The sequence below is a fragment of the Physcomitrium patens genome, chromosome 13, assembly GCF_059467195.1.
Source record: "Physcomitrium patens ecotype Gransden chromosome 13, ASM5946719v1, whole genome shotgun sequence".
In the NCBI taxonomy this organism is placed as follows: domain Eukaryota; kingdom Viridiplantae; phylum Streptophyta; class Bryopsida; order Funariales; family Funariaceae; genus Physcomitrium; species Physcomitrium patens.
The window spans coordinates 10,449,514-10,521,602 of record NC_143422.1 but is presented as its reverse complement, the minus strand read 5'-3'; the positions used below and the strand labels follow the sequence as shown (position 1 = coordinate 10,521,602).

At 35.2% G+C, this 72,089-nt stretch overlaps 3 protein-coding genes across 3 annotated transcripts; 1 reads left to right on the top strand and 2 right to left on the bottom strand.

Annotated features, from left to right (window-relative positions):
- Window positions 1-52: 52 nt before the first annotated feature.
- LOC112290402 (chlorophyll synthase, chloroplastic) lies at window positions 53-4,603 on the bottom strand. Its single transcript, XM_024536594.2, has 15 exons — window positions 4,337-4,603; window positions 3,907-3,948; window positions 3,553-3,644; window positions 3,298-3,385; window positions 3,101-3,186; window positions 2,846-2,932; window positions 2,683-2,748; window positions 2,350-2,433; window positions 2,157-2,218; window positions 1,915-1,990; window positions 1,726-1,788; window positions 1,408-1,489; window positions 1,007-1,083; window positions 764-811; window positions 53-658 (listed from the first exon to the last, which is right to left on the bottom strand). The coding sequence occupies exons 1-15, from the start codon at window positions 4,503-4,505 to the stop codon at window positions 596-598; spliced, it is 1,185 nt and encodes a 394-aa protein (XP_024392362.2). The 5' UTR covers window positions 4,506-4,603; the 3' UTR covers window positions 53-595.
- Window positions 4,604-6,198: 1,595 nt separating this feature from the next.
- On the bottom strand, window positions 6,199-12,329 carry LOC112290585 (uncharacterized). Its single transcript, XM_024536991.3, has 6 exons — window positions 10,560-12,329; window positions 10,058-10,377; window positions 8,950-9,919; window positions 8,492-8,833; window positions 8,033-8,302; window positions 6,199-7,801 (listed from the first exon to the last, which is right to left on the bottom strand). Exons 1-6 carry the CDS (start codon window positions 10,929-10,931, stop codon window positions 6,833-6,835), a joined length of 3,243 nt encoding a protein of 1,080 aa, XP_024392759.1. The 5' UTR covers window positions 10,932-12,329; the 3' UTR covers window positions 6,199-6,832.
- A 20,607-nt stretch (window positions 12,330-32,936) lies between these two features.
- Window positions 32,937-46,196, top strand: LOC112290401 (uncharacterized). Its single transcript, XM_024536593.1, has 4 exons — window positions 32,937-33,342; window positions 33,652-34,254; window positions 34,477-36,258; window positions 46,117-46,196. Exons 1-4 carry the CDS (start codon window positions 32,937-32,939, stop codon window positions 46,194-46,196), a joined length of 2,871 nt encoding a protein of 956 aa, XP_024392361.1.
- Window positions 46,197-72,089: the final 25,893 nt, after the last annotated feature.

Genomic DNA, 72,089 nt, shown 5'->3' with positions numbered 1-72,089 from the left:
AGACAATTCTTGTCATTTTTTTAGAGCATGGTTTCACTATCGGGAGACAACATTCAAGAGCGATAAAATCGACTGTTTAGCTCCGTTTGTTAACAAATGCTGTTGAACGAACATTTGTGGATAGAGTTACACTCCAATAACCCCTACTTGCAGGGATTTCAATGGTCGATGCGTTTCTAATGAATAGCACTGGACTAGATTCAAGCTAAAAAATCTATTGCAGTTGGTTCATTATCTTCGTTGAATGCCAAGACTCTTGGCCCAACTGATGCTTGCTTATAAATGCACTGTTGAGGTAGCTTTCCACCAAAATGAGGATTTATTTGAGGCCAATAAAACGCAAAATCGGGACTTCACAACTAAGATTCTATCTCTAGGACATAGATTGTATTTCTAAGATTAAGTTCGATCATGTCTATATCTGATTGAATCTAAGGGCGCTTCCAAGCTTAGTGATCAGCGAGTACACAATATGAGATCTCAAAACTGCAACGAAGGTAATATGCTGACACTCGTGTTCACTCCTGGTACAGATCTCTTTGACTGAATGAAGCAATCCACTAACTTGAGGGGTCACTCATTGTACACTGTCCATTTAATGGCTGGTCGCCAGGGCGGTCAACAAGAGACCAAACACGAAGAAAGGTTGTGCACTAGCCTGCACAATGTCACAAAATGGTTCAGAAAGTGATCTTCCTTCTCAATGCCTGCGAAAACATATGTTCTGAAGTCTTGGAGTTTGGAAGACTTAAATAATAGTTACCTGATACTTGACATCGTATTTAACAGGGTCCACTAATAGGTACTTGAACTGCAATACAATAATTGACGTCAGTGGCATACAAAAGTTGTTAAGTGTCAGAGTTAATTCATAACGGTGTCTACTAAGGAATGATTAATAGTATATAGGACTTCTGTTCACTACTTTCACTAGTTTATGGTGCATCAATGACAACAGACACCTTCGGTTAGCTGGTAATTCACATGTGAAATTAGCAGACGTTACCTGCAAAATTATTTGAGGGATAATTAGAGCGAGGAGCCCTAAACCGTAGTACGTCTTTCCTTGATATAAGATGTATGCTGCAACCATTACCGTACCAGAAGCGCATCTTTGAGTTAACGAGAAGAAAATCCGAAGGCAGTGACTGACAACAGAGTGTTACAGATATTCTAGATGACAAACAAGAAAATGGTGTGCCCTCCATGGAATAATAGAAGCGTTACCGCCCTGAAAACTGTCTAAACGGTAGCTACTAGGGGCTTGGAGAGAAGAGGAAGGCACAAGAGAAGAAACTGTGAGCACATGGAAACTGTGGATTATGTTCATTGATTACTCAATTGCAAAATCCGCAGGAGAAACTAATGCGAGCAACTAAACCTTTCAAGACAAAACCTCAAACTTACCTGCAACCGCTAGTTGTGTCACATCAATGGAAGCAGCACAAATATACTTTGCTGTGTCGATACCGAACGCTACTGGTAATGACTGTTCCATAAGCCAGATGAACACCACAATCAAAAACCGGTGAAGTCAACCGACTGTAAACGTTTACATAGTCTGAACGTAATAATGCATTGAGTGGCGACATACCACAGGGTTTGGAAATGCTGGCCTCAAACTCACGTGTAATAATGGGTACAACACAAAGAAATACTACTATTACTACTACTACTATTAATAATAATTAAAAATACGGCAGAAAATATACTGTAGTTTCACACCTGCAAACCCATTTGCCGATCTCCTTCAATACTTTTGAAGTCGTTGACGATAGCAATCCCTAACTGCAAAAGGATGTTCACGAACCTTTCGTCCGGTTAAACACTGCAATAAATCGGAAATCATATGGAATCCCTGTACTAAGAAGCTCGCAAATTTGCTGTTGACAGTGGGCGGTTAGAAATGGGTACCCCAGCAGTACTGTACAAAAGAGTAAGAATAACGACGTCCCATGATAGAGTACCGAACAATGCTTGTCCCGCCCACCTGCAGATTTGTACATACCACGTACGGCATTAATTTTGCAGCACAGACTTGCTCTCGCAATAATTCTATAATCTAATCCACAAGACTTGAACTAAGAAATACACTGGACTGTCATTAAAATAAGATGATGGGTAGCCAAAATTTTAAAAATATTCGCTTGAATCACCATGGCAGAGAAATGTAACTCGAGCCCAGGGCGTAATTCCCGATCCATCCACTTTGCTTGAGCTGCGCACGGACAAGTAAAGACCATGAGACATTCTGTTTCAGAAAATCATCAAGCCAAGCGGCAAAGAAAGAAGAGGCCAAGGAACAGATTTCAAGGAAGTGCACGAGAAACGTTCCGTATGTAGGGATACCTTCAAAGGTGGGGCGGAATAAATATATGACAAGAACGACCCTCCAATTGCTGTGCAAAGAATTATGGGAAAATCGTGTCCTGCCTGCATCACCGAATAACACCAAGGGCTTAGTACACATTCTATGTATTTCGAGGTTGTCAACATAACAAGTGCAAGGCTCTTTGTATTTAAACGCATTTACTTCAATGACAACCCTGTGAATAAATTAGAACAATCCATGCGCACGTATACACACACGCACACACACATTTTATACAGGAAGGAAAACCTCCAAATTGTTATCCAAAGCCCTAAGAAAAAATACAATACGTTGAAAATAGCGATACTAACCCATCTGTCCAGACCGTAAGCCACCCCTAATCCTCCCAGCAGAAGGATCCAAATTTGGGCTATGACCTGCAAAGATCAACGTCAAGTTAGATGAAGACAGACAGAACACTTCGAAGATTTATCTACAATTAAAAACAAAGTGAACCATGGTTGTCTGACGTACTTCAGGCTCTGAGATGGCTCCAGAGGGGATGGGTCTGTAAGGCTCATTGATTGCATCAATCTCCCTGTCGTACCAATCATTGATGGTCTGGAAAACCAAAAAGCGAGTGTAAGAGCCAGATGAATATTATCATTCAATAAATAGACACAAAAAACTTCAAAAACACTCCAACAAGACACTCATTATGGCGCAACTCTCTCTCTCAAATTGTTTTACAGCCAAAAAGCTAACTTTCACATTTGGACGCTGATATACCTGAGTGTATCCTGTAAGAAGAGGTCCAGACATCAACATGCATGTCAACGACTTGGCCACATCCTCTAGTGTCCACTGGAAATTGCCTACATTTCAACCAAAACAAATTTTAAAAATGTATTCGATTAGAGAACAACACTTCTTTCACATATTTCTCTCTTAGCAAAGACTCTGATTCTTCTGTTGTGAATGTATACCTGAAGCAGCAGCACCACACAACACCCCCCAGATTAGAGGGGCCCAGGTCACAGGCTTCGTGAGCTGCAGCCGAATCTTCCACTTGTTCTGGACACTCAGAGTGGTGTATCACCCACGTCAGATACATGAGCAGGCGAACCACATTCACTCGGTGCAATTAGTTAATTAAAACAATTTCACCTCGATACGGCTGATACATCAATGAGCGAGCATCTTGCAAGTCATACATCACACAAACCCATTTCCCACCCTACCGTTTCAGCTGAAGCGCCTTTAATGCCAAGCAACTGATTTACGGCTGAGCCAGCTGCTTTTGGAGCCGCATCCACCAACTTAGAGACCTTGTCTGAGGCAAATGAAACGATCAGCTTGTTAAAATTTGATCTACTGGATACAGGCATAAGTATCCTATAAATTTGAAAACGTTTTGATCGTGATCAGAAACGGCCAAATTAAATGCTCCCTGAAACGTAATAATAACCCCCACAACTTGGAGGTGATTAGGTTTTCGCATGAGCTCTGCAAAGCTCAGGACACTTTTTCAGGCATTGCGACACTAAAAACGAGTTGCAACTACGAAATTCGAGATAATGTACTTCAGATATTACCTTCCTCGGTGTCTTTTGCAGCTGCCCTTATTCTGAGAGGACCTGCCACACAGAAAGCCGAAAATCAAAACCCACTCAAATATCCTCAACGGCGAAATGGCGTCGAATTAATTCCCTCCTCTATGCAACAGGCACACTAAAACTTCAACTCCTTATTTACATAGATATACCAGATGCCACAGCTGAGATCGTGATAGCTAAGTGACATCTTCTGCAAAATCACCTCCCAATGCGTACCCATGTACCACAATGTCTAAGACTTAGCCCAGGGATTAAGAACACGTCAAGATTGAGAACTCGACACGAGAACGAAAACTCCCAGCCAAGTCCGGAATCGGCCTCCAATTTGCAAGAACAATATCAAAATCAAAAATAAATAAAAAGACGCAGACGTTTCCCCGAATTATCCATACAAAAGAACGAGAACCACCTGCACGAGAGAGACGTCCTCTAGCTTGCAATGACAGGGGTTGGAAGCCCCGCACAGCTACAGAAGCGCACGACGACAACGACCTCACTGAGCTCTTGGTGGGGTTCGAGGACGCCAATTGCAAGCGGGCCGTGGCCTGAGCTGAGGAGGCCATGACAGCCATCGCCATAGTGAAGGGAGGAGTGCGAGAAAGGGGCGCAGGGGGGATTGTGAAACAACTGGAAAACCTGTGGGCTCCGTGCAGCTGCGCGTCTACCACAACTCTCTCGCTCTCTCCGCAGCTCCGCTGAACACCCAACTCCCTACATGAGGAAGAGGATGGAACTCTCCCAGCTCGGCTGAGACCCTGCAATGCCCTCCTGAGTGCGCCAGGGGTATTGGACACCTTATCCGCTTTATCGTAATCTCTCGCGGGCGAGGCAGCATGCTCAGCGTAATTCGTCAGTATTATCCTCGTCCTCGCAGACCCAGTTTTCCGAAACCCCACTTACTGCCTTCCCGAGAACCATTTGAAGCGTCCTCTGGCATGTGAGCCCTCTCCTGCGATTTTGCCATTTCGAAGCTGGAACCCACTTGATTCGGATGTGACGACGATGTTCGGTCACAACGATCTCTCGGCACGCATTCAAGCTGCAGCGTCAATTGCGTTACAGGAGCTCTGCCAGGTTTGAAGTCTCCGAGATTACTTCCTCTGTGTGAGCAAGGTCGTCTCAGGATTTTTCTCAGCCGCAACAATGGTGTGATACTAAACTGCAAATCGAAATTGAAAACTATGGGTGTTGTAATCGAAGTTTTTAGATTCGTTGTTTGTTGATTGAATTATCACTCTTTCAAGTAAAATATTAGGTGATTTTTTCAACTCCAGAAATAGTTTGAACACACGAGTTTATGTTTTTGGAAAAATAAAAAGAATGAATAAAATTATGATTTGTGAGTATGGTGCGTTTCACACAACCTCCACTTACAAGAAAATATGTTAGGTAATTTACTGATAATGAGTCGCGTACATTTTAGGCTTACATGCATGAAATTATGTTACAAAAGTAGATTTTCGTTGTGTGAACGTCTTGGTGAATGGACGATGCGCATGAACACTTTCGATTCTTCACACTGCTATGAAATTCGAGATATCGTTAGATTCATCTTCTTACAAAATGGGGTTGTGCATACAATCGGCATGAGGAAAATACCTCTGAACTCATACCTGAATGAAACTTGTACGCAAACAATGTTAAAAAGAATGACTTTCAGTGAGGGCAACAACTCTTCGAAACTAATCCAGTTTGAAGGTATGGTTACGATACCAAGTGTCTAAAACAAAAGATCGAAGTAAAAAGTCCAGCAAGGTTGAAATTTCGCATTTGCAAAAAAGACGGGGATTGTAGCGTGTTTATACTTCGACAAACTTCGCCACTACCGTTGTCGAAACTGTGCGAAAGACCTGGACAATTGCAAAATCTGATCTCGCATGTTGTCAAAGAGGACCCATATTTGGAGTCTCCACCAGCGACCATCGCGTTTGGGCCAACAAGGCTCCAAGGTCAATTTGAAAAAGGAGTGAGACTAGATTGCCTTGCAGCGGGATTCTGCACATCAATCGCTTTGAATGCAACCACATGCAGCATAACTCGACCGGTCCAGGTACTCGCGCACGAAAGCAAGAAACTCCGCAAGGGATCAGGGGATGAATTCCTACGATGCTGTTCAAAGCAACAGCGCATCTGGCCTGGTATCGTCCTGCAGCTAGACACAAACTGTTATCAAGGTTGCAATCTCGGAAGAGTTGGAATTTGCCCTTCAAGCTCATACAAGATGGTTTACTATGGAAAATATGAGTGAGTTGAGGGATGACACAGATGCAGTGGATCATGAATACACATTCCTGAGGGAATGTTCGCTGTCTCAGCTAAAAAAATAGTTGTGCCATCGGCCACCGTGAAAACATACAAATGGGTCAAGTCAGTAACTAAGACTTGAACTGGTTTCTTCCAACTTCTGTCTACTAATTCATCCCACACAAGTCGATTGTAGCTACTCTAACCCCAATCTACACTCGCCTTCACCTCGCAAGACAGCACGTATGAACCCCCGCTTCTCGGCTGCTGCTCCGGTCACCACTCCTACATTCCCCTTAGAGATGTGGGAACAACGAAGAGGATGCCGAGATTATAACCACTCGAAGGGAATGCGATGCTGTCGAACTCTCACATCTACAGTATGAAACTTCCTAATCTGGGAGGAAAGCACCGAATAAATAGCACCTGTTCGCACTCCCAGCTGATTGCGTGTTCGCCTCAAGACCTTCGTAGTCAGAAATTTCACATAGAACTCGGATAACGAACCAAACCCACTCACCGTTGGGACATCAGACTGGGACTTGGGAAGGAGCATTCAAGTGTTGATAAGCAAACACTGTTGATTAGGCGAATTCAAACAAACCCTGGATATAAGCAGTGGCTGAGAGCTGTCGTGAACGTATTGAGGTTGTCCTGGAAGTTAGTACGTCATGCTGTAAAGCTTGTAGCTGGGGTTGTTGGGCCCCTCAAGGACGACAGCATCATCCTCCCTATGTACATACACAGCATTTTCCTTCTGCATCTTCAGAATCTCCATAGGCAGCTCGGGTTTGAGCCCCGTGCAACCCACAAGGTTGAGCACTTGCAGCGCCGGAAGGCTACCGATTTCAGGTGGTAGCCGATTGAGACGAGTACAACAATTGAGCGACAAGCGCTGTAAGCTTCGGAGGTTGCCGATCTCGGCTGGCAAGTGGGCCAGAAGCTTCATGTAGTCGAGTTCCAGCGACTGGAGATTAACTAGGCCAAAGAGCTCATCAGGAAGACGAGCAAGAGCGGTACACGAATTTAACACGAGCTTCTGGAGGGAAACCATGCCGCCGATCTCCGAGGGAAGCTCCTTGATGCCCGTGCAAGAACCCATGTTCAGTCTCCGAAGGGAGGTGAGCTGGCCGACTTGAGGAGGCAGTTTCTCAAGCCGGACGCAGCCTGTGAGGGATAGATCTTCCAGAGAGCAAAGCTTGCCGATTTCAGCTGGAAGAGAGGTGATGCCGGATTGGCCAAGGTATAGGTGAGTCAGGTTCTTGAGGTTTCCAATTTCGCTTGGTAGTCTCACCAGGCACTTGCAGAGAACAAGGTTGAGCTTCAGAAGGGTCTGGACGTTGCCGACTTCCGGAGGGAGAGTGGCGATATTGGTGCACCCCGAGAAGTCCAATTCTCGGATGCTAGCGAGTTGACCGATGGATCTGTGCAAATTCCGGATGCTTAAGCAATTTTCCAGCCTGAACTTACGAAGGTTTCTCATCTCGGCAAACTCGGCTGTGAGATCGTGGAGCTTATTGCAGCCGATGAGGTGGAGCTCCAGAAGGCCAGTCAATTGCAGGATGTGCTCGTGCATAACCTCCATGTTGTTGCAACCGATGAGAGTGAGATCTTTCAGCTGTGAGGGGAACTGCAAGAAACAGGCAAAGAGATTTATTGGATAATCAAAAATAAATAAATAAGATTTAAATTAAGAAAATAAAACTGAAACTAAAGCTCGTTAGCACTGCAAGCAACTCTGGTGCAGATCAAGGAAACGAGGGTGTGAACAAGAGTTGCGCAGAGATTATTGTGAAAAACGCAAACCAATCAAGGGTATTCCATCTCCATAAACGATATCTAAAAAGTTGGAGCTGCGTACCTTGATAGTAAGGTCGATTTCTGCAGCCCTAAGAATGCACATCTCTAGTTTTTTTAACCTCTCCATTTGAAACGGAATTCGTACATCTGGGGCAACTTTGCTCCGGCCCCAATAGAAGAATTGAAGCTGGTTAAGGGGCTTCGTGCAGTATCCTTTCACACCAGTGTCATGAAGGATTAGAATCCTTGCGCCTTGCATCTTCTCCAACATAGTCCCTTGCAGTGGCTCCTTACAACTGATCAGGGAAAGCCCCTGCAGAGCGCTCAATTCCTGAACCAAAGTGGGTAAACATTTAAGAAACAGGAAACTAAAAGAAGAATCATTATCTGAATATGAATACAAGCAAACCACACAAAATGGCATACGTTTCCTCTTTTTCTTGCTTTCTTTCTTTTAAAAAAGCAGGTACAAGTCCTAATTTTGTGAACTCAGTCTTGGTTGTGTCCACCAAGCACTAACCATTCCAGGACCATCCATCTTAAGCCTCTCAGGCAAGTGAGCCTGATCCTCCGAGCAGACGCGGTTACCAGCTGCCCGCCTACATGCAATAGCATAAAGCAGCTCGTGCATCATCACCATCTCGGACTTCCACGGCCGGTCAGAGTACCGTGTGTACAACGAAATGCCACTAGTGCTCTCAGCATCTTTAAGCTTCGCACTGACCATAGCTTGGTCTACCAATGTATCCAGCTGCGGCTTCCCAACAACCCGCTCCACTGTCCGCCAATCCCACCCTCGTAGGAAAGCGGCAATGTCAAGGAATGCCTCCTTTTGAGCTGGGCCCAGCTTTTCGTAAATTACCTGCATACAAACCATTCTTCAGCACGAATCCAGAGGAAAAACAAGTGATTACGCAACTATAGCCCACGCATGCGATGAAAAGAATTGCGATCTAAGAGCCGGTGTCCATCTCTTACCAGAAGTTTGGCAAACATCTGATCCTCGGACGTGTCCATCTCCTCTGCAACCTGCTTCATCCGCTTGCCAATTGCCAACCAGTTCTCTTCACTCCGGTTCGCTGGGTTGGAAAAATATGACCCCACGACCTTCAATGCCATGGGCAGGCCTTCACAGAGAGGCAAGAAGTGGTTTGCAAGGTCACCGTATTTTGAGAAGATGCCATTGATGGAGTAGAGAGTGTTCACAGGCTCACTGGCAGCGTGAGAAATGAAAAGAGCCTTCGCTTGCTGTGGAGCCAAGCACGGCAGCTTATAGGGGAGGTAGTGGTAGTTCGGCATCGCGGGACGACAAAGCTGATCCACCTTGCTAAGAATCGCCACCGAAGGGCATGTGATTATCACACAACTGTTGGAGGGGAGAAATTTCCCTATACTGTGAGGGAAGAATTCTCCAACCAGACGTACATCGTACAGATTATCAATGGCGATCCGAGCAACCTTGTTATTCTCTTTCAGTTTGCGAAGCTGAGCGAGAAGGGCGCTGCGGCCTTGTGCAACGCTGGTAATTTCCTTCTTACCGCCCCCGAGCTGCTCGAGTAGAGAGCTCTGCAGCTTCTTCAGGTCCTCACCGACTTCTATGTACGCGAACAAGCGCTTCTCCGCTTTCTCGATTTTCGCAACAATTTCGTTGAGTAGTGTAGTTTTACCCAATCCGGCTTGTCCGTGTATACCAATAACACAGACGCCTTTGTTCTTAACGAATTCACATACCGTTGCAACGTGGTGCTCCAAGCCTACGCTGGCGGTCCATTGCTCGGGTCCAGAGCGTTTGGTGTTCTGCTCGGTAACTGGCTGCGAGACGCGGTTCCCTACTGCGGCCAAAGTGGCGAAAGTGATGTTCTTTTGTAAGCTCTTGAGCTCCGCAATCGAGTTCTCAATCTGCTCCTTCACCGGCACCACAGAATACCTTGAAACGAAGCACAAACAGCTGCCGAACAACAAACGTCAGTATGATACGGGAACCACAAATGCGAAACTTCTTGTCTTTTAAGCAATTTGATTTTTTATTGCTTCCCGGAAGTAGAATTGCAATGGTGAGGAGAGAGAGAAAAGGTTGGGAGCGAACCCGCGATTCTTCTTTTTCAAGAGACGCACAGCAGCACAGCAATACAGAAGAGTCCCAGCAGCAATCTTGTACATGTCATTGTCCACTTCGAGGCACAGCTTGAGTTCGTCCAGCTGATCGATGATGAAGTCTGTCTCGGACCTCAGGCTGGACCATCTCTCTCCTGCGGGAGATTTCGCCTCCATCTGGCAGTGATGGCTAAGATAGCCCGCCAATGTAAAAGCCAGTCCAAACCAGCTCATATACCCAGTTTCCTTGAGAATGTCCCAGTGCAGGTTTTCAAACACTGCGGCGTGGTCTTTGAACGATGACTCAGACACCTGCAGTGCCGAAACCCAATATCAGGTAAAACTGCTTCGAAAGCAGAAAACATGCCAGTTCCTCAGAAAGATAAAAATAAAATAAAGAACAAGGATTGCCTCCGGACACTTGGACCCCGGAAAGTGCTATAAAATAGACAAAACAATGATGAGTGGCACATGTGGAGATAACGGAGGCCCACCTTCTTGTACAGCTCTTGAAGGCGCGGCTCCGAGGTGCGCAACACCTGCTCGATCTGTCGTAGCTCATCGGCTGTGATGTCGGCGTTAACATACTCCGGGTCATCGCTCTCGCCGTTCTTGGGGCTGCCACTCCCTCCCTTGACAGAAATGCTAGCGGGGCTATTACAGTCCACTTTAAAGGACTTGACGCTGTGGGGGCTCTTGGTATTGCCCCGCGGGCTGACGGCGTTGTTGTTCCCATCGCGGCTGTCGACGGATCTGGCACCGGCGCCAGAGTTGGGCGTAACGGGTAGCGCTGACAACCCTTTCCGGCTCTTGGTCGACCGGGGGGTTTCCGGGATCGACATTTCATCGTCCATTTTCTTACCCATGGCAAAGAGACTGCGAGTGCAGACAACTTACCCTCGACACGACCTGTCCACAACGTCGCTACTTCTGTTCAGCTGCACATGCCTGTAGTACCTTCCTCGAACTAAACTACATTCTTACCATAGTTCACATGGCACAAAAGGCATACACTCTCCAAGACCTGAACCTCTCCCACTGGTGCTGTTCTCCACAAAATTCACTGCAACGGTACCCCAAAAGCCGAACTCACAGTTCTGCCTGCAGATCCCCCCCACTTTGCTGCTATCATCGAAAGAAGTGAACCAAAGACTGCCCTTTCTTTGAATCCTAACCGGAAGCTCAACCCTCGAAGATCTCGTCACGAATAAGATGCGCTGCCACTTCTTCCGGGCTGGCCCGAATTCCAATGCCGACACTCGCCTCTCTCAAATAATTCCAAGACCACCAAACAATAAAAATCTTTGCCCCAGTCTAGCCTTGCACAGCGAGACAAACAGGCAAAATTGAATCAGACCACCAATGCATCCCCTCCGTAGGTCCACAGCAAACCCTGCAACACCATCCTCCGCCGTCGCAAGCCAGCAATAGTGGGCACAGGCGAGCAAGATGTTTGCAGGGATGAATTTCGTGAGGGGAGTGCAAGAGCGGCGATGTCAGGGACCAAAGAGGGACGATGCTGGGGCAGGCTCGCAGAGTGCGGAGCGAAAGTGGGTTCGCGTGAAATTAGGCGACTTCGCAGACCAAACAAACAAGCAGCCAGCTCTCGGCTGGAAGAAACAATATTAGGCAACACACACCAACAGCAGCAGCAGCAACAACATCATCATCATGACCAGCAGCAGCAGTGGTACAATGGCTGATCCCCCATCAGTGGTGGACCATTTCTGTCCTGTAATCACCAAACACTCTCGACCTTGGGGTAAACATCAACTGGAATTGGCGCGCTCCCCCACCCCTCAAATTAGTTACATCACGATCCTCACAATCGAACGCCCTCGCCGGCAGCGGTGGCCCAAGCACACAATCTACCCCAACGCCACCACCCCCAACAATCGCCAGTTACTCGTTCAACCCATCCAGTGAAAACGCAAAATCCAGTCCACCCAGGATCGCTGCGTTATTGCGGCGCAGTCTTTGATGGCAGGATTTACTGTGACTTTTGTGCAGCGCAGCCCGGATTTGCTCTCCTCCAATGCGGGGAGAATCTGGAAAGATGCATGTGCAGTCGGAGCAGGGGCGGGGGGAGGAGGAGGGAATTAATTTGGAAGGGAATAAGGCAGGCAGTGCGTGATCATGATCCACCCACCTTCATTACTTGATGCACCTGCCAATACTCCCCTGCTCCTCAGCTAATCCCCTCCTGCCGCTTCCTTTCGCGGTTTAGCCGTGCCGCCAGCGTGCCGCCACTTCGCCGAACCCCCACGCCTCAGTTCTGCTGCTGGTCGAGAGTTGCTGCGTGCAATCCTGACTCGCTGCCCGGAGGTATCTTTCTTCCCGTTCTGTAGATATCCCGGGGCGAATCTATGAATCCCTCGTTTCTTTCCCCTCCCCTCTTCTAGTTATCTCTTTTTTCTTTTCCTTGTTCTTCCGTTCTCTTTTCTTTTCGACTGGATTATCGGCCAGGTGCTATTGATACCCTGCACGTGCTGGCTCGTTCCCCAATACCTCGTTGTTCCCCGAATCCAAGAGAACGATAGCTTCACAAGCGTTCTTCTTGCCGCTCCTTTCATCCAACTTCGTCTTCGTCTTCATCCTCATTTCTTCGTTCAATTCTACGTGGGCATAAGTAACTTATGGATGAAATATGGAGACCACCGTTGTTACATGGTTTGGACATGTGTGTGATGTAGGAAGCTTATTTTTAGTATATATTTATATCTAATAAATATTGATTTCCAAAAAGATCCAAATATCAAAATAGATGTTGAATTTCTCATAGAATATCTCTTCACCTAGTATAGCCTTATCACCTCCAACAAGTGGGTATTGTAGAACTCTATTGGACCTTCTTAAGTATCTCATCAGTGGCCCACAAAAAGATTCCAAGGAAAAAAATAAAATAAAAAAAATCAATCAATAAATAATTTTTTTTTTTTTTTTTTTTTTTTTTTTGTTATGATCCATTATGAGTTTATAACAAGACACCTATAAAGCAAATTCCAAAGATAAAGGGAAGTATTCTTATGATGTCTCATAGGTATTTTAAAAAAATTATACAAATTACTTTGTTTGCATAGGATTAAGTAATGTTTTAAGGTTGTTGAAATGAAGCTAAGATGTACAAATTAAAAAAATTATGTTCATAACAAGGTGGTGATGCTTTGTAATTGAAACACAAGCGGAAAATTAACCACCCTTTATAAGCATGTTGGTGGAGGTTGAAAGTAAGAAAGTATTATTAATAAAATAAAAAACGTTTTGTGATGATAATGGAATACATATATTGAGGATGTTGAGTTTGTATCACGTTTAATTAATTCTGCATAAAATATTATATTAAATTATTGTGTACACTTGATTTTCTGTCAAATTTATGAAAATAGTATAACAGGAATTTTCTTTAAAAAATGGAAATTTTAACATATATCTTATAAAATTAGATATGGTATATTTTGTAAAATATCCATTAAAAAATGCTAAAAAAAGTTTCTAATATTATTAAGAAAATCAAAATACGAAATACGAATGTATGTATGTATGTATGTATGTATGTACAATGGTCTGCAATGAAAAGACTGAAAGTAACTAAAATAAATTAATGGTTGGAAATTTTAAAGCAAGGATGAATAATTGAAAGCCATATTCCACAGATTATAGGATGAAAACCATCTGAAAATTAGTACAAGTAAAACTATTTTGATTTTCAAAGTCATACAACATTTACAATTCTTGAGGGGTTTTAACTGCTTGGAAAGTAAATGAAATCCAAATTCACTTAAACAAAACTAAGCAAAAATTGCAGTGGCATTATACATCTGTAGGCTAAACATAGCGGGTTTAAAATAAATTACAAAGTTGATGAATTAATATAGAAACTGTAATAATAACAATACTAATCAACCCAATAATAGTGTCATTGAAATTTCTTGTATATGAGTCATAAAAAAATTCACGAATATTTTTGTTGAAGGAATTTTTAGAGTAACAATATCTGCACCAAATTAAGTACTACTTATCATTTTTACTGTGGTGTTTAAATTATTAAAATATCAATTAATAAAAATTATTTTCTCTTAAAATATTTGTTACAAAATAACTCAATGGTTATGGTATGGTATATGTAATAAATCAAATACAATTATTACAACTTATTTTCAACAAACATTACAGAATTGTTTAGGCAATAATTCTGAAAGTGACAACTATAAATCTAATACATTTATTTCTTATTTCTGGATTTCCAAAATTAATTGAAGGTCCGATTTTACTCATCTGGAATTTCAACTGTATATTCAATCATATGACTGTTGTTTTGATAACTCAAAAAATTAAATATTAAAAATTATTGAAGTGTAATTTAACCTCAGTTTAAAAGTTAACCTCGAAGGACAACAAAATCAACCATTGTGAAGTATATGTAGTTTTGAATAATTATTTTAATATATATATATATATATATATATACATACATACATACACAGATATGAAATAAATGGGTTTATGGATGAACTAATATGAAAGATCAAGTAGTATAAAATAAAGTTTGTCAAAAAAATTTAATGTCCTATTATTGATTCTTTGTTCTATTAAAAGTGGTGTAAAATAGAGAAAAAGTTGTAGAGTGCCATAGAAGGTTATAGAGTGCCATGTTAATATTTTAATATTTTCAACAAAAAACCATTATTAAATATACAAAGATTTTTTATTCATTTAAAAAATATTTTTTTAAGTATTAAATAAATAACACAATCTATAATATTAATATTATATTTTTTATATTTTATTATTTAAATATCATAGTTTTATATGTTTTCATCTTCTAAAAAAACATAAACATATCAAGAGATAAGTAATAAGAAAGCTCAATATATTTGTATTTACTAAGTTTAAATATTATTTAATAAAGATTATTTATTTTAAAATTTTTAACACTTTATTTATATTAAAATATACATGTATTTATATAAGCATAAATAAATAAAAACTTTTTAAACTTTTCAAATTGAATATATTATAGAAATTTAATAATTTATTTAATAAAATCAACTATTTCTTAGAACAAACAAATTATTATTTTATTTATTAATTTTTATTTTTTTGATCATAAATTTATATTACTTTGTCACAAACATACATATTTACTCCAATAGTTACCTAGATTTTATAAATAAGTAAAAATAAATCAATTTAATAATATCTTTTAAGATTGTTTTTTAGAAGCTTCATAGATATTATTTCACTTTTATACATGCTCATAAGTCATTGATAGGTTAGAAACTTAGTCAACAAGTTTGTCACAGATCGCACATATTGGTAGTTTGTGGTATAAGCTAATAATGTGGTGCATAAATAAGAAACTTGTCTTACAAGTTAAGACATGTGTCTTGTAAATATGACACATGTTGGAGGTCTTATAAAACATCTTCATGTAGCTTCTAGATAGATAGTATGTAACTGGATATGGATAAGATATTTATATTATTGATGCATAAAGATAGATAGTTAAAGCGATGTTTGAGAAGTTTCTATAAGTTTCTAGAATTGGAGCATAGTTGATGGTCTATGTAGGATCTACCATAAAACATTCTAAAAAGAACTTAAGGTAGTTACTTATGTAAGATCCACAATTAAAAATATTCTAAAATGTTCCAAGATAGTTGAACAAAGTATAAATAGGACTGACCAGGGCCATTTGGATATTCGGTCAAATATAATTTTGGTTTCTTTCTCTTGGTAAAGTTTAGTTTTGTATTTTTTTATTCAATTTTATTTTATTCTCTTTAACTATCAAGGACAAGAACTCGATGAAAAAGAAATTCAGACAAATGAGCCTTCATTCAAAGAAAGGTAACAAAATATAAATAAACAAGTATGTATATTGAAAGGGAAACTAGAATGGCTATTGCCAAAAGACAAGAAAACTAGAGACCCTTGAAACTAGTCTAGAAGCAAGAAAGGAGTTGACAACAGTGAAGAAGGCTTTACTCTTGTCTCTATATATACTATCCAACCAGGGACTACGTGGTGACATTCTATAGGACCTCCAATATGTGTTGACTTTGTAGGATACATGCCTTGACTTACAAGACAAGTTTTTCTACGTGTGGGCCACATAGTTAGCTTGATCTTCAAGCTAACAACATGTGTGGCACATGGCCAACTTGTTGACCACGTTTCTAATCCAAAAAGTCAATTAAAGATACCTATGAAGTCAAAGCAACATCTATGAAGCTTCTAAGAAGCTTCCATATTAAATACTATAGAATTAACTTACTTTTATCTACTTTTACTTACTTCCACCTATTTGTATATGTAATTACTAGCTTATATGAGTATATCCATGACATTACACCCCCTTCTAGGAACGAATTCTATGAAGAGCGATCATCATATGTTGAAGAAATCTATGATGCGACGAATTGTATTCATCTCATACTTTGATCTTTGTTCTCTTCGAAGATGATTGATAGGGCCTCTCAACCATCGGTAGTGTCCCATACCAAGGCGGAAAGACCACCCAGTTATTTGATCATTGTTGAGGCCTTCATAACTTCCTTCGAATAGATATTTGGAATACCATCAAGAGTTGTTCCTACCTCTAATAAAATCACCGAACATCGGAAGTCCCTTCCCAAGTCGTGATATCAAATGCATTGTATCTTGCATACTATTCAAGAAAGAACATGTCATTTTTGAAATTCTTCATCTCGATTGCATCGTCTTGAAGGTTGTGACAATCGTAATGTCTCATCCGACAGGTCAGCAAATGAAGGCTCTTGAGTCAAATCCACTGGTTGTTGATTCTCCATCTCTTAAGCGTCAAAACTACAAAGAAGCTATAAACAAGGATTGAAAGTAGAATGTTATCTTGCATAGATGTTGTTTCTTTTATAAAGAAGGTTTTTATCTTGATTTTGATGGATGTCATCGATGAAAAACCTCCACCACCTTTGCTGCATTTGCAAGATTCTTTATTGGCTCCCATGTGCATTCACTAATATCATATCCACGTCAATGGATAAGATATTCCAATTTATTTTGGCGTCACCTTGAATCTACATTATTGTCCAATTCTATAGGAGGAGGTGGAGCTTGTCATCTTCTTGGTATGTCTATTGTCTTGTATGGTTCAAAAAGAGACACATGGAATACTGGATGGATTTTCATTGACTATGGTAGATGTAAACGATATGCAACTGGATTGATTTGTGTAAAAATAGAAAATGGTCCAAGTCTTCAATAGTCCAATTTATCACAAAGACGAGTGGTCTTGATATTGCGACGAAGTAGCCATACCTTATCACCCAAGAGGAATGGTAGTTGTTCCTTTCGATAGACATCCACATTGACCTTTTGTTGTTCTTGAGCTTCTTTTAACTACGCCTTCATTATTGCATGTAGCTCTGATAAATGAATTGCCAAATCTTTTGCAGCTGGATTATCAACTTTTGAAAAGTCAAAAGTATCAAGTCGTAGATGATAACCATAATTAGCAAAGAAAGGTGTTTGTTTTGTAGAAGAACGTTGTCGTATGGCATGATTTGCTATCTGGGAATACATTGGATATCTAGCTGTAGAGAGTGTACCTTAAACCTTTATATGATTCTTTTCTTAGCTTCCAAAACTCCTTTATTTTTGTATAAAACTCCAAATATAACAAAATCCCTTCAAAACATATTTTTTCCACAAAGGGTTTTCTTGCCTTGAACTTTAGAAAATCATAACTATTGATCTAACTATTCAGTTTGTTTTAAATTCATAAGATAGGTAGAATTTACCTTTAACTTGTACCACAAAAAAAAACCAACTGCAAATTCACTCCCGATCTTCTAGCATCTAAGAAACCCTAGCAGACACTCCAAACCCTAATTTACAAGCACCTAAAAAACTATTTTCCTTATATCTCAAAAATCCGAACTCCAAATGTCATAAATTTTATGCATAAAGTTTATTAACATGAAATTACATATTCCTTGAAATTTTGAGCCAAAACTTTGTCAAATTGCTCAAGATATAGCTCAAGAGACAAACACTAGTAAATCGGTTTACTTACTACCCTTAGATTGCATCTTTTGACTTCAAAATCCAATAACTCCTTCATCTCAACTTAGAATCCAATAAGCAGTATGTGAAAACTATAGCCGCAAAAGTGCTCTCTCCAGTCGCAATCGCCGATTCTCAATTGCCATCTGTACGCATGCGTTATGCCCAAAAGAGTGATAGTAGGTCCAATACTAACATCTTAACTTTGAGCGCCTATAACTTCTTCATAAAAACCCCAAATGACACAAAACTTGCACCAAAACCTTAACAAAAATCTAAACCTTCTGACAGTAGCCTTCAATGTTCGAATTCCCTCGAGAAACTAACTCTAATCCCTAATATGGCCTCGGGCAGCCTCCTCAAAGCCCATTGGTCATAATTTTTGACCAATAGGAATGGAGATTTTTATTTTTCATCTCCATTCATCTATATTGGTGCCCTAATTACTTCCTTTGCTACCAAAATCCTTCTTCAATCCTTTTTCTTATAAGATTTACATAATATATGCTCTAAACACCAAATAAAAGAACCAAAGTAAGTTTTCAAATGTCACCAATGTCTAACTAAGGTGACTCTAAATATTTAGAAGTTACTATCAACCAAAACCAATCTTAAAAGCCACTATCAAAAGGAAATTAAAGTTATATAAATTCTATAGTAATCTTTTTAAACAACCTCTTCTCAAAGTAATAATCAAATTATATTCTACAACTAACTAAAATCTACTAACATGGCTCTCACCATGTTACTTAATAAATTATATATTAAGTACATAATTACATTATTTTCATATAATAGCCAAACCACAATACGACAATGTATCGTGTTATTACAAGCAAACTCTATCGATGGCAAAAGATTTGTCCAACATCTTGTTGGTAATTAATGGTACATCTTAAATATTGCTCCAAAACTTGATTAACACGCTCCATTTGTCCATCAGTTTGAGGATAGAATGCCGAAGATAGTTTTATATCTACTTTAAGAATCTTGAAAAGAGTCCGCCAAAATCTTGATACAAATTGAATTCCCCTATTTGATATAATATCCTTGGATAATCCATGATAGCGATAGATATTGTCAAGAAAGAGCTTAGCTATTTCTTCACATGTAATAGATTTTTTTCATAGTGCAAAATGTGTCATCTTGGTAAAACAATCTACTATCATGAATATAGAATCATAAGAACCTGAGATTGGAAGATCCGTGATGAAGTCTATAGAAACAGAAGACCATAGTTGTTCTGGAATGGGTAATGGCTGAAGAAGTCCAAAAGGTCGATGACGAGGAGTTTTTGATCTAGAGCAAACATCACATGATTGTCAAAATCTTTGACTTCCTTCTACATTTGAGGCCACCAAAAATCCCTAGATATCAGCTCCAAAGTCTTATTATATCCAAAATATCCTGCTACTGAAAAGTCATGATGAGCTTGAAGAATACTTAAACGTGCTTCTCCTTCTGGAACATATAGGCGTCCTTTGAAATAGAGTAGGTTGTTCTTGAATTCAAATTTAGAGGGATCATGAGATTTAAAAGAATTATTCTTGATATCATGAACAAAAGGGTCTGAAGACATACTTAACAGGACTTGCTTAAGAAAAGTTAAATCAATAGTCAATGTTGATTTTATTGCTCGAAGATGAAATTACTATGGCTTCAAGAGAACCATTCTTTGTTGTTCAAAAGCTGCATCTTCTTCTTTTGGTACAAAATAAGAACGTCTAGACAAGGCATCGGACAAACCTTGTTGTTTTTCTGGCGAATAAGTAATGATGAATTCGAATCTTGATAAAGACATGCTCCAACGAGTTTGACGATGATTTAATACGCGTGTTGACATAAAATACTCGAGGTTCTTGTGATCCGTATATACGGTGACTGGACTGGAAGGGCCTTCTAGATAATGATGCCATTCTTGAAAAGAATCCACGATTGCAAGAAGTTCTTTGTCGTGGATGTCATAATTGATTTTTACTGTTGAGAAATTTCTTCAATGAAAGGCTACTGGATGAAGTTTGTCATCTGTTCCTATTTGTGATAAAACAGCACCTAGAGCAAAGTCTGATGCATCTGTTTCCATAAAGAATGTTTTGGAAAAATCACCATGTATCACGGACACAAAAATATAGGCTCGAGATCTAACAAGAAGTTCTAGAAGAACTGGCAAGAACTAGATTAATCAGATGAATACAAGAACAATACTAGAGAGGTGAGCTAGAGCTCCAAGAGATGTGTTGTCGAGACTGAAGAACTCTTCAGCCTCAGTTCCAATATATACTCATATTTAGGAAGCTTCTCAAGTAACTTCTACTAACTAGGAAGCTTCTCAAGAGACTTCCACCAACTAGAAAGTTTCTCAAGCAACTTCCACCAACTAAGAAGCTTCTCAAGCAACTTATATTAACTAGGAAGCTTCTCAAGCAACTTCCACCAACTAGGAAGCTTCTTAAGCGACTTCCACCAATTAGGAAGCTTCTCAAGAAACTTCTATCAACTAAGAAGCTTCTCAAGCAATTTCTACCAACTAGGAAGCTTCTCAAGCAACTTCTACTAACTAGTAAGCTTCTCAAGCAACTTCCATCAACTAGAAAGTTTCTAGAAGGTTCCAGAGACTTGCTTCTAGAAGGTTCTAGAAACTTGTCTCTAGAAGGTTCTAAGGACTATGTCCCTAACATCACCCCTTCCTTTAGCTTCGAGGTCTCTGAGAAGCAATATTATTGTTAATCAGTACCAACGTAAGAAAATGAAGATCTGTCGCATAACGTCTGCTAAGAACTCTAATTATTGTTCACGAGGCAAGTGGTTCATTGATCCTTGAAGCTAATGGTAGATGCCCACGCCTTCGACTTCTGACCAAGTATGAACTTTCGTATCTTTATTGTGAAATTGTCTTACAAATACGCATTCTGGCTGACCATCGTAAGTAGGCTCGAATTTAAATACAATCACCAATGATCTGTTACTCGATATCCTCCATCCTCGTCGTGGTATAGGCGGTTCTTCATCTCGGGGTTGTCTTCATGAGCAAGTCGATTGAGATAATCTGACTGGCATAGTATCTATCTCTTGGCTATCCATATCAGAAGGCTATTGAAAAAATTCTACTTTATCAATTACGAGTTTTGGTGGTGCTTTCCCCCTTTCTTATATTCTTAGATGAACAAGCTTCAAAAGGAAGCTATTGTCGAACCGGCTTAGGTTTATGAAGATGTTGTTGATGAAACTCTTGTACCTTTTTTGGCACATTGGTAAGATTTTCAGCTGGTTTTGACGTTCACTCATTAATATCGTAGCCGTACCAATGAACAAGATACTCCAACTTGCCCCACCTTTGCCATGAATCCAACACCTTTTCGACCTCGTATTCCTCGTGGTTCTCGATCTCAATACCAGGTGGCGGACATTGCACTCTTCTAGGAAAGGACGACTCTCGATAAGGCTCCAACAGAGAAACATGAAAGACTGGATGTATCTTCAAAGAAGTCGATAATTCCAGATGGTACGCCACTTGATTGATTTGCTTCTGGATGATAAATGGTCCCAATCTTCGATAGTCCAACTTATCACATGGTTGCTTGGTCTTGATATTCCATCGAAGAAGCCATCCTTTATCTCTAATTTTGAAAGTAGGTGCTTGATTCCAAAATCTATCTATAGATGCCTTTTAGGATTCTTGAGCGGATTGTAATTGAAGCTTCAACGTAGTTTGAAGCTCTAATAGTTGCTTCGCAAATCGTTCAGCTGCTGGATTGTTATTTGTTGACAGACTCAATAAATCAAGCTTCGGATGATACCCATAGTTAGCAAAGAATGGTGTGTATTGAGTCGACGCATGGAGGGTGTTGTTATATGCAAACTTGGCTAGCGGCAGATATGCGGTCCAATCGTCTTGCTGATAGTTGATGTTGCATCGTAAATATTGTTCCAAGACATGGTTCATCCGTTCCATTTGGCCGTCAATTTGAGGATGAAAAGCTGAAGAAAGCTTGATATCCACCTTCAGTATTTCAAAAAGAGATCTCCAAAACTTTGATACGAACTGGGTTCCTCGATCTTATACAATATCATCTGATAGTCCATGATATCGATACACATTATCGAGAAAGAGCCTTACTGTGACTTCACTGAACGATGTCTTCTTGCAAGGAACAAAGTGTGTCATCTTTGTAAGCCGATCTACCATGACAAAGATGCTATCAAATGAGTTCGATTATGACAGGTCAGTGATGAAGTCCATGGAAATTGAAGACCATGGTCGACGTGGAATCGACAATGGTTGTAGAAGTCCATAAAGGTGACGTAAAGGATTCTTGGATCTTCAACATATATCGCAGGAGACGACAAAATCTTTCACATCCTTCCACATTTGGGGCAACCAAAAATCTTAAGAAATAAGCTCCAAGATCTTGTTGAATCCAAAATATCTCGCAGCTGGAAGATCGTGGTGAGATTGAAGAACTCGAAGTCGTGTTAGTCCTTTTGGAATATACAACCGCTCCTCAAAGTATAAAAGATCTCCCTCCACCTTGAACTTGTTGTCATTGGTATGCTGCTTGATATCAATGGCTATTGGATCTTTAATGGTCACGGCACGTACCTAGTTCAGAAAGTTAGCATCAATTGGCACAATAGTAGCACAAAGCCAAAATTGCTCTGTCTTCAACAATGTCGTACATTATTGATCAAACGCTGCTTCTCCAGCCTTTAGTATAAGATACAATCTCCTCAATAAGGCATCGGATAGTCCTTGTTGCTTTCCAGGTCAATAAGTGATAACAAAATCGAATCTAGATAGCAACATACTCCACCAAGCTTGACGTCTATTTAGAACTCGAGCCGACATGAAATACTCCAAATTCTTGTGATCACTGTATATGGTCACTAGGTGTGCAATTCCTTCAAGAAAGTGACACCATTCTTGGAAAGAATCCACTATAGCAAGAAATTTCTTATCGTGGATCTCATAATTGATTTCAGCAACAGAGATCTTATGAAAGTACAGCTCCCAAAGCAAAATCCAAAGCATCAGTTTCTAAATAGAAGGCCTTTGTAAAGTCTGGATGTACCAAGATCGGAGCCGTAGTAAATGCCATCTTCAGGTCTTGAAACGCCTTCTCCGCTAGAGGTCCCCATTCCAGCTTATCTTTACATGTCAATCGAGTGAGAGGAGCAGCAACTTGAGAGTAATTCTTGATGAAGATTCGATAAAAGTTAGCAAAGCCAAGAAAGCATTGTACGTCTCTAACCGTCTTTGGAACCTCCCAGGACACGATTGCTTCCACCTTCTTGGGGTCCATCTTCAAGCCTTCCATAGTCGCAACAAACCCCAAAAATTCCATCTCCATTTGGTGAAATAAACACTTCTCCAACTTGACATATAGTCTTTGCTTGCGTAGTTTCTCCAAGACCAAATGAACGAGCTTTTCATGCTCTTCCTCGTTTTTGGAGAATATCAGAATATCATCCAAGTAGATGACAACAAAATCATCAAGGTGCTCCCGAAAAATGTCATTCATCATATGTTGGAAAACTGCTGGAGCATTGGTAAGACCAAAGGGCATGACATTATATTCAAAATGGCCATACCTTGTACGAAACGTTGTCTTCCACTCATCTCCTGCTTTGATTTGTATGAGGTTGTAAGGTCCTCTTAGATCAATTTTTATAAAGATCCTTGCACGTCCAAGTTGTTCTAAGAGACCAAAAATCAAGAGTAACATGTAACGATTCTTCTTTGTTATCTTGTTGAGGCCTCGATAGTCCACGCACATCCGCAATGAGCCATCTTTCTTCTTCACAAATAAGATAGGTGCTCCAATTGACGATTTTGAATGACGAATGAAGTTCTTGGCTAGATTCTTGTCGATGTACTTTCGCAACTCCGCCAACTCCATCTGCGATAGATTGTAGATTGGGCCAAAAGGCGATTGTGCTCCTTCATGTAAGTCTATGGCGCAATCATATGATCAGTGTTCCGGTAGCATGTCGACATTCTTCTTTTGAAACACGTCTTTAAAATCTTTATATTGCTTTAGTATACTTGCTATCAAGTTCTTTTTTCCGATAGTTAGAGCCGCATAAATGACAAATGGTATACCTTCCTTGGACGATCTTATAAACGCTCTTGCTCCAATGAATAAGGATTTCTCTATTCGGGGTTTTCTACTAGGCTTGCTCTTGGATGATTTTGTGGAAAAGGTCATCTTCCGCAACATCCAATCTATGGATGGATTATGCTTTATCAACCAAGAAAGACCAAGAATAATAGGATTTGATAGGGTTCTAATAATATTGAAAATAATATGGCTACTATGGCCCTTAAACGTCAAATCTATAGGTTCTGATTCATGGGTGATACTACAAGACAATAAAAGTTCCCCATCTATGACCTCAACGTGAACAAGTTTGGATTTTTGTACTAAAGGGATCTTATGACGCTTCACAAATTCTTCGTCTAAGAAATAAGCAGATGCTCCTGAATCTAATAATGCTAAGATTCTCAGTTTTTGAGGGCCAATAAACAAAGGGATTGTAAAATAAAGGACAAGTTGAGCGAAAAGAAAGGAACCTGATTGTTGTTGCGATATTTCACTGTCTAGCTGCACGGTTCCTATTGTGGCTAGGCATCCTCGTTTTCCTGAACAAACGCACCTCTAGTCCTGACAATGCATCGATTTTGCTTCTTGGGGCAGCTTCCAACTTTGTGGCCTTCTTCACCGCAATATAAGCATAAACCTTCTTCCATACGCCGCTTTTTTCTTCTAGAGTAAGGAATTTGACACGTATCGCATCAATTTGCATGTCTTCTATCTCTGAATGTGAATTCACGCTGCTTACCAACATAGTTGGGGCGGGACGAATCATATGTTGTCTTGAGCGTTGGTCTTGGTGACATTGGAATAGGCGGTTATTGCACTTCACAGCTTGGCTAATAGCTTTGTTGAGCGTTTGCGGATCAAGAAGAGTTAGCAGAAAATCCTTCACATCATCCCTTAAACCCCAATAGAATTAACTCATGAATGCTTCTTCATCCCAATTGATGTCGCATGCTAGTTGCCTAAAATCCGATGCATAGACTGATGTAGAGCGCATCCCTTGTCATAGTGACCGAATCTTTGTTGTAATCCATCGAACCTTGTCGTGTTCACCAAATGCTTCCGCAAACGCCTCTAAGAAGGTTTCAAAGTTGTTTAGTATGGATGATCGTTTCTCAAACAAAGGATCAAACCATGATATAGCTTACCCTGTAAGTAAGGTTCCAACAAGCCCAACACGTGACTCCTCCGTTGGAAAGCGTTCGGGCTGTAAAACTGTTATCAATCTGATTTGATTGATAAATCCTCGAAACTTGGAACGCGTACCATCAAACTTGTCCGAAAGGCTAACTCGGGGCTCTTTATGTTGTAGAACTAATGGTACTTGTCGAACTTGAGGCAAAATTGCTTCTCCAAATGTAGAAGTATGAGGCTGGTGCAACCTAGATTGTGCCATCCCAGATGCTCCATCATTATGAAGACTTGCCACGACTCCTTCAATTTCTGCAGTTCTTTGCGATAACGTATCGAGGACATTCATGATAGCATCCAACTTGGACTCCGCACTTTCTGTCATACTAATGTCTTGGCCTCCAGCCATTTTAAGAGAAGGATAGAAATGACTCTACAAGAAGACCATATTGGTTTAGAAGAGGGTACTCTGCAACCTCTAAAACGCCTTAAGAGCTTCAAGAAAAGGGGTAATCCACTGTCTCCAAGAAGAATAAGACTCCAATATTGTAACAAAAGAAGTATCAATTTAGAGGAGGGTAATCTGCAACCTCTAAAACGCTAGTACACCTTCAAGCAAAGGTGTAATCCACACTCTAACGAAGAAGAAACTAGCTCTGATATCTGATGTGAGTTCGGTCTCTACAAACTGTCACGGACACAAGAATATAGGATTGAGATCTAACAAGAAGTTCAAGAAGAATTGGCAAGAACTAGATTAATCAGATGAATATAAGAACAACACCAGAGAGGTGAGCTAGAGCTCCAAGAGATGTGTTGTCGAGACTGAAGAACTCTTCAGCCTTGATTCTAATATATATTCATATTTAGGAAGCTTCTCAAGTAACTTCTACCAATTAGGAAGCTTCTCAAGAGACTTCCACCAACTAGAAAGTTTCTCAAGCAACTTCCATCAACTAAGAAGCTTCTCAAGCAACTTCTATTAACTAGGAAGCTTCTCAAGCAACTTCCACCAACTAGGAAGCTTCTCAAGCGACTTCCACCAATTAGGAAGCTTCTCAAGCAATTTCTATCAACTAAGAAGCTTCTCAAGCAACTTCTACCAACTAGGAAGTTTCTCAAGCAACTTCCACCAACTAGCAAGCTTCTCAAGCAACTTCTACCAACTAGGAAGCTTCTAGAAGGTTCCAGAGACTTGCTTCTAGAAGGTTCCAGAGACTTGCTTCTAGAAGGTTCTAGAAACTTGTCTCTAGAAGGTTCTAAGGACTATGTCCCTAACACCACGATACAAGATTGGTACAGAAACAAACGCTGACTTCAAGATTCAAAAGCAACTTCCGCTTCTTGATTCCATTAGAGTTTGTTTTTACAAGTCAAACGTGTAAGTGGAGCTACAACTCGAGAGAAGTCTTTGATGAAGATTCGATAGTAGTTGGCAAATCTCAAAAAATATTGGACATCTCTTACCAATTTTGGGATCTTCCAATCTATAATAGTTTGAACTTTCTTAGGATCCATCATAAGTCCATCATTTGAAATGATGTAACCTAAAAAATCGACTTGAGTAGTGTGGAATACACACTTTTCTATCTTGGCATAGAGTCATGCATCTCTTAATTTTTGTAACATACGACAAACATGATGTTCATGTTCTTCTGCATTCATAGAATAGATCAAGATGTCGAGTAGATAACAGACCACAAAATCGACCAAAAACTCTCAAAAAACATCATTCATTAGATGTTGAAAAGCTATTGGTGCATTTGTAAGTTCAAAAGGCATGAAGTTGTATTCAAAATGTCCATACCTAGTTCGAAACGCAGTCTTCCATTCATCTCCTTCTTTGATGCGTACTAGATTGTATGCTCCCCGGAGATCTATTTTTGTATAGATCTTAGCTTCATTCAGCTGATCAAGAAGTCCAGATATTAAAGGTAGTGGATACCTGTTCTTGATAGTAATCTTGTTGAGTCCTCGATAATCAACACACATCCGCAATGATCCATCTTTTTCCTTCACAAATAGAATTGGAGCTCCTACCAAAGATTTAGAATGGCATATGAAATTCTTGGCTAGATTTTCTTCAATATACTCCTTGAGTTCAGTCAACTCATTTTGTGATAAACTGTAGATTGGTCCGAATGGTGGTTGTGCTCCTTCTTGAAGGTTAATTGAGCAATCATAGGGACGATGTTTCGGGAGTGTATCCACATTCATTTTTTCGAATATATCTTGAAATTCTTGATATTGGCTTGGAATGGCACTTGAAGTCTTTCCACGAGTAGAAACATGTGTGGCATAAATAATATATGGTGATTCTTTCATAGTAGCATGCAAGAAAGCTTTTACAGTTATAAATACGGATTTAATAGAACTGGACTTATGACTCTCTACTTGATTAACTACACTGTTAGTTATACTTTTAGAGAAAGTAAGAGTTTGAGAAATCCAATCTATTTGAGGGTTGTATTTTTCTAACCACGATAAACCTAAAATGACTGGATTAGAGGAAGATCTAATGATATTAAATACTACAAAGCTATTATGACTATTGATTATTACTTCTATAGAAAGGATTTCGTGAGTAATATCTCCAGAAGATAATAGACGACCATCTATGACTTTTACATGAACAAGTTTAGTTTTCTTTACTAAAGATATGTTATATCTTTTGGTAAGTTCTTCATCTAAGAAACATACTAAGGCTCCTAAATCTAATAAGGCAGAGGCTTTGTAATGTTTAGATCCTAAAATAACATTTAATGTAAAACAAGGAGAGGGCTCTGAGGAGAGAATAGGACCTTTACTAGATGTTGTGCAAGGTTCGAGCCGCACAGTCCCTATTATAGCTAGACAAACTCGTTTTTCGACATATTGTCTTCTTTCACAGCCATACTCTTCATTTTGTGATTACGTCATTTCTTTGGACAATGTTGAACAGTGTGCTTTGGTTCTCCACAATATAAACATAATCCTTCTTGACGATGATGAGTCTTTTCTTGCTCAGTAAGAGGTTTGAAACGTACTGCATCAATTTGTATATCCTTTACTTCCAAATGTATGTGTTGAAGAGGTGTTGATGTTGGCATTGAATTATAGTAACGTTGAGGTCGGTTCTCAGATCGGAATTCAAAAAGATGATTGTCACACTTCACAACAAAGTCAATTGCTTGACTCAATGTTTGAGGATCAGGTAAGTTGAGCATTAATTTTTTTTACCTCATATTGTAATCCGTAGAGAAATTGGCGAATAATTGCAACATCATTCCACTTGATATCAATTACAAATTATTGAAATTATAAAGCGTATAACGTTACTGATCAATTGCCTTGCTATAAAATACAGATCTTATTAGTTGCAACACAAATTGCATCATGTTTTCCATACATGGATCGAAACTCTGACAAAAAAACCTCTAGATTATCCAATATTGGATCTCGTCATTCAAAAAAAGATGAAAACTACAATAATACTGAACTTGAAAGAAGCATACCAATGAATCTAATTTGCGATCCTGGAGTTGGATAGCTTTGGGGTTGAAGTTTAATCACAAGTTTCACTTAATTGATAAATCCTCAAAACTTGGATCTCGTGCCATCAAACTTCTTGGGTAGGATAATTCTTGGTTCTCTAACATTGGAAGGACGTTCCACCATAGGAGAAAGGAGATGATTTGGTGCAGATGTTGAAGTAGCTCCAATCATTTCTATATCTTCACTTCCTACTAATCTTGTTGCTCCTTGTGGTGGTAAATTGAGTTGATGCATCGCAAGCATTAACTCTCTTAATTACTCTTACATTTGTGCCATTGCACTCTTCATTTCAACAAATTCTGCCATGATAACACTTAGAAAAGAGAGGATGCCTAATATCGCTCAAGATAAATAAAAGAGAAGACTTGAGAACAAAGAAAATACTAAGGACAATATCAATATAAAAGAGGGTAATCCGTAACTTCTAATGTGCTTATATCTTATCAAGAAAAAGGGGTAACCCACTCTTAATCAAGATTAGATAAAGCTCTGATATTGTAGGTATACTGTTGTCAATCTGTCAAGGACAAGAACTCGATGAAAAAGAAATTCAGTCAAGTGAGCCTTCACTCGATGAAAGATAATAAAATATAAATAAACAAGTATGTATATTGAAAGAAAAACTGGAATGGCTATTGCCAAAAGACAAGAAAACTAGAGATCTTTGAAACTAGACTAGAAGCAAGAAAGGAGTTGACAAGAGTGAAGAAAGCTTTACTCTTGTCTCTATATATACTATCTAACTAGGAACTATGTGGTGACGTTCTATAGGACCTCCAATATGTGATGACTTTGTAGGACACATGCCTTGACTTATAAGGCAAGTTTTTCTATGTGTGGGCTACATAGTTAGCTTGATCTTCAAGCTAACAACATGTGTGGCACATGGCCAACTTGTTGACCACGTTTCTAATCCAAAAAGTCAATTAAAGATACCTATGAAGTCAAAGCAGCATCTATGAAGCTTCTAGAAAGCTTCCATATTAAATACTATAGAATTAACTTACTTTTATCTACTTTTACTTACTTACACCTATTTGTATATGTAATTACTAGCTTATATGAGTATGTCTGTGACATTAACTCTATTATGTTTTTCATGTTCTATTCTGTTTAGTTCTGTTTAGTTCTATTTTGATCTATATTGACCTAAATTGTGATAAGATTTATATTGCTATAGATTTAAAGGGTCTTAGATCTTAGAGATAGTCTAATTCATTTCATAGTATATATAGAGCTAAAATTGAAGCCTGTTTTACACTTGTTAATGCCTTTGTAGTCTTTAGTTTTGTTTCAAGATTTTATAGTCTTCTTTTCTTTGGTAATAGCTATTTAAGTTTAATATCATACCATCTTTGAGTGATTTTTTAATCTTTATAAATGATAGAAGAGTGTATTGATCTTTTAGTTTTTAGAGATTCATATCCTTAACATACTTTCAATATCTATAATTTGAAGTCTTAAGAAGATGATTAATATTGACTTTGCACTTCTATGTAACTTTTTTGGTGTCTAAACTATTTATTTTCAAGCAAAGTTGTTAGGACTTGAATAGTTTTAAATTTGTATGAATCAATGTTTTATAGATTTTATAATATCCATTATATATATTAACATAAGTTGTATTTTAGATTTAATTATATACTTTCTATATAATTGAACTACTAACTTGATGTTGTTTATCTTAAAAAATAATGTAAATAAGCAGAATTACAAAAAAATAATTATACATGTTAATCTTGTACACTTCTATTTTCTACAATAATATTGAAATACAAACAATTGTGAATGTTTTCAAACTTCATTATCTTCAAAGTTTTTTTGACTTAACAAGGGTTTTAAAGATTCTCTCTCTCTCTCTCTCTCTCTCTCTCTCTCTCTCTATATATATATATATATATATATATATATAAAAAATCATACATAATAATTAAATAATTTTTTTATAAAATAAAATAAAATTTTAACATTTAAGATAAATATTATCACTTTGGATTAAAATAAAATAAATTAAATAATAAAATATAGAAAATATAGAAAAAAATATCATTTTAATATGTATAAGATATATTTATATATTTATTGATGTATATATATCTTTTTTTTCTTTTTTATATTTAAAATAATCATACTACTAAAATCATAAGCCCTATCAAAAGTCAACTATACTTTTCCTTTTCTTTTTCTTTTTATTGTGACTTTTTACTTTTACCTTTATTATGACTTTTACTTTTATATTTACTGTGACTTTTACTTTTATTGTGGCTATGACTTTTACTTTTACTTTTACTTTTATTGACTGCGCGGTTGACTGCTCCGTTTATTATTGTGCAGTTTTGAAATTTGAACGTTGAGTTTGTGGGTGTGTGCAATCCAAAGTGTGTGTTACAATTTGAGCTTACCCAAAACAAATTTGAAACTCTTGATTACAATTTTGAAGCTCTTGATTACAAATTTGATGTTCAAAACATTTTTTGGATTGTGCACTTCAAGATTGAGTTGTAAATTGTGAGTTGTAAGTTGGAAGTTGTAAGTTAGAAGTTGTAAGTTGGAAGTTGTAAGTTGTGAAGTTAGAGTTGGAGTTGGTTGATGTGATCTTGGAGGTTTGAATACAAAGTTGGAGTTGGAGTTGGTTGATGTGATCTTGGAGGTTTGAATACAAAGTTGAAGTTGGAGTTGGAGTTACAAAGTTCAAGTTGTGGAGATTGTTCAAGAAATTTGAGGTGAGATTGCAATTTTTGCAAGATTGTGAAAGATTGAAAGGTTTTGAAAGATTGAAATTTTTGGTAATTTTTGATTTTGGGTAATCATAAAATCAAGTTTTCAAATATTAAACTTTCAAATCAAGTTGAAATTTAGTGGTTTTAGTTGCAAAAAACCAAACAAAAAACTCAAGGACTCAAAAACGAGCAGCTGCTGTTCTGTGATGTGCACATCGCCGAAACTTTTACTTTTACTTTTTTTAACTTTTTTTTTTTTTTTACCCAACAATTTTTCATCCGCTATGATTTTTCATCCGCTGCAATTTTTCATCTGCTACATTTTTTCATCTGCTGCATGGTTTTCATCCATTGTACGATTTTTCATCCACTATAGATGAAACTGTATTTTGGACAGAATTCATTTAACAGTGAGTTAATATCTCCCAAAATACTAATTATTTTTGAATTCCGACTTCGGATTTGGACTTTTTAGGTGCATTTTTATCTAGTGGGAAAGAAATTGATTTGTGACAAAAGTTTTCAAAAATCGACATTTTTAAGTGTCTTCAAAAAAAAAAAATTTAGAGTCTAAATTTTGGAGGTAGAGTATGGCTTGAGAATATGTTCATCACATTTGTTTTCATGCATGTTTTTTGTGTGTTAGATCAATACCTCTTGGCTACGAATGTGTTGCAAAGCAAGCGCCAACCTAATCTATTTTTTTCTTTGAAGTGTAGTGCATTGAACGTAAACTTTTTAGAGTGGAGTGAAATTTCATCAAAAGGTGCAACTTTCTTGGAGCACAAGCTTACAAAGGTACTATCAAAAACCTTACTTTTGTGAGTTTTGAAATGGTTTGGGATTCACGTTAGGATTTTTGTTCTCCTACATTAAACTCTGCTTTTTCTTATCAATTTTTTTAATCTTTGTGGAGTTTAGGATTTAGGGTAGGATTTCTTCTATCCTACACTAAATCCTATTTATTGATATATCTTTTTATCTTTGTGGAGTTTAGAATTTATGATAGGGTCTTCATTCTCCTATCCTAAATTCCACTTTTTTTATTATATTGTCATCTTTCTAGAGAATGGCTCGTGCTTTGTCTACCATTGATAATTTTGTAGATGTCAATGTTGATAGTGTTGGATCAATGTGCATCCAATGTCCAAAATGTTTGGCTTTTCGTTTTAAAAAAGAAAAAAATACCATTTGTTGTTACAATGGCAAAATTGCCAATGAACATGTTAATCACCCCATTGTCCATCCAATGCTCAATGAACTTTATATGGGCACAACACCTAAATCTCAAGTGTTCCTTAAATCCATTCGAAAGTATAATCAAGCTTTTGTATTTACAAGTATGAGTAGTAAGTTTCAGTCTGGCCAAGTTGAAGATAGAGGGGTATATACTTTTCATGTGAACGGAGAGTTATGCCATCACATTGGAAATTTACAACCCGATTTAGACGAAGGTGCTAGATTTGCACAAATTTATTTCTTGGATGATGGTTTACAAACAAATCATCGTATGGAGATTTTTGATGATCTTCATCGTGATATTGTTAACAACATTCAAGAAGTTTTAGAATCCATAAATGCGTTGGTTCGTGGTTTTAAGTCTTCGCGTGATGTTCTTCAAAGGGGACAAAACATGGGACTTCGTATCTCCGGTGAGGTTCCTTTTGGTGAACATCCCCGTCGATATAATCGCCAAGTAGTTCCAGAAGTTGCTGCTGTTGTTCTTGACGAACAATACATGAATTTTGGTAGAGATATTATTCTTCACCAACGTGGTGGAGATTTAATACGAATAAAAGAAATTCATCCAGCTTACGATGCTTTATCCTATCCTTTGTTGTTTCCTGATGGGCGATGTCGGTAGTCACCAACTTTTAAAGCAGATACTGTAGTGACTTTAAAGTCATATGTCCAATATTTGCTTCAAAAGTGCCCAAAATCTAATGTATTACATAAGGCTGGTAGATTATTCCAACAATATGTAATGGATCAGTATTTACATGTAGAACATGAAAATTTGCTTTTGATTAGGCAACATCAAACTGAACTTCGTACAGAGTGCTATCAGGGGGTCGTAGATGCTTTGCAGGAAGACAATGGAGCACGCATTGGGTGTCGCATTGTCTTACCTGCAACATTCATTGGTTCCCCCCGATACATGCAAAAACTCTTTCATGATAGTATGGTTTTGGTTAGAGTTTTAGGAAAACCTGATTTGTTTGTGACAATGACATATAATCCGACCTGGCCTGAGATTCTTGATGAGCTTGAGCCAGGTCAAAGTCCTCCTGATCGTCCAGATATTGTTGTGCGTATTTTTGAGCTCAAGTTAAGAGCATTGATGGATGAGATTACGAAGAAGAATGTCATGGGAGAGACAATTGCTTTTTGTTACACTATTGAGTTTCAAAAACGTGGTCTTCCTCATGCACACATTCTTCTTTGGTTGAAAGACAAGGTCAATGACTGTGACCTTGTAGATAGGATAGTATGTGCGGAGATTCCCGATTTAGATAGACAACCGCAATTGTATGCCGCGGTTGCCAAGCACATGATGCATGGACCATGTGGTTTTGACAATCCCAATTGTCCATGCATGAAAGACGATAGATGTACAAAGAAATATCCGATGCAAGCTCAAGATACTACCGAGGTGGATGGTGACGGACATGTTTTGTACCGTCGTCGAAATCAAGGTCGATATATCAAGAAACGTGTACGTGGACAAATTGTCCGTTTAGACAATTAATGGGTTGTGCCATACAATCCATATTTGATAGGTCGGTTTAATTGTCACATTAATGTGGAAATTTGTAGTTCTTTAAAAACTGTCAAATACCTCCACAAGTATATTTTTAAAGGTCTAGATCGTGGTGTTGTAGAAACAGATGAAGTGGTAGATGAGATTAAGGATTTCTTGGAGGGTCGTTATGTGGCCGCCCAAGAAGCATGTTGGAGGCTCTTTGGTTTTGAAACTAATAATAAGAGCCATAGTATTTGTCGTTTGCCTGTTCACCTTCCCGGTCAGCAATATGTTACTTTTAAGGAAGGAACATCTTTGCACTCGGTGATTGATCAAAATGCTGAGACTAAACTCACTAAGTTTTTTGAGCTTAATTGCCATATTCGTGCCTTAATTGCTTCTGGCAATCAAGGCAACCATATACTTCTTCGTTACATGGATCTTCCACTCTATTACAAGTGGGATGTGAAGAATAACATGTGGGAAAGAAGAGTACGTAAGATAAAAGTTTTTGGTCGGATAAACATGGTTCCCATAGGTAACAAAGTATTTTACTTGCGTTTGTTGTTGACTCATGTCGAGGCACCAACTTCATTTGAAGACCTACTTTGTTTTCATGATATAGTGCATCCAACGTACAAGGCCGCTTGTATTGCAAGAGGACTTTTACAAGATGATTCTGAATGGGAAAATTGTCTGCAAGAGGCAACTGTCATTGCGTTGCCTAAACAAGTTCGGCGGTTGTTTGCAACACTTCTTGTGTTTGGACAACCGCTAGATCCTCTTAGCTTACTAAAGACACATCTTGATGCTATGTCTGATGATTGGCGCAATGATCAAAATCGCTATTGCAAAGTAATTTTGTCCATTGAAGAATATTTGTCATCATCAGACAAACATCTTACAGATTTTTTTAATATCGAAGAATTGAATGAGTTTGGTTATTCAAACATTATTGATGTTGGCGGTGATTCCGATGACAATATTGATTTTGATAACCAAAACATTACTTTTCTAGAGGAGGATGTAGGTAGGCTCAACGAAGAACAATACATTGTTTTTAATGCGGTGACCACTGCCGTTTTAAATTCTAATTCTCCAGATCGGCTTTTCTTTTTAGATGGTCCTGGTGGTACAGGTAAGACCTTTTTGTATAACACCATATTGGGTTATCTTCGTGGTCGTAATGTCAAGTGTATGGCAATGGCAACAAGTGGAATTGCCGCATGCCTTTTGAATGAAGGGCGAACGGCACATTCAGCTCTTGCTATTCCTTTACAGTTGCACAATGCATCAATTTGTAACATTAGTACCCAGTCTACATTAGATCAAAGCTTACGTGAAGTACAATTGATTGTACTTGATGAAGCTTGTACTGGGCATCGTTTTATGTTTGAAGCTATAGACAGATCATTGCGAGATATATGCAATATAGATAGTCCAAATGGTGGTGTTGTAGTATTATATGGCGGTGATTTTCGCCAAACTTTGCCTGTAGTTGTACGTGGAGGTCGCAAGCAAACTGTTCAAGCTTGCTTGCGACATTCATACCTATTTCCACTAATGCAATATTTTCATTTGACCACTAACATGCGTTTGCAAAGTCAACCGGACTTTCAACGATTTTTGTTAGATATTGGTGAGGGCAAAACCTGTCCAAAGGTAGATTTACCGCTAGGATTAGTTGCTCCTAGAAATTCTTTAGATGGTCTCATTGATGCTATTTTTGATGATCCGGTTGATTTTTCTGAGCGCGTCATTTTGGCTGTCCGGAATGATGATGCCCAAGAAATCAACCGAAAAATCACCGATCGTATACCTGGTGATGTGCATCAATGTTTTAGTGCTGATTTTGTTCACGAGAATGATGAACATGCCCATCATTACCTAGTAGAGTTTTTGAATTCTTTACAATTGAGAGGTTTGCCTCCTCACCAATTAAGTCTTAAATGTGGCCAATATTTGATGTTGCTAAGGAACTTGAATCCGGCAAAAGGTTTGTGCAATGGTAGTCGTTTGCGTCTTTTGCAAGTGTCTTCCAGTGTGTTGTTATGTAAAATTGTAGAAGGACGCTATCGTAGCCAAGAGGTATTGATTCCTAGAATCACACATCATTGCAACGATAGCCGCTTGCCATTCACACTTTGCCGGAGACAATTTCCTGTCATTGGTGCTTTTGCTATGACAATCAACAAATCGCAGGGCCAATCATATGATCGAGTTGGCATTTATCTTCGCAATGAAGTATTTAGCCATGGTTAATTATATGTGGCATTGTCTCGTGGTAGACATCCTGCAAACATTAAGGTTGCCAATGACAACAATGAAGCCGTGGGAACGGTTAAAAACATTGTTTATCATGAGGTTTTTACATGACATTGTCATATAAATTCCTATAAATATTTACACCTGAATCAGGTGGATGGAAAAGTTAAGAGTTTGTTTCAAACTCTGCATGTTTGTCACGGCCATAATCATGTAAGCTAATAATTACATATAGAAATAGGTAGAAGTAAGTAAAAGTAGATAAAAGTAAGTTAATTCTATAATATTTAATATAGAAGCTTCCTAGAAACTTCTTAGACGCTGCTTTGACTTCATAGGTGTCTTTAATTGACTTTTTGGATTAGAAACGTGGTCAACAAGTTGGCCATGTGCCACACATGTTGTTAGCTTGAAGATCAAGCTAACTATGTGGCCCACACGTAGAAAAACTTGCCTTGTAAGTCAAGGCATGTGTCCTACAAAGTCAACACATATTGGAGGTCCTATAGAACGTCGCCACGTAGCCCCTAGTTAGATAGTATATATAGAGACAAGAGTGAAGGCTTCTTCACTCTTGTCAACTCCTTTCTTGCTTCTAGTCCAGGTTCAAGAGTCTTTAGTTTCTTGTCTTGTGGCAATAGCCATTCCAGTTTCCTTTTAATATACCTACTTGTTTATATTTTGACTTATTATATCGAGATAGCCTTTTGGTGTATATTTTCCCTCATCGAGTCTTTGTCCTTGACAGATTGACAAGAGTGCACTTACAATATCAGAGCTTTGTTTTTTCTTGAGTAAGAGTGGATTACCCCTTTCTCTTGACAAGACATAAGCGTATTAGAAGTTTGCGGATTACCCACTTCTAAACTGATATTGTTCTTAGTATCTTCTTTGTTATCAAGTCTTTCTTTTCTTTTGTCTTGAGCAATATCAAACAAATTTTTCTTCTTAGTGTCATTATGGCAGAGCTTGTTGAAATGAAGAGTGCAATGGCACAAATGCAAGAGCAAATGAGGGAGTTAATGCTTGCGATGCATCAACTCAATTCACCTACACAGGAAAGAACAAGAATAGCAGAAAGTGGAGATATAGAGATGATCGGAGCTGCTTCAACATCTACAACAAATCACATTCTTTCTCTAATTGTACAACACCCTATAAGCACTAGAGAACCAAGAATTGCCTTACCTGAGAAATTTGATGGTACGAGATCAAAGTTTCGAGGGTTCATCAATCAAGTACAATTGGCAATTGAACTTCAACCGCAAAGCTATCCAACTCCAGGATCACAAGTCAGGTTTATTGGCACTCTACTTTCTGGTTCTGCATTATCGTGGTTTTCGTCTTTTCTTGAACAACGAAATTCAATATTGGACAATTTGGAAGCTTTTTTGGTGGAGTTTCGATCTATGTATGGTGAACACGATGCAACTCGTGTTGCAACAAATAAGATCCGAATTTTGCGACAAGGAAATCGCTCAGTAACAGTATATGCTTCACAATTTCGACAACTTGCAATTGACATCAAGTGGGATGATGCTGCACTCATCAGTCAATTTCTTTATGGATTGCAATACGAAGTAAAGAAATTGATGCTCAACTTACCTGATCCTCAAACTTTGAGTCAAGCAATCGATTTTGCGGTAAAATGTGATAATCGACTTTTTGAATTTCGATCTGAGAATCATTCACGGGAACCTCAACGTTATTACTCAATGGCAACATCAACATCTTTACCAAACGTACATTCGGAAGTAGAAGACATGCAAATTGACGCGGTACGTTTTAAACCTCTAACTGAGCAAGAAAAGATTCGTCGTCGTCAAGAAGGATTATGTTTATATTGCGGAGAACCTAAGCACACTGCTCAACATTGTCCAAAGAAACGACGCAACTATAAAATGAGGGGTACGACGGTCAAAGAAGACAACATGTCGGAAAACGGATTCGTCCAGCTACAATAGGGACCGTGCAGCTGGAACCTTGTACAATTCCTAATGAAGGTCCTATCCTCTCCTCAGAACCCTCTCCTTGTTTTATAATAGACTTATATTTAGGACCTAAGAATTACAAAGCCTCTGCTTGATTAGATTCGGGAGCCTCAGCATGTTTTTTAGATGAATAATTTGTTAAAAGTCGTAAAATACCCTTTGTACAGAAACCTAAACCAGTACATGTAGAAGTCATAGATGGTCGTCCCTTGTCTTCTGGAGATGTCACTCATGAAACTCATCCTATAAAAGTAACAATAGACGATCATGATAGCTACATAGCTTTTAACATAATTAAATCCCCGTCCAATCCAGTTATTTTAGGTTTATCCTGGCTAGAAAAATATAACCCTCGAATAGATTGGAATTCGCGTAAACTTGACTTTTCCAAAAGCGTTATTAATAGTTCTACGAACCAAGTAAAAAATTATAAGTCTAGTACAGTAAAACCCGTACTGATAGGTGCAAAAGCATTTATACACGCAGCAAAAGAAGGATCAACTTTTGCTATTTATGCTGCACCTATTTCTGAAAACGTAAAGACTTCAAGTGGCATTCCAAGTCAATATTAGGAGTATCAAGACGTTTTTGAGAAAAAAAATGCAGATATTCTTCCTGAGCATCGTCCATATGAATGTTCAATCGACCTCAAGGAAGGAACTCAGCCACCATTTGGACCAATTTACAGTTTATCGCAAGATGAGATGGCTGAACTCAAGACATATATTGACGAGAATTTAGCGAAGAATTTCATACGCCATTCAAAATCTCCAGCAGGAGCTCCAATTCTATTCGTAAAGAAAAAAGATGGATCTTTACGAATGTGTGTTGATTATCGAGGACTCAACAAAATCACAATCAAGAACAGGTATCCATTACCTTTGATATCAGGACTCCTTGACCAGTTGAATCAAGCTAAGATCTATACAAAAATAGATCTAAGAGGAGCATATAATCTAGTACGGATCAAAGAAGGAGATGAATGGAAGACTGCGTTTCGAACCAGGTATGGACATTTCGAATGTAATGTCATGCCCTTTGGACTCACGAATGCACCAGCTGCTTTTCAACATCTCATGAATGATGTATTTCGTGAATTCTTAGACAATTTTGTCGTCTGCTATCTAGACGATATCCTGATCTATTCTAAGAACGTTGAAGAACATGAAATACATGTTCGTCAAGTATTACAAAAACTTAGAGATGCAGGATTGTACGCCAAGATGGAAAAGTGTGTATTTCACACTACTCAAGTTGACTTTTTAGGATACATCATTTCAAATGATGGTCTCATGATGGATTCTAAGAAAGTCCAAACAATCGTGGATTGGAAGATTCCAAGGACGGTAAGAGATGTCCAATGTTTCTTGGGATTTGCCAATTACTATCGGATCTTCATCAAAGATTTCTCACGAGTTGCAGCTCCACTTACACGCTTGACTAGTAAAGATAAATTTCAATGGAATCAAGAAGCGGAAGCAGCATTTGAAGCCTTGAAGACATCGTTTGTCTCTGCACCAGTCTTATATCGTGTTGACTTTTCCAAGGCATTTTTTATGGAAACAGATGCATCAGATTTTGCCTTGGGTGCAGTTTTATCACAAATGGGAACAGATGACAAACTTCATCCGATAGCTTTTCATTCAAGAAAATTCTCAGCAGTCGAGATCAATTATGAGATCCACGATAAAGAACTTCTTGCGATCGTGGATTCCTTTCAAGAATGGCGTCATTATCTAGAAGGCGCTTCTAGTCCAGTCACTGTGTATACAGATCACAAGAACCTCGAGTATTTCATGTCAGCACGCGTGTTGAATCGTCGTCAAGCTCGTTGGAGTATGTCTTTGTCAAGATTCGAGTTCATTATCACTTATCGGCCAGGAAAACAACAAGGTTTATCCGATGCCCTATCTAGACATTCTTATCTTGCACCAAAAGAAGGAGATGCAGCTTTTGAGCAATAAAGAACGGTCCTCTTGAAACCAGAGCAATTTCATCTCCGAGCAATGAAATCAACATTGACTGTTGATTCAACTTTTCTCAAGCAAATCCAGTCCAATATGTCCTCAGACCCTCTTGTTTATGATATCGAGAATAATTCTTCCAAGTCTCATGATCCTTCTAAGTTTGAGTTCAAGAATAATCTATTATATTTTGAAGGACGCCTATATGTTCCAAAAGGAGAAGCACGTTTACGTGTTCTTCAAGCACGTCATGACTTTCCAACAGCAGGGCACTTTGGATATAATAAGACTTTGGAACTCATATCAAGAGATTTTTGGTGGCCACAAATGTGGAAGTCAGTCAAAGACTTTGTACAATCATGTGATATTTGTTCAAGATCAAAAATTCCTCGTCATCGACCTTACGGACTTCTTCAGCCATTACCTATACTAGAACAACCATGGTCTTCTGTTTCTATGGATTTCATTACAGATCTTCCAAGCTCAAGATATTATGATTCTATATTTGTGATAGTAGATCGTTTCACCAAGATGGCACATTTTGTGCCATATACAAAATCTATCACAGGTGAAGAAACAGCTAAGCTTTTCATTGATAATATCTATCGCTATCATGGATTACCTAAAGATATCATATCGGATAGGAGAACTCAATTTGTGTCAAGATTTTGGAAGACCCTTTTCAAGATTTTAAAAGTGGACATAAAGCTATCTTCGGCTTTCCATCCTCAAACTGATGGACAAACAGAGCACGTAAACCAAGTCTTGGAGCAATATTTAAGGTGTACTATCAACTACCAACAAGATGATTGGACAACCCTTCTGCCATTGGCAGAGTTTGCTTATAATAATACGCAGAAGATATGGTAAATCGGTTGTCAGAGTTACATGCAATAATGAAGACACAATTGAAGGAAGCTCAAGAATGACAAAAGATAAACGCAGATCTATATCGTAAGGAGCAACCACAAATCAACGTGGGTGATAAGATGGAGAGCCAACAACCAGCGGATTCAACTCAAGAACCTTCGTTTGCTGACCTGCCGGATGAGACATTACGATTGTCACAACCTTCAAGACGACGCAATCGAGATGAAGATCTTCAAGAACGACATGTTCTTCCTCGAACAGATGGTGAGATACAACGCGTTTGGTATCACGATTTGGGAAGGGACTCCCGATGTTTGGTGATTTTGCTAGAGGTAGGAACAACTCCTGATGGTGTTCCGAATATTCTATTCGAAAGAAGTTATGAAGGCCTCAATAATGATCAAATAACTGGGTGGTCTTCCCGCCCTGGTATGGGACACTACCGATGGTTAAGAGGCCCTATCAATCATCTTCGAAGAGAACAGAGATCAGAGTATGTGGCGAATACAATTCGTCGCATCATAGATTTCCTCAACATATGATGATCGCTCCTCGTGGAACTCGTCTCTAGAAGGGGGGGTAATGTCACGGCCATAATCATGTAAGCTAATAATTACATATAGAAATAGGTAGAAGTAAGTAAAAGTAGATAAAAGTAAGTTAATTCTATAATATTTAATATAGAAGCTTCCTAGAAACTTCTTAGACGCTGCTTTGACTTCATAGGTGTCTTTAATTGACTTTTTGGATTAGAAACGTGGTCAACAAGTTGGCCATGTGCCACACATGTTGTTAGCTTGAAGATCAAGCTAACTATGTGGCCCACACGTAGAAAAACTTGCCTTGTAAGTCAAGGCATGTGTCCTACAAAGTCAACACATATTGGAGGTGCTATAGAACGTCGCCACGTAGCCCCTAGTTAGATAGTATATATAGAGACAAGAGTGAAGGCTTCTTCACTCTTGTCAACTCCTTTCTTGCTTCTAGTCCAGGTTCAAGAGTCTTTAGTTTCTTGTCTTGTGGCAATAGCCATTCCAGTTTCCTTTTAATATACCTACTTGTTTATATTTTGACTTATTATATCGAGATAGCCTTTTGGTGTATATTTTCCCTCATCGAGTCTTTGTCCTTGACAATGTTTAGGGTTCATGCACGCTTTGGCGATGTCCCCTTCCATCCAATTGCATTCTTTTGGTGTTCAATTATGTTTTCTCAATTGAGACAACTTACCATTCAATTGAAGAAGGTTACATCTTGAATTTCACTATTCAATGAATGGATATTTTCCAATGCATGCATCTTTGGATGCATTTTATTTCTAAAATTTATTACTCTATTCTATTATATTACATTCTTAAAATTCATGCTTATGTCATGAAGACATATTTATATATGTAGATTGTTGTTACCTTCCTTTTAAACTATTTTGTAATATAAGAACTACATTAAAATGGTTGGACTAATGTGTTGCAAAGCAAGCGCCAACCGCTAGCTTAAATAAAATAAAATTTTAACATTTAAGATAAATATTATCACTTTGGATTAAAATAAAATAAATTAAATAATAAAATATAGAAAATATAGAAAAAAATATCACTTTAATATGTATAAGATATATTTATATATTTATTGATGTATATATATCTTTTTTTTTTTCTTTTTTATATTTAAAATAATTTTATTTATAAAATTTTAATATTTTAATATTTTAATTTCTTAGATATTTTTTTTATTTATACAGAATTTTATTAAATATTTATTATGTAGTATTTATTTTTATTATCTTATCAAAATTTTAATAAGTCAAGTATATAAAAAAGTAGTATAAATTTTAATACTTTCAAAATGGATAATTAATTTAAATAGACTTAGTATACTCATGTGCTCACATGTATATATATATATATATATATATATATATATATAAATTAATTAAACTTAAATATTTAATTTTAATTTATAAAGTTTTTAGTATTTAATAATAAATAAGCATGTTAATACAATGTATTTTACATTGTGTAAATTGTAGTCAAACATATGTTTTATTTTTGAATCTACCACATAATAAAAAGAATGTAGAAATAAATATTGGATTTTATGGAAGATTTTTTTGTTTATTAAAATAAATTTAATTTTATATTATTTTTATATTATTAAAATATTTATTCACAAATTTTTTATGAAGAATCCATACTGTTTATAATTAATAATGCTGCCTTGCCTTATTTGAATATCCACATTGTACCCTTTTCCATTTCAAATATGATGTGTGTAAATAAATGAAAATGTAAAAGATATAAAACCCATGTTTAAGTTTTTGGTTATTGGAACTATATATTAAAAAAAATTGTGATCTTAATATTGTTTTCAAAAAAATTATTGTAAATAAAAATTTGTGTGTCTTTTTAACTAAAAGTATTTAAAATTATAAGCCTATCATTTTTCACTTTAATTGTTATACAAAACATCCATGCTAATTATGAATTTATGCCACATATGTAAAAATAAACAATTTTTATGTCTGATATTTTTTTAGTCTTCTTGTGTACTTAGAAGAACTAGGTTAGGGACATCATTTGGTTTAGGATTTAGAATTAGAATGTCCTTTTGTATTTTTTTAATAGATTCCCATGTAATTTTTTTATATGGAATATCCCTTAAATACATGCTGTCCAAGATGTCTATTCTACTTTGACTATGGATAACATGTTGTTGTCGTAGGTTGATAAAAAAATAAGTATATTATTTATCTATTAATTTCTTATTGTACATGTTGCATATCTAATTAACAATTAGGGCTTATAATTTCAAATTTAAATGAAGAAATTACAATAAAAAGGAACCAACAATTATTTAAATATTTTATCTCATAAACATCTATTTGGGAGAGACAATCCCCACAATAGAATCTAAAAAAGATGTTATGCCTCACCTCCTTATTTCATGGTAGTTTCGTGACAAGTATGTATCATATTGTAATATTGTCTTTTCAAAAATTGCTATTGCTATTAGTGTTGTTGAGAGCATCAAATGAAGCTGGCGCTTTCCATGCTATTTACTATAGTCTACAATATTTACTATAATTGCAATGTTTGGAATGTAGTAGGGAGAAACTATTTATCTTCTCTCCTCTCCTTTGTATAAGAGATATAATCCTATCAATAAACTCACTTCTTGTGTGTGTGTGTTTACATATGTTTTAGTGTGCATATTACTTCTAGCTACTCTTATCTCTCTTTTTCTAAAACATTATCAACAAATATTATTACTATTTGTTTTCTTTTTCAATTCTTTTGAAATGCAAGTGAATATGCACTCACAAAATAACAACTTCAATAATAATTACTTTAAGAAGTTTTGTGAGTAATCATTTTGGGTTGTATTGATTCTTATCAATGTTGGTCTATCTTTTAAAATTGTTGTAAATATTTTTATTTGAACACTCGTCTTTCTATTTTTGTTGCAAACTACATTAAAAAATTGGTAATAATACAATGTAAGCATACAATCTCTCTCTCTATATATGTATATATGTAAAAATAATTTTTACATAAATGTTTTTTTAAACAAAGTAATTTTTTCACATGTGATGTATCTCTCAAAAATACCACATATTTCTTAAAACTAAAATTAAATTCTAGCCTATTCATGTGAAGAAGGACGGACCAATTCAAAGCCAAAGCCCATTGGGCAACTGTTTTGGCGGGAAGGAGAGTGGACCGTTCGATGACGTGGACAACCCGGACACCATCTTTTCACGCGCTTTTGTTTTGTTTTGGTTTTTTTTTCTGGTTTTTTTTGGTTTTTTTTTTCCTCATTTGGGTCACGTGGTTTTCCATATTCAGCCCACTTCATTGGACCTGGCCACAACCAAATCATATGGGGTCGGTGGAAACCTCCCCCTGTGTGAACAGTGACACACCCTAACCCCGAAACACCCCAACCCTGCCAGCTCGGTTCCATTCCCAATCCCTGCTCTCATCCGCCACGTGTACAACGTCTCATCTTCCACGTGCAAATCATGTATTGCGGCACGTGGTAGATGAGGGGTGGGGGTGGGTGGGGTTTTATTTATTTATTTATATTTATATTTTAACACAGCCTTGCACATTCCACCGCCAGACACCCTGTTTTAGGGTAATGAACGCAGATTATACTATTTTTGTTGTAGATTGGTCTTGCATTTTTATTTCCAACCTACTTGCAGAGTACTTCTTATTAAACATTAAATATAATACTGAAAAGGTTTACTTATTTGTTAGAAAAGAAAATCAACTAATGACAACTGCTATTACCAAAATCCAACTTCAATTGCCAACATATCTAGCTGGTCATCATCATGCACAGATCATCTACGTTTTTGTAGAATACAACCCAAATTAAAGTAATGTACATCTATATATATATATATATATATATATATAACATAAACGAATTAGAAACGAAGACTACGAAAAGAAGGAAACAGAAATACGTCTATAAAATCTGGTTATCTGACATTGTAGGTTTACTGAGTTAATTCCCTTGTTTTATGACCAAGTTCTTACAGTACATTTAACTGGCTTTTATTTTGTCCATAGCGATCTGAGCAATGTGTCTATTCTTCTACACCAATACTTCACCCAAATCAGTAAGAATGGCATACATGTGATGCTGTTTCTATGAAGTGTTCATTCTGCAATGATGCAGTTGCAGTGTACGTGACAGTGGTGGCTGCAGACAGAGGAAGAGACATTAAGAAACTTGGCCATGGTCACATGAATTTATGACACCAAATGATGAGAAAAAGAAGCATGGATATGGAAATAGAAGAATGCCTGTGGCATCAGTACAATACAGTGATGTCAAGCAATCCAACCCTTGTGACCTTCTCTTACAAAAACAACAACAATTTCAGCTCAAATCAAAAGAAGTCGCAAAGAGACAAGAAATCCATTCAGTTTTTATTTTTTAAATAAATAAATAAATAATTTTTATACAACATCCAGAAACCCTGTTCTCAAGTTATCACTTTTATTTTTTTATTTTTATTTATAGATTTGAATAAACTGTGACGAGGATTTCGACATGCCGACCTACCCAGCTTTCACCCTTTTTATTTATTTTTATTTTTTCACCTTCTACCCTAAACATCCATTTCCTACGATACTCACCTTTTTCATGGAACCTAGGATGCTGTTGCTGCTGCCGCCAATGAGTTCTTTTGTTCTACACGCAGTTAGTTGCAAATAATTGTGTGGCAAGTGTTAGTGTCAAGAATATGGAAAAGGTCAAAGGTGAGAGCAAATTGTGTCGTGGGTGATGGGGGTCGAGACTGTGACGTGAGATGGGAAAAGGGCGTGGCTCATAGAAACTGGCACGAACAGCCGAGAAGCTTAGACTGTACCCACGTACATACGACGCCCAGCTTCCCACCAACTCTTGAGGCTAATGCAAAGACCATTGCCGTGTTAGGGTTGATATATTTGTAGAGAGAGTGTAGGCAGTGCACTGCATTGATCCACCCATTTGTTGTGAGAGAGTGTTTGTGGGTGGGAATTGAGATAGTTTCTTTGGATATATCAAAACCATGGAAACTGAATGAGAAGGAGGAGGTGTCATGACTGATGACGATATCTATGAAGAGCAGGTTCAATCACAAGCTGATTACGCATTATTGTGGGCCGAGATTGTGGAAAAAGAAAGCTCCTAGACCTGCCCATCCTTCATCACCACATTTGATTGTAAAAAGTGGGTTGGATTATTTCATTCCGACTTATTTGTGAAACTCTGGGACCCTTGTCGTGTCCCACACATACCCCACATCACTCAAAGGGAGACATGTACGTCGCCACACGCGGCAGCGCCTTTGAGACAATTGTACCCAAAATAATGAAAATAAAAATTAGCAAAAATACACAAAGACGAAGAACCAGAAGAAGGAAGAGGAGACAAGTACAAATGGTTATTCAGTCTGAAGGAATGGATAACTTACGGATTCTTCAAAACTGATTTGCACTTCGAGTTTGGCAATTGATCAACACTGTCAAATCATTTAAGATTGCTAACATTCGACACGAACAGACATAAAATCGTTTTCCATCAAGTGAAAACCAAACCAGAGATGACGCTAATGTATGACCTCAGATTTTCCTTTCTCTTTGTAGTAAACAGGGACAGTAACCATGTAGGCAAACATCGCAGGCAAATTATCTCCGGTTACTTATATGCTCCGTGCAATATCAACAACAACCCTGTTTTTGGAACACAATTGCGTTGCATCAACTGAAAGGGATGAACTGCATAATTTTCCTGAGCACATTCGGAATACAGAGAACTCAAGTATTGCCCTCATGATACACAGCATCTGTCTGCCTCATTGAGAACACAATTGAAGACTATAGAGGCATGTGATGAACAAGACGCATGAGCTGGACGATGTGGAAGGAGAACAATGCTCTCTTCGAGCTCCGGGTGCCTTGCAATTGATTTAGCATAATTAATTGAGCTTGGGTCACAACAATTAACGATAACAATAAGAAAGTTACAGAAAGATATGGTTTAACGATCTAGCGTCGTAACAAGATTAAGGCAAAATCTTCACTGCTGAGCTGCGGCCAGGGGGTTGCAAACATTTCTCTCGCTGTGTTCGTGTGGGTTGAAAGTTGCGAACTTAGGTGCAGTTGCTTTGAGAAAATTAGTTTTTTTTTTTTTTTTATTCTCTCAGATTTTGACTCTAGTCCTGCCATACACATCTGGTCTGCATACAGTGTGCACAGCTGTCCCTGGATTTAAATACACACTCAAACAAACACACACACACACATTTCATGCATGAGAAGCTTTAACTTTTTTATATCTCAGTGTGATCAAGAGTCTCATCAAAGCAGGTGGAGAAATAGGGTTCTATGTCTGCTAGAGTCTTCAGAAATTTTGCTTGCTCATGACCCGTTTGCACTGACTTCTAAAACTCCCAACTTCATGTTTAAGGACATAGTTAACTACGCTTCTCTGCCTTTTCAATAATCTGCCTTTTCTCAAAAGTTCAGAAATCTAGCAAAAAAACATAAAATTACTCCATATCCGTTGCAAATATCTTGATTGGAGAAATGTTCTAATAATCCTATGGATTCACCGAACATGATTAGGAAAATATTTAATACAAGAGTTCAATAACAAATTATGTTGTTAACAAACAATTTAAACAAAATAACAATGAAAGAAAGAGGTGACATTAGTACTTATTTTATGGAAGTAATGGATATAAAGAACCATTTGAATGCTTTTGGCAAAACCATCATAGATAAGACACTTATAAATATTGTACTCAATGGATTGTTACAAAGTTATGAGATGGTGATTTAGGATATCACTCACATGACACAATCCATATTTAAAGATATTATTGATAACTTCTAACTAAAAATCTTTATATAGCAATAAAAGAACATTAGTTGGGATCAAAAGAAGCATTGGTAGTGCAACTTCAACACACTTATCTTAGAAATTGTGGACAAAATTACTTTATGCAAAGAGGTGATTGAAGGAGAAGAGGCTTTGCTTAAGAAATATTAAAACATTTGGAGGATCAAAACCTCATATCAAAAATCAATCTCAAACTACATTAAGAGAACTATTGAGTTAATTTGGAACAAGAGTGAAATCATTCATGATTCAACTACTTAGAACAAGACAATACATAAATATTTAATTATACTTCATATATAATATTAAAAACTATAGATGGTAAATTCCACAAGATTGAAGATGTTGGATCCAATAATATAACTTCAAGATTTAAAGCAATAAAATTTTATAATATTTTGTATATATCAATATTAACTCAAAATTTGATAATAATAGGATTATTAATAAATAATGGCATAGTAGTTGTATACACATACAAATAATGCTTAATATTAGATAAAAAATACAATGAAAAAGTGATAGCTGTAAAAATAAGGAATTAAAAAAATAAACTTTATCAATTCTACAAAAAAATAATAGATTTTGAAGCCTTTGAAGCAAACTCAAGTACTATAGATACAAAACTATGGCACAAAAAATATGATCATTTACATTATACCACCTTATAATATTTATTACAAATTTATTAGATGCAAGGATTGTCAATGTTTAATACAATATAAGAGACCTATAAAGACTACTTAGTGAGTGTCATGGATATACACATGTAAGCCAATAATTACCTGTATAAATAAATAAAAGTAGATAAAAGTAAGTTAATTCAATAATATCTTCTATACTAGCTTCTTATAGACTCTGCTTTGACTTTATAGGTATCTATAATTGACTTTTTGGGTTAGAAACACGGTCAACAAGTTGGCCATGTGTGACACATGTTGTTAGTTTGAAGACCAAGCTAACTATGTGGCCCACATGTAGAAAAACTTGCCTTATAAGTCAAGGCATGTATCCTACAAAGTCAATACATATTGGAGGTCCTATAGAACATTGCCATGTAGCCTTTAGTTCGATAGTATATATAGAGACAAGAGTGAAGCCTTCTTTATTCTTATCAATTCCTTTCTTGCTTCTAGTCTAGTTTTAAGAGTCTCAAGTTTTCTTGTCTTTTGACAATAAGCCATTCTAGTTTCTTTTTAATATATGTACTTCCTTATTTTATTTTTTTCACTTTTTCTTTGACACAGATTTCATTGGTTTATATATAATTTTTTACTTCATGTTATTAAGAAATTGACAAGAGTACACTTACAATATTAAAGTTTTATCTTGTCTTCATTAACAGTGGATTATTCCTTCTCATGATAACACATAAGCATATTAGAAGTTACGGATTACCCTCTTTTAAATTGATATTATTCTTAGTATTTTCTTTGTCCTCAAGTCCTTTTTTTCTATTTATCTTGAGTAATATTAAATATTTTTTTAAGTGTTATTATGGTAGAGCTTGTTGAAATGAAGACTGCAATGACACAAATACAAGATCAATTAACAAAGTTGATGCTTGCGATGCATCAACTTAGCTTATCACCATAACAATCAAGAAGAATGGCAAAAAGTGAAGATATAAAGATGATTAGAGCTGCTTCAACATCTTCACCAAATCATGTCCCTTTATCCACAATAGAACATCCTTCAAGTGTTAGAGAACCAAGAGTTGTCCTACCCGAGAAGTTTGATGGTACAAGATCCAAATTTCAAGGATTTATCAATCAAGTACAACTTGTAATTGAACTTCAACCTCAAAGCTATCCAACTCAATGATCACAAGTTAAATTCTTTAATACACTTCTTTTAGATTCAACACTATCATGGTTTTTATCTTTTTTTAAATGACAAGATCTAATATTGGATAATTTGGAGGTATTTTTGATAGAATTTTGGACCATGTATAGAGAACATGATACAACTTATGTTGCAATCAATAAAATCCATATTTTGTGATAAGGCAATTGTTTTGTAATATTATATGCTTTACATTTTTGACAACCTATAACTGATATCGAGGGAAATGATGTTATATTTATTAGCCAATAACATACTGCTCAATATTGTCCAAAGAAGCGACAAAACTACAAAATGAGGAGCACAATTGTCAAAGAAGACAATATATCAAAAAAAAATTTGTCCAACTACAATAGGGATTGTGCGGTTAGAATCTTGTAAAATTTCTAATAAAAGTCCTATCTTCTCTTCATGACCCTCTCCTTATTTTATAATAGGTGTGCATTTAGGACCTAATAATTATAAAGCCTCCACCTTCATAGATTTAAGAGACTTAGCTTGTTTCTTGGACATAGAATTTGTTAAAAGTCATAAATTATCGTTAGTACAAAAAACTAAAAACGTTCATATAGAAGACATAGATGGTCGTCCATTGTCTTTTGGAGGTGTTATTCATAAAATACTTCTTATAGATGTAGCAATAAATAGTCATAGTAGTTGCGTAAACTTTAATATAATTAGATCTCCCTCTAATCCAATCATTTTAGGATTATTGTGGTTAGAAAAGTATAATCCTTATATAGGTTGGATTTCTCATACTCTTGACTTCTCTAAAAGTATAACTAAGAGTGAAATTAATTTAGTAGAAAGTCATAAGTCTAGCACAATAAAACTTCTATTTGTAGGTGGGAGATCTTTCTTGCATGCTGCAAAAAAAGGATCACCTTGTGTCATTTATACCACACCTATTTCTAATGATTCAAAGACTTCAAGTAACATTTCAAGCCAATATCAAGAATTTCAAGATATATTTAAGAAGAAGAATGCAGATATTCTTCCAAAACATCATTCCTATGATTGCTCAATTGATCCTCAAGAAGGAGCACAACCACTGTTTGGACCAATCTATAATTTATTATAAAATAAATTGGCAGAACTCAAGGAATATATTAAAGAAAATTTGGCCAACAATTTTATGCACCATTCCAAATCACCAGTAGGAACTCCAATCTTATTTGTAAAGAAAAAAGATGGATCATTGCGGATATGTATTGATTATTGAAGACTCAACAAGATCACCATAAAAAATAGGTACCCTCTATCTTTAATATCCGAACTTCTCAATCAACTAAATCAAGGTAAAATCTATACAAAAATAGATCTAAGAAGAGCATACAATCTAATATGTATTAAAGAAGGAGATGAATAGAAGACTGCATTTCAAATTAGGTATGAATATTTTGAAGACAATGTCATGCCTTTTGGACTTACAAATACACCGAAAACTTTTCAACATCTAATGAATGATGTTTTTTGAGAGTTTTTGGATAATTTTGTTGTCTATTATCTAGACAACATCTTGATCTATTCTAAGAATATAGATGAACATGAACTTCATATTTGTCATGAGTTATAAAAATTAAGAGATACCAGACTCTATGCTAAGATAGAAAAGTGTGTATTTCACACTACTCAAGTTGACTTCTTAGGATACATCATTTCAAATGATGGACTTGTGATGGATCCTAAGAAAGTTCAAACAATTATAGATTGAAAGATTCTAACAATGGTAAGAAATGTCTAATGGTTTTTGGGCTTTGCCAACTATTATCAGATCTTCATTAAAGACTTTTCTAGAATTGTAGCTCCACTTACACGTTTGACTTGCAAAGACAAACTTAAGCGGAGCAAAGAAGCTGAAGCATCTTTTAAAGCTTTGAAGTCAGCTTTTATTTTTGCATCAATCTTATATCATGTTGACTTTTCTGAGACATTTTTTATGGAAACAATCTCATCAAACTTTGCTTTGAGTGACATATTATCACAAATGGGAATAGATGATAAACTTCACCTAGTAACTTTTCATTCTAGAAAATTTTCAACAATCGAGATTAACTATGAAATCCAAATAAAGAGCTTCTTGCTATCATGGATTCATTTCAAGAATGGTGTCATTATTTAGAAGGCACTTCTAATCCAATCACCATGTATATAGACCATAAAAATTTTTAGTACTTTATGTCAGCATGTGTTTTGAATCGTTGCTAAGCTCGTTGGAACATGTTTTTATTAAGATTACTTATCGACCCAAAAAAAAAAAAGTTTTGTTAAACATCCTTTCTAGACGTTCTTAGCTTGCAATAAAAGAAGGAGATTTATTTTTTGTTCAATAAAGAATAATTTTCTTGAAACCAAAATATTTTCATCCTTGAGAAATGAAATCAACATTGACTGTTGGTTCAATTGTTGTGAAACAAATCCAATCAAATATGTCTTTTAATCTTCTTGTTCACAATATGAAGAATCCTTCTTCTAAGTCCCAAGATACTTCTAAGTTTGAATTCAAAAACAACCTACTTTATTTCAAAGGTTGATTATATGTTTTAAAAGGAAAAGGGCAATTACGTGTTCTTCAAGCATGTCACGACTTTCCAGCAGCAACATATTTTAGATACAATAAGACTTTGGAGTTTATATTTAGAGATTTTTAGTCGATACAAATGTGGAGGGTGTGAAAAACTTTGTTCAGTCATGCAACATTGGTTTAAGATCAAAAACTCCCTATCATCAACCTTATAGACTTCTTCAGCCATTATCCATTCCAAAACAACCATGGTCTTTTGTTTCTACGGATTTCATCACGGATCTTCCAATTTCAGGTTCTTATGACTCTATATTCGTGATAGTAGATCGTTTTACCAAGATGGTACATTTTGTACAATGTACAAAATTTATCACAAGTAAAGAAACAACTAAACACTTTCTTGACACTATCTATCGCTATTATGGATTACTCAAGGATATCATATCACATAGGAGAATTAAGTTTGTGTCAAGATTTTGGCAGACTCTTTTCAAGATTCTAAAAGTGGATTTAAAATTATCTTTGGCATTCTATTTTCAAATTGATGGACAAACGAAGCATGTTAATCAAGTTTTAGAGCAATATTTAAGATATACCATCAACTACCAATAAGATAGTTAGACAACTCTTTTGCCATTGGCAAAGTTTGATTATAATAATATAGTACATTCTTCTATAAAACAAACACATTTTTTTTGTCAATTATAGTTATCATCTATGCCTTGATACTTTTGACTTTTTAGAAGCTCATAATCCTATGGTGGAAGATTTAGAAAATCATTAGTCAGAGCTACATACAACAATGAAGGCGCAATTAAAAGAAGCTCAAGAACAACAAAAGATCAATGTGGATATTTATCAAAAGGAACAACTATCATTCCACGTGGATGACAAGGTACGGTTACTTTGTCGCAATATCAAGACTATTAGTCCTCATGACAAGTCGGACTATTGTAGACTTGGATTATTTCCTATTTTTGCACAAATCAATCCAATTGCATATTATTTACATCTATAAGAGACAATAAAAATCCATCCAATATTCCATGTATCTCTTCTTGAACCATATAAGATAGTGGACATACCAAGAAGAAGACAAGGGCCACCTCCTCCTATAGAAGTAGACAACAATAAAGAATTTAAAGTGGAAGAAGTATTAAATTCAAGGCAATGCCAAAATAAATTGGAATAACTTATTCATTGGCGTGGATATAATATTAGTGAATGTACATACGAGCCAACAAAGAATCTTACAAATGCACCAAAGAAGGTGGAGGCTTTTCATCGACAACATCTATAAAAATCAAGATGAAGACTTTTAGTATAAAAAAAACAAGTTCTAAGCAAGATAACATTCTACTTTCAATCGTTGTTTATAGCTTCTTTGTATTTGTGACACTAAGGAGATGGAGAACCAATAAACCATAGATTTGATTGAACAGCCTTCATTTGCTCACTTGTCAGATGAGACATTGTGATTGTCACAACCTTCAAGATGATGGAATTGAGATGAAGATCCTTAAGGATGATATATTTTTCTTCAAATAGATGGTGAGATACAATGCGTTTGGTATCACAACTTTAGAAGAGACTCCCGATGTTTGGTAATTTTATTAGAAGTAAGAAAAATTCTTGATGTTGTTTCAAATATTTTTATTTGAAGGAAGTTATGAAGGTATCAACAACAATCAAATAACAGGGTAGCTTCCCACTTTGATATGGGACACTATCAATGATTAAAAGTCCTTATCAACTATCTTCGAAGAGGAGAAAGATTTTAGTATGTAGCAAATATAATTTGTAACATCATAAATTTTTTCAATATATGATGACCACTCTTTATGGAACTCATCTCTAAAAGGAGAGAAGTAATATCATGGACATACACATGTATGCCAATAAATAACTTTATAAATAAATAGAAATAAGTAAAATTAAGTTAATTCTATAATATCTTTTATATTAACTTCTTAGAAGCTTTATAGATGTTGCTTTGACTTTATATGTATCTATAATTGATTTTTTGAGTTAGAAACATGGTCAATAAGTTAGTCATGTGCCACACATGTTATTAGCTTAAAGACTAAGCTAACTATGTGGCCTACATGTAGAAAAACTTGCCTTGTAAGTCAAGACATGTATCCTACAAAGTCAACACATATTGGAGGTCTTATAGAATATTGACATGTAGCCTTTAGTTAGATAGTATATATAGAGATAAGAGTGAAGCACTCTTTACTCTTGTCAATTCTTTTCTTGCTTCTAGTCTAGTTTCAAGAGTCTCAAATTTTCTTGTCTTTTGGCAATGAGCCATTCTACTTTCTTTTTAATATACGTTCTTCTTTATTTCTATTTTATCATTTTTTCTTTAACCTAAATTTCATTGGTTTATGTATAATTTTTTAGTTCATGTCTTTGATAGTCAGATAATAATACCATAAGCAATTTCCAAAAATCTCATGGCATTGTATTGAAAAAATACTTCAATTTATTAATTCTAATTTAGTTGGACTTATGAAAATATTGTCTTTAAGAGGCTCTACATGATTTTTTGTATTTACCAATAATCACTCTTATAAAAGTTAAATCTACTTTATACAAAGTAAAGGAAAAATCTTTAGATAATTCATTTTTTTTAAACTATAAGTAGAAAGAGAAATAAGAAAATAAACAAGCAACTTAAAAACAAAAGAGAGAAAGAATACTTGTTACACAAGTTCAACTATTTTTTGAATATGCACGGAATATGAAGACAAATTACTATGGCTTCTATTGCATAATAAAATATAATTCAATAAATTTTGAAATAGAATAATATTGGAAATAATATGATTGATATTAAATGTTTGTCAATTGACTAATTATCTACCGATTGAGGCCATTCATATTACCAACTACCTAATCAACCTAAGTCCTATTATAGTTAATTGAGGCATAATCCTAAAGCAACTTTACAACAAAGATAAATCACATGTAGATCATTTGCAAGTCTTAGGTTTAGTTGTCTATCTGTACATCTTAAAAAGAAATCAATCAAAACTTGAGAATAAAACTACTAGGTATATATTCTTAAGATGAAATAATCAAATAAAAGCCTGTAGAATATCCAATCCTTCATATTATAAGATACAAATTAATTGCAATATTGTATTTGATGAAACACTAATTGGATTTGATCATATAAAATTTTATTCAATCCTAAGAGATGAATCCAAATGGTTTCTAAAAATTGATATATTACTTAAAAAATCACTTAATTCTATAAATTAGTTGATAAATAATAAAGTTTTTATAAATAAGTATCATGAATTGAAGGAAGATAAAAGTCTAAATATTATCTCATTGATATTAATAAGTAAATTATTTTCTTATGTTTTAAAAGAATCACTTAGAAATATCTCCTAACTAGTATCTTTAGACCAAGTTGATCAATAAAGATACCTTATTAGAAATATAAAATCAAATATTAAATACAATGATAGCTATATGCTTGTAATAGAATCAAATATTAAGTCTAAAAACTATAAAGAGGTAATTCAATATATTAGATGACAAGATGCAATTAGACAAGATATAGAATCTATACCAAAAAATAATACATATATTTTTATTGACTAATTTAAGAAAAAAATTCTAATATCAATAAAATAGATCTTTAAAGCAAAGTCGAGACTTGGTCAAAATATCAAAAAATAAAAGACTAGAAAAATTACTTGAAAATACAAAAAACTTTTTTTCTTTAAAATCTTCATATTTATAGTCAAATGGACTATAATTAGAAGAATCATAATATTAGGAGCCATAAAAAAATAGAAACTATAATATTTAGATATAAAAATATTATTTTTTAAAAGTAAACTTGAAAAATAAGTACATATATTATTACTTCTAAGATTTAAAAAAATCAAAAATTCAAATAAGGTTTGTAAACTATAATAAGTCATATATAGACTATAACAATCTTTCAAAGCTTTGTATGGTCAAATAGACAACTATCTGTAAGATCAAAACCTTCACAAAAGTAATCAAGTTCCAAACATGTACTTTTATCACGAACATATATATTTACCTCAATAGTTATTTATATGATTAAGTAGAAATAGGTAAATATAGAATAATTTCATAAAGTCTTTTAGAAAAGCTTCCTAAAAGCTTTATAGATGCGGTTTTGACTTTAGATGTTATTGTAGGTTAGAAACTTGGTCAAAAAACTAACCATGTATTGGTAGCTTGTGGAATAAGTTATCTCCGTGTAATAGCTTGTGGAACAAGCAAACTACGTGGCACATACATAGATAATTTGCCTTACAAGATAAGACATGTAGCTGACAAAGTCAACACATGTTAGAGGTCCTATAGGATATTGCCACATAGCTCTTAGTTAGATAGTATATATGGAGGCAAGAGTGAAGCCTACTTCACTCTTGCCAATGCCTTTCTAATCTTAGTCTTGTTTCAAGACTTTCTAGTCTTCTTGTTTTTGGCAATAGCCATTCTAGTTAATATTACATCACCTTTTGAGTGACTTTTTAGTTCTCTTCAGTGATAGAAGAGTGTATTGAGGATTCTCTTTCTTTGAGATTCATGTCCTTGTCACCTTTATGATACAAAATGATTAGTACACCATAATATTGATCTATATAGATGACATCATTTTCATGGACAATAACACATCTTACATTCAAAAATTCAAAGATAAGTTGATGAATACCTTTAAAATGATGGATATTAAGGATGCAAAATTATATGTTAGCAATAAACTATAACAAATCAAGAAAGATATCTACTTCCACTAAAGATCTTATATTAAAATTATATTATATAAATTTGGATTGAGTAACTATAAGCTACTATTTATATAATGAATCTAAATTCAATTTTTTAGTGTGAAATTGAAACACTTGCAATTGATCCAAAATCATATTAAAGTCTTATTAGGAGACTGTTCTATGCAATAATCAGCCAATAGAATATACAATGTACAATTGGCAAAGTATCAAAATATATGAACAATCTCCAACTTATACATCTCATAGTCACAAAATAAATTCTACTATGCTTCAAAAATCTATTGGATTAGGGGATATTTTATTCCACTAATAATAAGATAGATTTATTCACCTTTGTCAATATAGATTTAATAGAGGATGTTAATTTATATAAATCCATGTTAAAAATACTTTATAAATTAGAATCTACATTGATAGTCTAATTAAATAAATTCTACTTGTTAATTGTACTATCTTCAATGAAGGTCAAATACTATGTTCTTTTTAAAGCCACGCTTAACATCACATATTTTTATAGACTACTCAAGGAATTGCACCTACATGGTAAGGGCCCCACATGTCAAGGACAAGAACTCGATAAAAAAACAATTTAGACAAGTGAGCCTTTACTCAAAGAAAGGTAAAAAAATTTAAATAAACAAGTATGTATATTGAAAGAGAAACTAGAATGGCTATTGCCAAAGACTAAAAAACATGAAGACTATTGAAACTAGATTGGAAACAAGAAAAGAGTTGACAAGAGTGAAGAAGACTTCACTCTTGTCTCTATATATACTATCTAACTAAGAGCTACATGGTGACGTTCTATAGGGCCTCCAATATGTGTTGACTTTGTGGGACACATACTTTGACTTATAAGGTAAGTTTTTATATGTGTGGACCACATTGTTAGCTTGATCTTCAAGCTAACAATATGTGTGGTACATGGCCAACGTATTGACCACGTTTCTAATCCAAAAAGTCAATTAAAGATACCTATGAAGTCAAAGAAACATCTATGAAGCTTCTAAGAAGCTTCCATATTAAATACTATAGAATTAACTTACTTTTATTTACTTTTACTTAATTCTACCTATTTATATATGTAATTATCGGCTTACATGAATATGTCGGTGACATTACCCCCCTTTCTAGGAACGAGTTCCATGAAGAGTGATCATCATATGTTGAAGAAATCTATGATGCGACGAATTGTATTCATCTCATACTTTGATCTTTGTTCTCTTCGAAGATGATTGATAGGGCCTCTCAACCATCAGTAGTGTCCCATACCAGGGCAGAAAGACCACCCAGTTATTTGATTATTGTTGAGGCCTTCATAACTTCCTTCGAATAGAATATTTGAAATACCATCAAGAGTTGTTCCTACCTCTAGTAAAATCACCAAACATTGGGAGTCCCTTCCCAAGTCGTGATATCAAATGCATTGTATCTCGCATTCTATTCGAGGGAGAACATGTCATTCTTGAAGTTCTTCATCTCGATTACATCGTCTTGAAGGTTGTGACAATCGTAATGTCTCATCCGACAAGTCAGAAAATGAATGCTCTTGAGTCAAATCCACTGGTTGTTGATTTTCCATCTCTTGAGCGTCAAAACTACAAAGAAGCTATAAACAAGGATTGAAAGTAGAATGTTATCTTGCGTAGATGTTGTTTCTTTTATAAAGAAGGTTTTTATCTTAATTTTGATGGATGTTGTCGATGAAAAGCCTCTACCGCCTTTGCTATATTTCCAAGATTCTTTACCGGTTCTCATGTGCATTCACTAATATTATATCCACGCCAATAGACAAGATATTCTAATTTATTTCGGCGTTGCCTTGAATCTAAGACTTCTTCTACTTCAAACTCTTCATTATTGTCCACTTCTATAGGAGGATGTGGAGCTTGTCATCTTCTTGGTATGTCTATTGTCTTGTATGGTTCAAGAAGAGACACGTGGAATACTGGATGGATTTTCATTGACTATGGTAGATGTAAACAATATGCAACTGGATTGATTTGTGCAGAAATAGAAAATGGTCCCAGTCTTTGATAGTCCAATTTATCACAAGGATGAGTGGTCTTGATATTACGACGAAGTAGCCATACATTATCTTCCAAGAGGAATGGTAGTTGTTTCTTTCAATAGACATCCGCATTGACCTTTTATTGTTCTTCAGCTTCTTTTAATTGCGCCTTCATTGTTGCATGTAGCTCTGACAAATGAATTGCCAAATCTTTCCCAGCTGGATTATCAATTTTTGAAAAGTCAAAAGTATCAAGTCATGGATGATAACCATAATTAGCAAAGAAAGGTGTTTATTTTGTAGAAGAATGTATTGTGTTATTGTAAGTAAACTCTGCTAATGGCAAAAGAGTTGTGCAATCATCTTGTTGGTACTTAATGGTACATCTTAAATATTACTCCAAAACTTGATTAACATGCTTCGTTTGTCCATCAGTTTGAGGATGGAATGTCAAAGATAGTTTTATATCCACTTTAAGAATCTTGAAAAGAGTCCGCCAAAATCTTGATATAAATTGAGTTCTCCTATCTGATATAATATCCTTGAGTAATCCATGATAGCAATAGATATTGTCAAGAAAGAGCTTAGCTGTTTCTTTACCTGTGATAGATTTTGTACATGGTACAAAATGTGCCATCTTGGTAAAACGATCTACTATCACGAATATAGAGTCATAAGAACTTGAGATTGGAGGATCCAGTATGAAGTCCATAGAAACAAAAGACCATGGTTGTTTTGGAATGGGTAATGGCTAAAGAAGTCCAAAAGATCGATGACGAGGAGTTTTTGATCTTGAGCAAATATCACATCATTATACAAAACCTTTAACTGCCTTCCACATTTGAGGCCACCAAAAATCCCTAGATATCAGCTCCAAAGTCTTATTGTATCTAAAATGTCTTGCTGCTGAGAAGTCATGACGAGCTTGATGAACACATAAACGTGCTTCTCCTTCTAGAACATATAGGCATCCTTCGAAATAGAGTAGGTTGTTCTTGAACTCGAATTTAGAGAGATCATGACATTTAGAAGAATTATTCTTGATGTCCTGAACAAGAGGGTCTGAAGCCATACTTAATTGTACTTGCTTGAGAAAAGTTAAATCAACAGTCAATGTTGATTTTATTGCTCGAAGATGAAATTACTCTCGCTTCAAGAGTACCATTCTTTGTTGCTCAAAAGGTACGTCTTCTTCTTTTGGTACAAGATAAGAACGTCTAGACAAGGCATCGGACAAACCTTGTTATTTTCCTGGCTGATAAGTGATGATGAATTCGAATCTTGATAAAGACATGCTCCAACGAGCTTAACGACGGTTTAATATGCTTGCTGATATGAAATACTTGAGGTTCTTGTGATCCGTATACACGGTGACTGGACTTGAAGCGCCTTCTAGATAATGATGCCATTCTTGAAAAGAATCTAGAATTACAAGAAGTTCTTTGTCATGGATCTCATAATTCATTTCTACTGTTGAGAATTATTTTGAATGAAAGGCTACGAGATGAAGTTTGTCATTTATTCCCATTTGTGACAAAACCGCACCCAAAGCAAAGTTTGATGTATCTGTTTCCATAAAGAACACTTTAGAAAAATCAACACGATACAAGATTGGTACAGAAACAAATGCTGTCTTCAAAGATTCAAAAGCAACTTCTGCTTCTTGATTCCATTAGAGTTTGTCTTTATAAGTCAAACATGTAAGTAGAGCTACAACTCGAGAGAAGTCTTTGATGAAGATCCAATAGTAGTTGGCAAATTCCAAAAAACATTGGACATCTCTTATCGTGTTTGGGATCTTCCAATTTATAATAGTTTGAAGTTTCTTAGGATCTATCATAAGTCCATCATTTGAAATGATGTAACCTAAGAAATCGACTTGAATAGTGTGGAATACACACTTTTCTATCTTGGCATAGAGTTATGCATCTCTTAATTTTTGTAACACATGACAAACATGAAGTTCATGTTCTTCTGCATTCTTAGAATAGATCGAGATATTGTCTAGATAACAGACGATAAAATCATCCAAAAATTCTTGAAAAATATCATTTGTTAGATGTTGAAAAGCTGCTGGTGCATTTGTAAGTGCAAAAGGGATGACGTTGTATTCAAAATATCCATACCTAGTTTGAAACACAGTCTTCCATTTATCTCCTTCGTTGATGCGTACTAGATTGTATGCTCTTCGAAGATCTATTTTTGTATAGATTTTAGCTTGATTCAACTGATCAAGAAGTATTGATATTAAAGGTAGTAGATACTTGTTCTTGATGGTAATTGTAGAATAAGTAGTTATTATCAGAATGTAGATACCTAGTATATAGTGTAAACATGGATAGATAACTGTTGAAAAGGTGGTTCAATAGGTAGAATGGATGAATAGTCAGGAAAAGTAGCTATCATCTATAGTATAGGAGTTGGTATTTCGGGATAGTATAAGGAGGATGGGAGAGGGAAAGAGAAGGCCAGACTGCGATAGTGCTGAGCCGAGGGCCAGACTGCAATAATGCAGAGCCGAGGGCCAGACTGCGATAGTGCTGAGCCGGGGACTAGACTGTGAGAGTTGTGAGTTGAGGGCCAGACTGCGATAGTACTGAGCCAGGGATAAGCTTGGTGCTATCTCTTCTTTTTAGTTTTCTTGTTTCTTTTGTGTTAGTGTTGATTCTAGTGAAGAGAATCGATTTAATGAATTAATATTTGATTTACGAAGTTATTTATGGATCACTGTTTATCAATTGTTGTGAAAGATTGAGGACGTATGGAAGTTTTCAGTCACTGTTTATCGCAAGGTTGTAAGTTTAGTGGAGAGGAATTGTAATCGAAGGAATTATCTTGATTAGATTCTATGGATTGGAAGTTGTTCGTTCCAGGGTTTGGAATATACTTGTGTGTTTGTGAATTACACAGAGTACTGAAATTGTTGTCGTGGATGTTATTGTATTGATATGAGAGAGTGGATAGTAGGAAAAAAAGTTAAGTGTTCTTCGGTATGGTAAGCATTCAGTAGTAGCGGTTAATTGTGTGACCCTAACGTGAACGCTTAAGCAACTAGGCATTTTTCATATTCGAATCCCCCTATACGGATTTATGCCGGGAGGTTTCTTCGAGAATAAGTAAAATGAGCAATCATAGTAATCTTGTTGAGTCCTTGATAATCAACATACATCCGCAATGATCCATCTTTTTCCTTCACAAATAGAATTGGAACTCCTGCAGAAAGATTTAGAATGACATATGAAATTCTTGGCTAAATTTTCTTCAATATACTCCTTGAGTTCAGTCAATTCATTTTGTGATGAATTGTAGATTGGTTTGAATGGCGGTTGTGCTCCTTCTTAAACGTCAATTGAGCAATCATAGGGACGATGGTCCGGGAGTGTATCCCTATTATTTTTTTCAAATACATCTTGAAATTCTTCATATTGGCTTGGAATATCATGTGAAGTCTTTGCACCATTAGAAACAAGTGTGGCATAAATAATATATGGTGATTCTTTCATAGCAAAATGTAAGAAAACTTTTGCACCTATAAACACGGATTTAATTGAAGTAGACTTATGACTCTCTACTTGATCAACTACACTAGTAGTTATACTTTTAGAGAAAGTAAGAATTTGAGAAATCCAATCTATTTGAGCATTGTATTTTTCTAACCATGATAAACCTAAAATGACTGAATTAGAGGAAGATCTAATGATATTAAATACTACAAAGCTATTATGACCATTGATTATTACTTCTATAGGAAGGATTTTGTGAGTAATATCTTCAGAAGATAATGGACGACTATCTATGACCTCTACATGAACAGGTTTAGTTTTCTTTACTAAAGATATGCTATGTCTTTTAATAAATTCTTCATCTTAGAAACACGCCGAGGCTCTTGAATCTAACAAAGCATAGGCTTTGTAATATTTAGGTCTTAAAATAACATTTAATTTAAAACAAAGAGAGGGCTCTGAGGAGAGAATAGGACCTCTATTAGATATTGTGAAGGATTCTAGCCCCACAATTCCTATTGTAGCTGGACAAACTCGTTTTCTGACATATTGTCTTTTTTGACAGCCATACTCCTTATTTTGTGGTTGCGTCATTTCTTTAGACAATATTGAGCAGTGTGTTTTGATTCTCCTCAATATAAATATAATTCTTCTTGACGACGACGAGTCTTTTCTTGTTCAATAAGAGGTTTGAAACGTATTGCATCGATTTACATATCTTTTACTTCTAAAGATATGTGCCGAGAAGACATAGGTATTGCCATTGAATTGTAATAATGTTGAGGCCTACTTATGTGACTCTCAGATCAAAATTCATAAAGTTGATTGTCACATTTTACAGCAAAATCAATTGCTTGACTCAATGTTTGAAGATTGGATAGATTGAGCATCAATTTTTTTATCTCATATTGTGGTCCATAAAAGAATTGGCTAATGAGTGCAGCATCATCTCACTTGGTATTAATCCTAAGTTGTCAAAATTATGATGCATATGTTGTTACAAATCGATTTTCTTGTTGCAAGATATGGATCTTATTTGTTGCAACACAAACTGTATCATGTTCTCCATACATAAATCGAAATTCCACCAAAAAAGCTTCTAAATTATCCAATATTGGATCTTGTCGTTCAAAAAAAGATGAAAACGATGATAATACAGAATCAAAAAGTAATATTCCAATAAACCTGACTTGTGATCCTGGAGTTGGATAGCTTTGAGATTAAAGTTTGATTGTCAATTGTACTTGATTGCTGAATCTTTGAAACTTTGATCTCGTACCATCAAATTTCTCGGATAAGGTAATTCTTCATTTTCTAGCATTTGAATGGTGTTCCACCATGGGAGAAGGGGCATGATTCGATGTAGATGTTGAGGTAGCTCTGACCATCTCTACATCTCTACTTTCTGTTATTCTTATTCCTCCTTCTGTTGATGAATTAAGTTGATGCATTACAAGCATTAATTGTCTCAGTTATTCTTGTATTTGTGTCATTGCACTCTTCAATTCGACAAGCTCTACTATGATAACACCTAGAAAAAAATATCTATTATTACTCAAGATAAATAAGAGAATAGAGTTGAGAACAAAAAAAATACTAAAAATAATATGAGTTTAAAAGAGGGTAATCTGCAACTCTTAATACGCTTATGTCTTATCAAGAAAAAGGAGTAATCCACTCTTAATCAAAAGAAGACAAAGCTCTGATATTGTAAGTGTACTCTTGTCAATCTATCAAGAACAAGAACTCAATGAAAAAAAAATTCAAAAAAGTGAGCCTTCACTCAAAAAAAGGTAACAAAATATAAATAATTAAGTATCGGTATTGAAAGAGAAACTAGAATGGCTATTGCCAAAGACTAAAAAACATGAAGACTCTTGAAACTAGACTGGAAACAAGAAAGGAGTTGATAAGAGTGAAGAAGGCTTCACTCTTATCTCTATATATACTATCTAAGTAAGGGCTATGTGGCAACATTCTATAGGACCTCCAATATGTATTGACTTTGTATGATACATGCCTTGACTTACAAGGCAAGTTTTTCTATGTGTGGGCCACATTATTAGCTTGGTCTTCAAGCTAACAATATGTGTGGCACATGGCCAACTTGTTGACCACGTTTCTAATCCAGAAAGTCAATTAAAGACACCTATAAAGTTGAAGCAGTGTCTATGAAGCTTCTAGGAAGCTATGATACTAAATACTATAGAATTAACTTATTTTTATTTACTTTTACTTACTTCTACCTATTTATATATATAATTACTAGCTTACATGAATATGTCCGTGACACCATACCATTGTTATATCACAATATGAGTTACATTACATTAATTTAGAATTGATTCATGCACCATAGAACAAAATACATCAAATTAGATTACCACTAAATTAGAAATAAGCATTAAGACTATATAATTGAAGTGAATTATACCTATACTTTTTTACAACAAGTTGACATATTTAGAAAGGCCTTAGACTTAGTTGATTTTATTGAAAATAAAGAATCAATTGAACTAAAGAAAGTACCAACATAGATACACAAAAAAAATCCAACCTTAGAAATTTAAAGCTGAAAATTAAAAATATTTTACTATTGATAGCTTATTTATTACACCTTACAAATTATTGTGATAAAATATTCTATATGATACAATAAAACTAGAAATTTTTATCAAATAATTGAAAGTGAAATTAACATCTTAAATTAACAAAGAATAATAGTGTTTTTTTTTTTTTTTTTTTTGAATTTTTGAATTTTTTTGAATTTTTTCTAAAATATAAATAAAATTTTATAGCAATACATATATATATATATATATATATATGTATATATATATATAGATAGATATTATATTTTTATTTTAGTGATTAATTTTAAATATAAAGTTAAATATTCTTTTTTAATTACACATACATATATTAAATTAGAGATGAAGGTATAAACATGGGTGAAGTTGGATTAAAGTGGCATGATTGGAGTAGGGACGTTAGTTGAAAATAAGATACAAGAATAGAAAATGAGGGACGTTGGCTCAAAATATGGTACAAAAATGGAGAATAAAAGATATGGGATGGAAATGGGGTTGGAAACATAGAACAAGTACAATTTGCATCATTTAGTTGAAAGAGTGCTATAGCTTTAACAAAATTGGAGTGTGGCTTTAATAAGTTCTTATATATATATATATATATATATATATATATATAAAAATAAACATACGTATATTTATAACTATATTTAAGATTTTATTTTAAAATAAAAGATACATCTTTGATTTATAATCTATCAAAATTATATAAATTATAAATAAAATATTTATAATATTTTTTAATATTATATTTTTTTATGTCAATATATAATAAAAATTTAAGAAATTTTTGACTCTAATATATTTATTTAAATGGTTTTTGATCAAAGAAACTAATAATAATAGATTTCTTATAATATTTTAGAATATTAATCATTTATAATTTATAGCATGATTTTAGATTATTTATTAATTTTATTCTTAAATATATTATAAACTCTACAATAATTTAGAATATATACATACATATGTATGTATATATAATCATTAAATAGTGATTTTAGAATAGTTTTGAGTTTAATTTTAAAAGATATTTCGTTTTGTGTTTTTTTTTCTATATATATAATTAAATAAATAAAATTTGATATAAGTCAAAAAAAAATTTAAAGTCTTTTTAGAATTTTTTTAAACATATATAAGAAAAAAATCAAAATAAATTTCATTATTTTGTTTTTTTCATAAACAATGTTAAATTTAATTATGATAGCATTTGCAATATGTAATTTGAAGAGTTCCACCTAATTGTTAACTTTGGTTTTTATTTTTATGTTGGTCAAAAAGATATTCAATCTAAAGTAACTACCAAAATTAGAAGATACAAAATTAGATGAAGTAGAATAAAAAAATCTTCCGATTCAAAATCCAAACATCTCTCAATTTAGAATTTGGACATTTCTACACAAGATCTTCAATTCAAACTTTAATATTATAGGAATTTTCCAATCTAAACTCCAACAATTTGGAATTAACAAAGATCTTAAGATGATTTGGTCATACTTGACAATCAAATCAAAAAAGTTTGTAAATAAGTTGAATATAATATAATACTATATCCTCACTATGAATACAATTGTGCTGAGAATAAGTTATCTTATAGTCAACAAAATTTGATTTTGATCTTTTGAATCTTGAAAAAAAATTATGTTTTTAAATTATTAATTTTATTTTCAATTTACTAGCAGGTTTAGAAAAATAATTTAAGTACATGTGTTACAAAACATAATGAACAACTTATAGGAAAAAATAAAAGTATAAAATCTTAGTATATAAATGATGCATATTGAAATAATACATGTGATAATTGATATATTGCATATTTATTATATTTATGGAATAAAAATACTTAATATTCTAATCTTAAAAAATAAAAAAGTATGTTATTTTAATTTATATTTATATTTATATATGTATATATATTAATTTATTATATATAAATATCATATGTCTTTTAAATAAATTTTAAAATTATAAGATAATTAAAAATTTTGATCTTATATATTACTTGTATTTATTTTAAAATAAATTAAATGCAATTAAATGTAAATTTGGACACCAATTGTAGATAATTATTTTATATTATAAATTCGAATTTACACATATTGAAGCATTTATACAAAAGAATAATATTATTACATTATAATATATACTGAAATTTAAGCTTATTAAAAACTTATAAATTTAATAAAAAGAATAATGAATGCAAAGGCTTAAATATTTAGGTTTCAAGCATCTTTCATTGATATTAGAATCTTAAGAATAATGTAGATTGAAGTAAAATTCTATTCAAGTAAGATTGTATTTGAAGGTTAAAGACACTCTTTTGATTTTATATGAACTACTATAAAGATCACAATAGCTAATAGCCATTTAAAAGACTATTTTTTTTATTAGTAAATTTAAAAATAAAATTTTAAATATGATAATAAAAAATCAAATATATTCATAAAAGAAAAAAATAAAAATAAACAAGCCAATACATAGGAAAAATATTAACAATTGATGTAACAGAGCATGGATAGGATATTTGTATTATTCTCACATAGAGATATATAGTTGGAGTTGTTTTGAGAAGTTTTTAGAATTGAAGTTATGATAGTGGTTCATGTGAGATCCACCATAGAACCTTCTAAAAAGTCTTAAGGCAGTTATTATAGTGAGATCTATCTTTAGTCTTTTAGAAGAGCGGTTATTTTAGAGATATTTTAGAAAGTTCTAGAGATAATTGAACAAAGTATAAATATGATTAGCTAAGGCTATTTGGGCATTTAATCAGGTATGGCTTCACACTCTTTCTCTTGATAAAGTTTGATTGCTTTTTCTTATTTTGTTCTGTTTGATTCAAATTGATTTTTATTCTCTTTTATACAATCATGTCTTTTATGTTCCATTCCATTTAATTACTTTCAATTTTATTTTAGTATGTTTAGTCTTACATTGTCTTAAAATCTTTGTTGTTATAAAATTGATAAGATTTTAGATCCTAGGAAATCCAATCATATTTTATTGGTATCAAAGCAAGTGTTAGTTTGTTCTTTAGTAGTATATTGATAGCCATTATTTAGTTGAAAGTCAATTATTGTGATTACATTAGGTACTATTTTGGAACTACAATGAGTTAGTTTAAGAAGTCAACTAGAATGAAAGAAGGCACTATAATAATCAAATTTAGTAAAGTAATTATAGCATGGAAGATATAGCAAAGCAATTTCAAATAGAGACTCAAATACAATACCTCTTAGGCCAGATAGCTACTCTATAAGGGCAAATAGAAGCTTTTGTGACAAAGAAGGTAACATCTATTAGGTTGAAATTGAGCAAGTCTGATACATATTTAAGGACCTCAAGGCTAGAAGATGTATACCAATGGTTCTTCAACATGTAATAATACTTCCAATTATTTGGAGCAAATACGAACAAAAGGATTATATATGCCTCTAATTATTTGAAAGGTGTAGTAGCCATTTGGTGGCAACATCAAGCTCAAAGCTACGGAGCTCAAGGCAGATTTTGTGACTAAGAAAAGTTTGAGATAGAGCTTAGGAATCAATTTTGGCCTATCAATATAGAGAAGTTAACATGTGATCAGTTAGCTAACTTTATACAATCCAGGTAAATACAAGATTATGTCTTCCAAATTAAGTCCCTATATCTCGAAATTGGCAATGTTTCAAAGATAGAGATGATGGATCAATTTATATGATGGTTAAAATTTGTAGTCGAATGAGAGGTGGAATTAAACGATCCACAAACATTTGAGGAGGTAATTAGGATTGCAAAGAAGGTTGATGCAATAGATTTTAGAAATCATAGAATACAACCTATATTGTGGAGTCTTATGCCACTAGCCAATATTATGGTCTAATAACTAACACTAATAGAGATTGACACTTTGCAAGGACTATTGACTTCATAGAAATGACAAATAATAGTACAAAAAGAATTATATTTTTACTGTTGAGAGTTAGACCATCAAATTAGAGATATTTTGAAATGTCAAAGTTTAAGCACCTATAAATCAAGATGGATTCACAAGCTTGAGGGCCACCAAGTTATTAAAAAATAGAGCAAGAAAATGAGACTTTCTAGTAAAGGTACTAAGGGACACTTCTGGAAATAATTGCTATTTCTCATATACAAACAATATGGCCTTAGATAACTATTAGAAGGATTGACTAGTGTATCTTATGGATCAATTAAAAGGATAGCGATATCAAGTGGTTGTAGATTGTAGTTCTATAAAAAATAATATTTTGATTCTAATTTCTAACCAGCTTAGAATTGAAACAAAGGTGATCAAAGGGAAGAGTATATACCTAGTAGATGATCGAGAAAACATGTTGAGTAAGACAAGTGAAAAAAAATCCTAAAGCTAAGTAAAACCTATGCCTTAAAGAAGAAGTTCAAAGTAACAAAGCTTAGATATAATATTATCTTTGGTATGCTATGGTTTGAAGTGGAGATTAAATATATTGATTAATTAGAAAGGACAATCTCTTTCAAGAATGAAAGACACACAGTGATTCTTTATGCCCTTGTATTGAGTAGGATAGCAAAACAATCTGCAACCAAGAGCTTACTTTTAAGAATGACCTTTATGAAGAAACAAATATGGCATAAGCAACCAATATATGTGGTGCTTTTGAATCTTACCTTATTAATAGAAAAGATAGCCAAAAGAATAGAAGGAGTAGAATAATTCATACATGAATATCGAAATATCTTTTTAATTGATTAAGCTAGTGGTGTACTACTTGATCGAGGTACCTCGTTCTAAATAGAACTAGTACCTATGACCAAACAAGCAAGTCAATCAATTTATTACTTAGTACTAAATAAACTTGAAGAGTTATAAAAGTCATTGGATGAACTTTTAAAAAAAGGCTTCATTTCAAAAAGCACGTCACCATGGTAAGCACCTATATTCTTTGCATTCAAAAAAGATGGTGGACTTTGATTTTGCATTGATTATTAGGACCTCAATAAGCATACTGTCAAGAATACATATCAATTTCCATATATTGATGATCGTCTTGATCAACTTCAAGGTACAACCATCATTAATAAAATAGACCTTCAAAGTGATTATTAGCAGATCGCTATTACCAAAGAAGATATAAAAAAGATGGCATTTTGTACATGTTGTCGTGTTGCAACACGACTATATGGTGAAAATATAAATGGAAAAGATTTATTAATATTTAGTCATCTTGGATGTTATAAGAAGTGGCCAATTCTAGTGCTAATATTCAAAGGCTAATTAATGTCACCTCATTGCAAGCTATACAACCAAACATGACAACAATGTATGCTCTACCAGCATCATCAAACTAAGTATCCTCCATACCAATGGGACGACGAAGATCATTTTCTAACCCTATATGGAACAAGCCTATTAGGTATATACTGGTGGAGACACCCAATATGCCTAATAGGGGTGCAAGAAGATCACTTTATTATTTTTGTTATAGACAGATTGGTCATTATGCTAGTGAATGTCCCAATCCCAAAGCCAGTCACAATAATGCGCCAGTGTGTGGGAATAGCAAGCAGTCAAGGCATACTTATCAACAATGTAATGCTCCGTTTAATTTCAATAATTGGGATCAGCAGATCCAAAGCTAGGGAAAAATTGAGGAGATAAATCAAGGTCCTTAAGATTCTCTAGTAAATCAGATAGAATAAGTCCGAGCCGTTCTTACTAGGAGTCAGCAAAAGAGAAAAGGACTAATTCAATATTTGAGTGAGTTTGATGTGAAGGGCCAATTTGACCCAATTATGGGGATATCCAATCTAGGTCCTAGTATGGGCTTCTTACCCAGTATGAGACTTGACTCGGTTGGACAAGCCAATGAAGTTCCAAATACGGAGGCTTCGGTTCCATTTCAAGCTGTTCCATTTTCTATGTTGTTTTGGAGAAACATCATTTTCGTGGAAAGATCCTCTTAGAGGCGGGAATTCCATGGAAGCGAGTCTGCTATTCCAATTCGGAGTCCA

Excerpts from the sequence above, each read along its gene's own strand:
- LOC112290402 (XM_024536594.2), bottom strand. The coding sequence starts at position 4,505 with ATGGCGATGGCTGTCATGGCCTCCTCAGCTCAGGCCACGGCCCGCTTG. Across the intron at positions 1,991-2,156 it reads AGTTACATTTCTCTGCCATG|GTGGGCGGGACAAGCATTGT; the intron begins GTGATTCAAGCG and ends ACAAATCTGCAG. Across the intron at positions 1,789-1,914 it reads TTTTGTACAGTACTGCTGGG|TTAGGGATTGCTATCGTCAA; the intron begins GTACCCATTTCT and ends ATCCTTTTGCAG.
- LOC112290401 (XM_024536593.1), top strand. The coding sequence starts at position 32,937 with ATGAGTAGTAAGTTTCAGTCTGGCCAAGTTGAAGATAGAGGGGTATAT. Across the intron at positions 34,255-34,476 it reads AGATACTACCGAGGTGGATG|AAACAGATGAAGTGGTAGAT; the intron begins GTGACGGACATG and ends GTGGTGTTGTAG. Across the intron at positions 36,259-46,116 it reads GAATTCTTTACAATTGAGAG|TTGCAGTGTACGTGACAGTG; the intron begins GTTTGCCTCCTC and ends GCAATGATGCAG.
- LOC112290585 (XM_024536991.3), bottom strand. The coding sequence starts at position 10,931 with ATGGGTAAGAAAATGGACGATGAAATGTCGATCCCGGAAACCCCCCGG. Across the intron at positions 8,834-8,949 it reads AGATGTTTGCCAAACTTCTG|GTAATTTACGAAAAGCTGGG; the intron begins GTAAGAGATGGA and ends GTTTGTATGCAG. Across the intron at positions 8,303-8,491 it reads AGATGGATGGTCCTGGAATG|GAATTGAGCGCTCTGCAGGG; the intron begins GTTAGTGCTTGG and ends ACTTTGGTTCAG.